This window comes from Neomonachus schauinslandi, chromosome 5, assembly GCF_002201575.2.
Source record: "Neomonachus schauinslandi chromosome 5, ASM220157v2, whole genome shotgun sequence".
Lineage (NCBI taxonomy): Eukaryota > Metazoa > Chordata > Mammalia > Carnivora > Phocidae > Neomonachus > Neomonachus schauinslandi.
Genome location: NC_058407.1, coordinates 21,266,641 through 21,338,729, shown reverse-complemented (window position 1 = coordinate 21,338,729; position 72,089 = coordinate 21,266,641). Strand labels below are relative to the sequence as shown.

General features: G+C 36.1%; 2 protein-coding genes across 3 annotated transcripts in view; one reads left to right on the top strand and one right to left on the bottom strand.

Annotated features, from left to right (window-relative positions):
* DEPDC4 (DEP domain containing 4) overlaps positions 1 to 7,485 on the bottom strand; it is a 31,263-nt gene extending 23,778 nt beyond the window's left edge. Inside the window, 3 exon segments of the mRNA XM_044914742.1 lie at positions 1,454 to 1,504; positions 1,507 to 1,675; positions 7,456 to 7,485. Coding sequence (XP_044770677.1) covers positions 1,454 to 1,504; positions 1,507 to 1,675; positions 7,456 to 7,485 — 250 coding nt within the window.
* Positions 7,486 to 15,267: 7,782 nt separating this feature from the next.
* SCYL2 (SCY1 like pseudokinase 2) lies at positions 15,268 to 57,235 on the top strand. Of its 2 annotated transcripts, XM_044914727.1 has the most exons (18): positions 15,268 to 15,449; positions 23,174 to 23,331; positions 27,404 to 27,548; positions 31,589 to 31,738; positions 33,286 to 33,507; positions 33,954 to 34,070; positions 34,658 to 34,783; positions 35,722 to 35,898; positions 37,762 to 37,773; positions 37,887 to 38,009; positions 41,483 to 41,596; positions 44,670 to 44,802; positions 46,593 to 46,711; positions 50,562 to 50,662; positions 52,503 to 52,569; positions 53,353 to 53,448; positions 54,442 to 54,561; positions 55,583 to 57,235. In XM_044914727.1, exons 1-18 carry the CDS (start codon positions 15,273 to 15,275, stop codon positions 56,225 to 56,227), a joined length of 2,802 nt encoding a protein of 933 aa, XP_044770662.1. In that variant the 5' UTR covers positions 15,268 to 15,272; the 3' UTR covers positions 56,228 to 57,235. The 2 variants fall into 2 exon arrangements, with proteins under 2 accessions (XP_044770662.1, XP_021543223.1); XM_021687548.1 differs by lacking the exon at positions 37,762 to 37,773.
* Positions 57,236 to 72,089: the final 14,854 nt, after the last annotated feature.

The window sequence follows — 72,089 nt, the reverse complement described above, 5'->3', positions numbered from 1 at the left end:
AAGGCTAACTTTCAAACAATTAACCTTTGTGTTCACTTTTTATTATATATATTTGTGAACTTTTTAATATACATATATACATTTTTTCAATTAATTGGAGACAGTAAAATTTTTTCATTGATATATATATAATTCACATACCACAAATTCACCTTTATTTTTTAAATTTATTTTTAAATTATTTTTTTAAAGATTTTTAAAATTTATTTGAGAGAGAGAGAGAGAGGGAGTGTGAGAAAGAGCATGAGCAATGGGGAGAGGGAGAAGCAGGCTTCCCAATGAGCAGGGAGCCCAAGGTGAGACTGGATCCCAGGACCCTGGGATCATCACCTGAGCCGAAGGCAGCCGCTTAACCAACTGAGGTACTCAGGGGTCCCTATTTTTAAATTATTATTATTTTTTTAGTAGGCTCTATGCCCAAGGTGGGGCATGTGAATTCATGACCCCATGATCAAGAGTCACCTGTTCTAACAACCAGGCACCCCAGAATTCACCCTTTTCTAATGTAGAATTCAATAGTTTTTTTTTAGTACACTCACAAAGTTGTGCAACCATCACTATTATTTAATTTCAGATCATTTCATCATTTCAAAAAGAAACCCATACATTAGCAGCCACTCCTCATTCTTCTCTACCCCAGTGAATTTTTAATTAAACAATTTTAAGAATAAGGGAATCAGTTGAAACATCTAGACTGTTGTTTCTAGGTCTTTTGTTATTAGAATCCAAGAATTTAAGCTCTCTCCTCCTTTGACTGGAAAGGGGATGCCCAATTTTACATAATGTTCTGATGTTATGACAAAATGACAGAAATAAAAGCCCCATCACCTTCAAATGTCTTTCGTAACAGAAACTGTCCATCTGTTTATCCTTGAAATATTAGCCGAAGACCCTGTGAATCGTGCGGAGACAGGAGTAAGGGGTAGAGGGTGAGGAGTGAAAAGGGAGGAATTAGAGGAGGAGGCGAGGGAGTGATGGGCGAGTGGGTAAGAGGGTAGGATGGAGTGGGGTGGAAAAGGCTGAGTCTATGATCGGTGCAGACAAGGGTATGACCATCTGTGTCTCTAACCTTCACTGAACAAGTAGGCTGGGTTAAGGATATGATTCTCATGCTTGCCACCTCGTCCTTTAACCCTTTGTTGTTCTAAGCGTAGCCTGCCGACCAGCAGCATTGGCATCATCTGGGCACTTATTAGAAAGGCAGAGTATCAGACCCTATTCCTGAATCCAAAGTGCATTTTAACAAAGTCCTCAGATGATTCGTGTGCATATCAATGTTTGTGAAGCACTGCCTTCCTGAACAGCCCAGAGAGAGTAGCTCGGGAAAAAGCGGAGTACGATTCTTCACCCAGGACAAGGAGGGCAGGTAGGCTGGGAAAGGGCCAAGCCCAAACCACCCGCTTCTGAGGGCTGCCCTTCCCTTCAGGACACATTTGGTTAGGATCTATAGGGCTCTCTGTCCTCTTTTTCCGGCAGAAGGCACTGTTACGGCTCACAAAACTCTGCCAGCTCGGTCGGGCCCGGGAAGCCGGCTCTGGCGGCCAAGGATACCGAACCGCGGGGTCGAAAAAACCGCCACCAACTCGCGCTCCGGCCCCTCCCCTGACTCGTAACCCCGCCCCCGAGTACCAGGTTGGGGCGGGGCCCAGGGCGCATAGGCCCGCCCCTTCCGAACCTGCCGGAAGTGACGTCATGCCCAGACCGGCCGGTCTTTAGGTCTTTTCCCCCCTCCCGTACTCTTCTTCCCCAGTCCCTCCCCTCCCCTCTCCCTTCCCTCCTCCGCCTCCTGCCTTTGAGGCCGCTCGGATGCAGGAGGCTATGGAGTAAGCCGGCGGCAGCGGCCAGGCTCTGAGGCTGAGCAGGTGCAGCTAGGAAGTGTTTGGGGGGGGGGGGCGGGGGAAACAAGCCCCAGCACCGCCCCTCCCGGGAAAGAGGGGAAGAGGTGAGTGACCGCCCACGGGCACCGGGCGATCTCCTTCACCTGCTACACTCCCTCCTGGGCTCTTAAGGCTAGCGAGGAGGGAATGGGGAAGGACCCGCACCCGAGGTAGGCCTTCCCAAGGCCCTTAGAGCTGGTGACTGTTGCCTGGTGACGGGCCTGCCGGCTGCGGGCCGGGACGGTGGGCGCCCGCGCGAAGCCGGGCTGGGGGAGCGGCGAGCTCCGGGGAGCAGATCCGAGAGGCCCGAGTCCCCCAAAGAGGCCTTGAGGCGACGGGAGACCAGGGCCGGAGTCATCTGCGGGAGGGAGAGCCCTTCTCTCAGGCCCTGGAGCTCGGGTTTCCGCGGTGGAGATCTCGGTTCCCTTTTGGGAAATTGGACACTACTCCGCGACTGGGTGAGACAGCTCGTCAGTTCTGAGGTCTGCACCTGATTACCTGGGTTACCGAACAGCGCTCTGCCGCCAGGCGTCCTTTTCAGACAGTAGCTATAGTTCCGGAACGGAAGGTTATTGTGTGTGAGGTGGGTGGGGCAGGTGTTTTGTGAAGACTAACACCTCCCTCGGTGGCTCCTGCACTCTTGTTTTTCTAAGCGGGAGAGAAAGGGTGGAGGAAGGTTTAGAGCGATAAAGCTTGCGAAACTTCTTGGGATCCGACTAAATACGTACCTCTGATCACTGATTAAGGAGACCAATACTGTCAGGTCAACCCCTTATAACAGTCTTCAATGAGACTGGACTCGAGTGACTTAAAAGTGCCATGTCAGTAGTGACTTAAAATTGTAAGTGCAAACTAGTTTTTTGTAGATCAAATTCAGGGATTATTTGTATGATGACTTTTTTTTTTTTTTTGGATTCTGTGAATAATAAGTTTTATCCATTCTGGAAATTTAACATAGTTTAACGAGAACGCTCCAAACCTGTCTGTCACTTTAAAACCCGATCATTTTCTGGTAATGGCTTGAAAGTCAGGTACTTGAAGCTTCCTTCTAGACTTTGCAGGCTTTTTTTGTTTGGCTTCCTGTCTTATTCTTTAATATAAATATTAATGTTAAAGCTTAAAAATGGTTTATCAGCTGAGTATATAAGTAGAATTCTTGAGACCGTATTAGTCATAAAAGACACTTGGAGGATTTTGTAAAGGGAAGGAACCTAGTGGAAGGTAAAAGGTAAGGACCTTCATTCTGTTCAGATCCATTTTACACACATGCCAAAACCTACCTATTCTTTTGTCTCTGAGATCCATAAACACTCAATAAAAACAGACACATTGTACTTCTATACAATAGAATACCTCTGAACAATACCTACTCTTTGAAATTCATTATTTACCCCCCCCAGGTCCTTTTACTGTGCTTAATTCAAGTGACTAGCTTCATCATCCCTTTGTATAGAAGTGTGACATCTTCCTGTCTTGCATGACTCATATTCATCTTTCTTGAAGTCTATTTGCCTCTTGAAAGTGTCCACTCTTCCTTTTCACTACTAGTACTCTAGTTCCAGCCATCATCATCTCTCATCTGAAGTATAACCAGCTTCCTAATTATGGCTTATTTGCATTTACTGCGGCTGGATCTGTAGTTTTCCACACCAGATTGAGTGACTTTTTCAGAAATGCAGAGCTAATCACATTGTCTTCATGTGTAAAGCCCTTCAGTGACTTTCATTGTTTTTAAGAGAAACTAACATCCTTAACCTGTTTGGGTCCCTGGTTACCTTTCCAACCTCATCTCCACAGTGTGTTCTGGCATTCCTTTCTCCCCTAATTACTCTGTTCTTTCTGTTCTGCTTCAAGTACGTGGCTTTTGGTTATGATACTTTCTCTGCTTGGAAATGCACTTCTTTTCCTTTTCATCCAGTTACTACTGCCTGTTCAGTTCAGGGAAGACTTTCCTGGTTAGGAGAGATTCATATAATTATGTTCACATGACACCATTACAGACTTGCCATATTTATTAATAGTTAATAAATTAATGAGATGTTTCTCATGTGATACTGTGTAAGTGCTAAATAAATGTTTGTTAAAGGAATTCGTTCAGTGCTTACTAAATGTCCTAGAAATTATATTAAGCATTTTATGTGTCATCATCCTTAATCCAACAGCCACTTGATATATTTGGGTGGCATGTCCCCCTTCTTATGGATTAGAAATAGTGTTAGGGAGATAGTTGGTGGTCCCAGTGCTAGTACATATTAGAACAGGCATTTGAAATGAGGTTTCCTTGCCACTGAAGATTGTGTACTTAATCACATAACATTTAATTCTCACACTGTGAATCAGAACACCTGGGAAGCTGCTCAAAATACAAATGCCCTGACTGCACTTTATAGATTCTGATTCCAAAGGTCTGAAATAGTAGGTAGGCATCTATGTGATTATCAAGTTGGCCAGTCATTTGGATGTTACTAGATGTATTTAGATGTTCATCAGTGTTTGAAAACCATTGCCTTAGACAACAGTTCAGTGCTTTTTGAGTTTCAGTTTTCACACATTCACTGTATTTCAGATTTTGTATGTTCTTAACGCAAGGAAGAACTGTAGACCTAAGGAAGTGAGCTTAGTGGTCATTCTAATTTCCTACCCAGTTATTCCTTCTCCCCCTTCTCCAGCTGAAGGGGCTGAATAGTGAGATGCTGCCCCAATGCTACTTTTTTTGAAATTATGGTAATTTTAAGAATCTGAGTGAGTTGCTGTAGTAAAAACTACGCTAAGTACGTGGGCATCAAGTGCCAGAAGAGTTGGATGTGATTTCTCCTCAGATCTTATTGTTCAGATTACTAGTTTGATATTTGAGCATATGTTGCCTTATAATTTCTCATGTTACTTTTTTAAGTCTTATGGTACAATGGTCTTAAGTTTGTAAATAGTGATGGAATGTTTTACTTCTTGTTTCTCCTACTGCACCTAGTATGGTGCTTTACATGTAGTAGGTAACCAGTAATTTGTTGAACACATGTGTGCATCACTGTTCATTCCTAAGGCTCTTTAGTGTTTGTGTTTTTCTTAAATAGGTTTGTCTCCTGTAAGTAACCTGTTCTAGCTCAACTGATAATTACTAGATACTTTTTGTAGTTGTAAAGAGAATGGTTGTACTCGGCTGGTGTAATCTGAATAAGATAAAACATGATGGAAACCCAATGTTAACCGTTTTTTTGAAAACTGTATCTTTTTAAAGCTTATAGTATTCTCTGAGTGCTCTCACAAGAAACAAAAATGTATTTCAAGAATATATCTCAGAATCATCTTACTTTAGACGTAAATAGATAAGCACTGCATATGGGAATGTAAGGTACGACATTTTCCCCAAATTTTATGAATCACTTTGCCAAAAGTATTTGTGCCATGTTAATGTAATTCTTATTTTGAATCACAAAATTTCATTTTATGAATACTTAGCTATATAAATCACTGTAAGGTGGTATTCTTTTATTTTCAGGCATTTACATAGAAAGAAATCTCAGACACTTGTGCCTCTTTAAGGAATAAAACAAACTATTTTGAATTCATTGGTATTTATTTGTATTGTTCATTAGTGGTCGGTGTGTATTATTTTGTGCTTATTGAAAGTCTAGTTTCTGCTAGGTGCCATGAGACTAATAAGTACTAAACATAATTTCATTATCAGATGTAATTACAGTAACTGTTTTATTTGCATTACAGTATTTCCATAATACATAAATATATAAATGCAAACTAATTCTACTTTTTAATATTTTATTCTTGGGGAATTAAGGGACTCTTTGCAGTTGTGTTACTTACAAATGCAGGAATTTTTTTAGCATAAATCTGATTTTACTCACTATATTCCTGCTATGTCTAGAGTTTATGAGTAGGCAGAACTGAAGGAATTGCCAATTCCTTTCAGCTACCTGCCATTAGGTGCTGTAACAGTCAACCCACCTTCTGGCAGGTGCATGTAAAATTAAGTTTGCATCAGATTTATCTTCTGGTTCTACCAAAAACCAAGTGATGGCTGAGCCAGATGGTAGAGAGATATAGTCTTGGAATCATAATTAAGTTGTCCCAAATCTTACTTTGACTGAGATTTAGGAGGGAAAGATGATTGACTTTCAAGTAAATTCTGCTAAATGGTGTACAAGGGCAAATGGCTTATATGAATGGACATTTCTGTCATTTATAGCTTTGTCTTTGGAAAAGATGGGCTTTTTTCTTCAACAATCAAGTGAGAATTTGAAAACCTATCATTTTAAGAAAAGATATTTGGACTCACATAAGGTTTCTTTTATGTTGCTAATAATTCAAAATCTCATTTAAGTTCAGGTCTTCTTTTAAAAGTTCTTCCAGTTCATCTGTCTTTAGCCTTCTGTTACTCTCATGATATTCTTGGGTCTCCTTGGCTAATCTTTTTCAAGGTCACAGCCTTAACTGCTGTACTGCTTATAAGCTCATGGTACCCAAAGTTTTGTCTTCAATCAAGACTTCTTTTCTAAGTTTTTGGCCTGTATATCTAAAAACCTACTAGATGTATCTCCATGTGAATGTCATTCAGGAAACTCAACTTCAACATGTCCAAAACTGAATTCTTCCTCTCACAAAACCAAGAGTTATCTCCTCTAAGTCCTGCCTGGATAGATGGCTTCACCCTCCACCTAGACTCTGAAATGGGAGACCTGATTGGGATTCCTAGTTGTGTTCCTTTCCTTTATCTAATTGGTCACTAAGTTCTCTTAGTTCTAATTCGTACTTGTTTCTTACTTTTTCCTTTCTTTTCCTTCCTTACTATTACCTTACTTGAGCAACCTCTCCCTCTGTTAAAATTTAATATGTAATTATAAAATAAATAAATATCCACATAACATCTTTGAAACACCCCCTCTTCCCACCATCTCTTCCCTGTCTTCTCTGTCATTCTAAATTCTAAATTTTCTATATCTATATCTATATCATCTATATCTATATCTATATCTATATCTATATCTATATCTATCTCATCCCTGAACTACGTATTGATGTTCTCTTCAGTCTTGTCATATTCCCTGCTTCCACTCCTAGTATATTTTCATTCTGCTTGATAGAGTGATTGATCTTACTCATGCTTGAAACCCTTCTGTGGCTTATGGCTTGATTGCTTACTACTAATTGCTCTTGGTGATCTGGCTTTTCTGTTTCTTTTGCCATATTTCCCTGTTTCCTCCAGCTTTTATCGGAATTGCTTTGTTTTTACTTTGTCTTTACTTCTATACTTCTCCCATTCTCTGTCTACTTCATTCCTGTTCACCTTTAGAGACATCTGTAGCATTACTGTTTTGCTAAAACCTTCTTCTCTCTGTTCCTGGTTTTTTGTTTGTTTGTTTTGTTGTTGTTGTTGTTCCTGTAAGACTTTATATATATATTTTGTAGATTTTATCACTGTGGGCTAATGCTATGGTTGGTTTACTTCTCTGTCTCTTGCCCCTTTGATGGTAAGATCTCATGGCTTATTTTTCCTTCTTTCTCCCACATTTCTTACATAGTATCAGGTACACAGTGGGTTCTCAATAAATATTAAATAATTTACCAGGTGAATTTCCATGTCTATTCCTACCATGTGTACGCTTTACTGTTGGCTCTGTTTGGATGACAGATGAGCTTCTCAAATTTGAATATTACCTCTGAAAGTATCCTTTGTTTTCATACTGAGCTATTTGTAGTTCTCAAATCACATCATGGTCTTTCTCCCCTACTGTAGCATGGTATGTACCTCTCTGTTAATTGCTGTAAATCTTTGCAGATCTGAGTCCATTGGCTACAGATTAAGTCCCTAAAGAGCAGAAATGTTTCCGTTTACATCTGTATTCCCAGTGTGTATAACTAGTGCATGGCATATAATATGTAGCTACTCAGGCAGAATTAGAGGAATGGATATGTAGGTTTTAAATAGGGTTTTTATGTCCCTTCAGCTCCCCCATCAAAATCAGCAGCAGATGTTCATAGAGAACAACTTGGCATAGCAATAAATATTTTCATAATGCCAATAGCAACATTTTCTAACTGCTCACAGAAATGCAGCATTAAATTAAAAAGGGAGAGTCTCTATTTCTGTTTACAGACAGTTCAAATCTTTCATAGAAGTAGGTCATATTTAAATAAATATAATTTAATTAACAGAGAAAACTGGATACAAACTAGTGCTACCTTAGTCCAGTGACCTTCCAAATAGTTTTGCTTGTGTGTTCTCTAAATAATTTTGAAAAACAGTGTACTCCTTTGCATGTTTTTAAGTTGATGGTATCTAAAAATTTTTTGTCAAGGGTTTAAAAAGGATCTAATTTCTAGGTTGTTGTATATTGTGATTATGTTTTACTTTTATCAAAACCTTGGAGTTTTTGCTTATTAATTGAAATAAACTTGTTCTGGGCGCCTGGGTGGCTCAGTTGGTTAAGTGACTGCCTTCGGCTCAGGTCATGATCCCAGGGTCCTGGGATCGAGTCCCACATCGGGCTCCCCGCTCAGCGGGGAGCCTGCTTCTCTCTCTGACCCTCTCCTCTCTCATGCTGTTTCTCTCTGGCTCGCTCTCCAATAAATAAATAAATAAAAACTTTAAAAAAAAACAAAAACAAAACTTGTTCTTATACATCCATATGACAGCCATCTTATTTCTTAATTGTAATTGTGTGATAGATAAGGCATGGGGTCTCGCTGTCAATATCTGGAAGAAATAAAGCACAGCTTCTTTCAGTAATTTTTTCCAAATTTCTTTTTGCTTTATTTTACTTTTTTTAAAGGTTTTACTTACTTACTTGACAGAGAAAGAGTGTGCGTGAGTGTGAAAGAACAAGCAGGGGGAGGGGTAAAGGCAGAGGGAGAAGCAGGCTCCCCGCTGAGCAAGGAGCATGATATGGAACTCCATCCCAGGACCCTGGCATCATGACCTGAGCCGAAGTCAGATGCTTAACCAACTGAGCCACCCAGGCACCCCCCTTTTTTGCTTTATTCTTAAGAGACTTTCAGTTAATGCATTCTTGAATTACGTTTGCCCCATTCAAAGTTTTTTATAGCCAGGGAAATGGCGTGTAATAAGATTGTGATGGCTGAGAAAAATACTTTTCTTTGGTCAAGTGGGAAAAAATTATGAGGAAAGAGTTGGTTAAGGAAGATTTGTAGGACACAGACTTTGTCAGACAAATCAGTTTTGGGAAGGAGTAAACATGAAAGTGGAAGATTTGAAGAGTGAGAGGGTTTTAAGACCTCTTTTTGTGCCATGGACCCTTCACAGTGTAGTGAAGCCTGTGGACCCCTTCTCACAGAGTAATATTTTAGGATCAGCTTGTCAGTTTCTACAAAAGCCTCTGGGATTCTGATTGGATTGTATTGAGTCCATAGATTTGTGGGGAAATTGGTATCTTAACAATATTGAGTCTTTCAATTCATGAACACAGTCTTTCCTTTTAAGTCTTTGTCAGTTATTCTCATCAATTTTTTGTTGTTTTCATTGTGGAAGTCTTGTATATCTTGTTAAATTTATCCATGGGTATTTCATGTCCTTGAAATGGTATTTTGAAATTTCAGTGTTTGTTTCTAGTATATCAAAATAGTCTTTTTAAAAATGTTCCGTTCTTGTATTCTATAATGCTAAACTCATATTAGTTCTAGTTTTTTTGTAGATTCCTTCTGCCTTTCTGTGTACAAGATGTGAATACTTTTTATTTTGTTTTTCTTAATTGCTTTGGCTAGGACCTCCATTAGAATATTGAATTAAGGTGGTAAAAGTAGATATTTTTACTTTGTACCCAAACATAGGGACAAAGCATTCAATTTTTTTATTTTTAAATATAATATTAGCTGTAGGTATTCAAAGATTCCATTTATCAGGTTGAGGAAGCCCTGCCCTGCCCTTCCCTTCCCTCCCTCTTTCTTCCTCCCTCCCTCTTTCTTCTCTCTCTTTTCCTTCCTTCCTTCCTTCCTTCCTTCCTTTTAGGCATCATGTCCAATGTGGGGCTTGAACTCACAGACTCAGATTAAGAGTCACATGCTCAATCTACTGAGCTAGCCAGGAGCCCTGAGGAAGTTTCTTTCTGTTCTTAGTTTGCTGAGAGTTTTTATTGTGGATGGGTGTTGAATTTTGTCAAAATTTTTTTCTGCTTTTATTGAGATGATTGTATGTCCCTCCTCCATTATTCAGTTAGTAAGGCGAATTACATGAATTTGTTTTTGAGTGTTAAATCAGCTTTGCATTCCTGAGATAAATCTCTCTTGGTCATCGAGTTGGATTTATTGGACTTGATGTACTAGTATTTTGTTAAGTATTTTTACATGTCGATGAAGGATATTGGTATGCAGTTTTCTTTTGTGTCATTTGTTGGTGTCAGGGCAATACTGACTATATAACATGACATGGAAGGTGTTCTCTTCTGTGTTCTGGAAAAGCTTGTACAGACCTGGTTATTATTTCTTCCTTAAATGTTTGATAGAATTCAGCAGTGAAGCCATTTGAACCTGGAGTTTATTTTATGGTAAAGGTTGTAGTTATGAATTGGATTTCTTTTTTATAGGACTATTCTGGTTTTCTGTTCCTTCTTGAGTCAATTTTGGTAGTTTTGGCTTTCAAAGATTTTTTCCATTTCATTCAAGTTGTTGAATTAATTGGCATGAGATCATTTATAGTATACCTTATTGTTTAAAATCTATGGGATTTAAATAGGATTAAAATCTGTAGGATTTCCTCTATTTCTGATATTGACCATTTGTGTCTTTGAAATTTTTTCTTAATGTAGCTAGAGACTTATCTTTTTAAAACACTGGCTTCATTGATTTTTCTTTTTTCATTTCTCTACTAAATAGAGTATTACATTAAATTCAGTCTGTTTCATTGATTTCTACTCTTTATTTCCTTTTTTTCTACTTATTTTGCATTTAGTTTTTTTTTTTTTTTCCTAGCTTCCTAAGATGGAAGGTGAGACCACTGATTTTGGCATTTCCCCCCCCCCACCATATAAACATTTAAAGCTGTACTTTATCCACTAATCACTGCTTTACCTACATCCCATAGATATTTCATTTTCAGTCACCTCAAAGTATTTAAAATTTTTCTGTGATTTATTTATTTTATCCATTGGGTTATTGAGAAGTGTTTAATTTCCAAATATTTGCATTTTTTTCCTAGATATTTCTCTGTTACTGATTTCTAGTTTAATTTCATTGTGGTCAAAGAACATGTTTTATATTTCAGTAGTTTTAAATATGTTGAGATTTGTTTTATGGTCTGGAAGAATATAGTTTGTCTTACTGAGTGTTCCATGTACACGTGAAAACAAAATGCATTGTGCTGTTGTCAAGGGGGGTGTTTTGGGTCATGTTGTTTGATAGTGTCATTTAGGTCTTCTATATCCATACTGATTTTTTGTCTACTCAGTCTAGTCCATCTGTTACTGAGAGAGGATCCTTGAAGTCTCCAATTATAATTCTAGATTTGTCTGTTTCTTTCAGTCATTTTTTGCTGTATTTATTTTAAAGCTCTTATTCAGTATGTACACATTTAGGATTTTATGTTTTCTTGATGAATTGACATCTTTGTTATTATGAAATGTTGCCTATTCTGTTTGTTATTAATATGGCCATTCTAGCTTGGTATATTTTCACATTCTTTTAGTTTTAAGTCATCTTGTAAAGTGGGTTTAAAGTGGATTTCTTTAAAGCAGCATATAATTGGATCTTGCTTTTTAATCTAGTTTGACAATCTCTGCCTTTTAATTTGAATTTTAAATCATTTGCACTTAATGTAATCATTTATAGGGTTGGATTTAAGTCTACTATCTTGCTATTTTCTACTTGTCACAATTATTCTTTGTTCCTTTCTTCCTCTTTTCCTACTTTTTGTATTCATTTTACTTTTAGGATTCCATTTTATTTCCATTATTGACCTTTTAGTTGTATCTCTCTTATTTTACTTATTAGTCTAGGACTTATTATATGTCTTTAATTTGCTATAATCTATTTTCAAGTGATATTATGCTACCTAACATATAAGAATCTTTCAAAAATATACTTCCATTTCCCCTCTCCTGTCCTTGTTTGTCATATTTTTTACTTCTTCATAAGTCAATATGTTTTTGTTTTTGTTTTAGATGGTCAGTTATCTTCTAAAGACAACATGAGAAGTTTTTTTAAATATACCTGCATAATTTTTATTTCTAGTGTCCTACATTCTTTTTGTGGATTCACATTTCCATCTGGTATTTTTGTCCTTCTGTTTGTAGGACTTCTTTTAATATCTCTTGTAGTGAATACCTGCTGGCAGCAAATTCTCTTAGATTTTGTTTTCCTGAAAAAATACTTCACATTTATTTAATTTTAATTTTATTTTATTATTTTTAAAGATTTTATTTATTTTTTTGACAGAGAGAGAGAGTGAGAGAGCACAAGCAGGGGGAGCAGCAGGAGAGGGAGAAGTAGGCTCCCTCCCCGCTGAGAAGGGAGCCTGATGTGGGGCTCCATCCCAGGACTCTGGGATCATGTGAAGTGAATGAAAGCAGCTGCTTAAGCTTAACTGACTGAGCCACCAGGCGCCGCTCACATTTATTTTTGAAAGTTTTTTTCCCATGGCTTATAGAATTCTAGGTTGATAGGTTTTGATTGTTTTTTGTTTTGTTTTTGTTTTAGCACTTTAGAGACCTCCATTCCTTTGCCTGACTTGTATAGTTTCTGATGAGAAGTCTGGGGAAAATTCTTATCTTTTTTCCCCCTCTATATGTAATTTTCCTGTTTTCTCTGGCTGCTTTTAAGACTTTTCTCTTAATCACTTACTTTCAGCTACTTGATATGACATGTCTAAGCATGGTTTTCTTTGTGTTTATCCTGCTTGTAGTTTATCAAATTTCTTGACACCTTGTATAGTTTTCATCAAATTCAGGAACATTTGGCCATTATTTTTTCAAATATTATTTCTCCTTTTTCCTTCTCGTTTTTGGGATTCATTTATATATGTTATATAGATATTATCCCACAGGTCACAGAGACTTTGCTCATTTTTTTTCCCTAGCCTTTTACTCTATCTTCAGGTTTTACTAATTTTTTTTTTTAAGTAGGCTCCACACCCAGCATGGAGCTCAACATGTGGCTTGAACTCATGACCTGAGATAAGACCTGAGCTGAGTTGGACTCTCAACCAGCTGATCCACCCAGGTGCCCCATGGTTTTTCTAATTTAATTTCCTACTTTGTCAAATTTGTTAATCATACCCTCTGAATTTTTTATTTGAGATATTTTATTTTTCATCTCTAGAATTTTTATTAGGATTTTTAGAAAAAGTATTCCATTTTCTTTCATGTTCATGCTTTCCTTGAAGTACTTAGATATACGATAGCTTTCTAATGTCTTTAATGTCTATAATCTCTCATTTTGGAGTCTTTATTGATTGATTTTGGTCTTGATTATGAGCACATATTCTTGTTTCTTGGCATGTCTAATAATGGCATGCTGAACATTGTGAATGTTACATTGCTAGATATCTGAAATTTTTTTGTCTTTCATGAGTATTGGGTTTCATTCGGGTAGGCAGTTAAGTAATTTATGATTAGTTTGATCATGTGAGCTTGCTTTTAGTTCGTTAGGGTAGCTTTAGAGTACATTTTAGTCTAAGAACAGTTTATCCTACTACTATGGCATGGTCCTTGTGGGGTTTCTGCTGAATGCCTTTAGTGATCAATGAGGACTCTCCAGTCTAGCTTGTGAGATATTAAGTGATTTGCAGCCCAGTGTGAACTTGAACTATTCGGCTTATAGCTTTCTGGTTGGTCCTTGACTGACCTGGTTGAGTTTCACACCATGTATGGGCATCTTAGTGTTCAACAAAGCATCGAATTTCTGGCTCTTTTTCAGCATAGTTCTCTCTCTCTCTCTCTCCCTGATTTTCCCTCTTCTCCTTGGAATTCTATCCCAGAACTCCTAGCCACCTCTGCATCCTTGAATTCCAGTTTGTCTCCTCAGCTCTTCTAACTCAGGTAGACTACTGCTTGGCATTCTGCTCTCTACTCCCGTTTGCAGTGTACCTCTAGGCAGAAAGGTGGGGCAATCCTAGGGTTCACCTTGTTAGTTTGGTTTCTCACTGGGATTATATGCCTGTGCTGCCTGTTCAGTATCTGAAAACATTTGTTTCATATATTTGTCCAGCTTCTAGTTGCTCAAGGTGAGAAGATAAATTTCAGTCTTTGTTTCTGCATCATGACTAGAAGTGTGTAAAATTTTAAAAATATTTTATTACCTGTTGTTTGTGCATGGTTTACTGTTCTTTTGCCACCAATGCTTTTCTTTTAGAAGATATTCTCAAGTGATTTCATAGTTCAACAGTAATTATTTTATTTACTTATTTGTTGTTATTTTATTTTTTTAAAGTTTATTCATTTTTTAAGTTAATCTCTGTATGCAGCATGGGGCTCGAACTCAAGACCCCAAGATCAAGAGTCACATGCTCTTCTGACAAAGCCAGCCAGGTGCCCCCAATCAATTCACTATTCGTTATTTTAGTGGTGAATAAAACTTCTATAAAATACAAACTTTTTTTTTTTTTAGATTTTTTTTAATTTTTTTATTTGACAGAGAGAGAGACAGGGAGAGAGGGATCACAAGCATGGGGAGTGGGAGAGGGAGAAGCAGGCTTGCAGCTGAGCAGGGAGCCTGATGCGGGGCTCTATCCCAGGACCCTGGGATCATGACCTGAGCTGAAGGCAGACGCTTAACGACTGAGCCACCCAGGCGCCCTTATAAAATACAAATTTATTGTTGAGTATAGCATTAGCTCTTTTCACGTTTTTTTTTTTTAATAAAATTTTTTTTTTTTTTGAGAGAGAGAGAGAGAGTGTGCATGCCCAAGCAGGGGGAGGGTTAGGCAGAGGGAGAAGCAGGCTCCCCTCTGAGCAAGTAGCCCGATGCAGGACTCGATCCCAGGACCCTGGGATCATGATCTGAGCCAAAGGCAGAGGCTTAACCTACTGAGCCACCCAGGCATACCGCTCCTTTCAGCTTTTATATGGTGGTTTTTAGTGTGAGGAAAGATTTAGACCCTCTACACCACTAAAGTCTTGAGGGTCCATGTTATATATAGTTGAACAACATTCATGTCACTGTCAAGTGTGAATATGTTTTTTCCTGTTCTGTAATAATTGAGGTTGAAAAGAACAATTTGGTTCCTAGATTTAAATTTATATTCAAGTGTGTTGGGTTCTTTGAAGACAAAACCAACATGTAGCTTTTGTCTCTGTAGGATTGTTTTGTTCACTGTTTGGGGTATATTAATGAATGTTAAGTGCTTAAACAAGTAAAAACAAATGATCAGTGCTTCCCTGTCCCCCTGTGTCCCCCTGTGTTTCTAGGTAACTATAACTACTCAATATTGCAGCCATGGAGTCCATGCTTAATAAGTTAAAGAGTACTGTTACAAAAGTAACAGCTGATGTCACTAGTGCTGTAATGGGAAATCCTGTCACTAGAGAATTTGATGTTGGTCGACACATTGCCAGTGGTGGCAATGGGCTAGCTTGGAAGATTTTCAATGGCACAAAAAAATCAACAAAACAGGTAAGTTTCAATTCAGAGTCCATTTGGCAAAAACACACATGCTAATTAAGTACCATAATGTGCATATGCATTTTTATGTTAAGAAATGTCAAAAGTAATGGGTTCTTTACTTCTCATTTCTATCTAATGAAGTCATACAAAAATAAATGCTTTTAAACATGCCCTGAATCTCCTGGTTACAAATATATTGTTTGATATATCATCCCATCTTGTAATTTAATTTTGCTTACTTAATAAAAATTAATGTATCTGTTGAGCAAAGAAGCATATTAGATTTTTAATTTTTAAATTTAATTTTTTAAAAAATTTTTAAAGATTTTTATTTATTTGTCAGAGAGAGTGAGAGGGAGAGAGCACAAGCAAGGGGAGGGGCAGGCAGAGGGAGAAGCAGGCTCCCCGCTGAGCAAGGAGCCCAGTGTGGGACTCAATCCCAGGACCCTGGGATCATGACCTGAGCCGAAGACAGATGCTTAACCGACTGAGCCACCCACGCATCCTGCATATTAGAATTTTAGTGTTTCTTTTAGAATAGAAATTGTGTTCCTTTTCAAATTTGTCAATATGCTATTGGCAAAATACTCCATTAAATTTTTCCAGCATTAAATGCATTCTTATTTAGTACATTCTTATTGCCCTTTTATTTTATAGTCTTCTGGAAAATAGACTTCTGTAACATTCTTTTGTGTTTAACTTGATAGTTTTTATTATCAGAAGGGAGTAAATTTGTGGAATAGTAATGTGTTTTACAATATATTGATTTCAAAGTTATTTTAAAACTGTTCTTTCAGTAGAGTCATTTGAATGAGTTGTATTTTTATTTTTATTTTTTTAATTTGACCTAAGAGACCAACAGATGGTTCTTAGAAATGTGGAGGATTGTTAGTGTTAAATTTTACTAACAGTTTTCTGTTGGAATTGTTAAAGAATTGAAAAACCTCCAGGTTTAAAACCTCTGTAGAAATAGGTTCTTTAAAAAGAAAATCACTGTTTCCAAAGGTACTTTTATTTCTCTACAAGTGAAACATACGGATTATAAGACGTTTGGGATTAATTACACATATTTTCCAGTGACTCTGTCCCAGTCATACAGTTGTGGATATGCATTATTTTTGACTTTTCCAAAGTCAGCTTATTTCCCAAACAGCAAGTGTATTAAAGACTGAATCGGCTTTGGTTATCCTTTTATGAAGTAGGAATCTTGGTCTTGTGATAGATTGCTGGTGTGTAGTTTATATCTGACCTGTAAATCTTGTTTTTATTGCCATTTGGTTGAAAGTCTTTAAGTTCAGAGCTGATCTGTATTTTAAATGCTGATTGATTTGTCATTTTTGAACATTGTTTTCTCTCTCAACTCATCAAGAGCTCAAAAAAAAGGTGGTTTCTTGAGTATTGAATGCTTAAAAAGCTATTAATGAGGCCATGAAGTTATGTAAATGACCAACCTCTAACACTAGCTTTTATAATCAGTTATATAAGGGGAAAATGAAAGAACACCAAATGTAATAAATATTGCATTATTTATTAAGGATGTAACATAATAGTGTCTTTGCGCTTAGCCAAAAGAGTTCTAGTTGTGTTTGTATCAGAAGTCCATATGTGGAAATTCTCTGATAATGTTGAAGCTTCTGTTACTGTTCATAGAACATGAAAACCAGGCATAAAAAATAGGTAATTGATTAGATATTGCACAGTAATACACCAGTTCTCAACTGCTGAGTGCCAGAATTGGGTTCTCTTAGGAGACTAGTATATTTTTCCCCCCGAATTTATTGCTTTGCGGAAAAAGATAGTTTTGGAATATATCTGTGCTCTCTCTGGATACAGTTTTGAATCTTCTTTCTTTACTTCTTTCAGACCTAAGGTGTCTGACCTGAGTATCTGGACTACTGGCTAATTCCTTAAGGAACAGCTAAGTCTTTAACCACCTTGACATTGAAGCCTCATTTTAATTTCTCCCTTAATTGTAGTTTTAATTCTTTTTCAGTGATCTCATTTTTTAATAAAAGGGAATTATAGAAGATAGATAATCTAGAGCTGTGCTATCCACTATGGTAACCACAGGCTACATATGCCTATTTCAATTAGTAAAAATTAAATTCAGTTCCTTAGGTGTACTAGTCACATATTCAAGGTTCCTTAGCTCTGTGGGACTAGTATTACCGTACTGGACAATGCACATATAGAACTTTTGATCATTACCGAAAGTTCTGTATGACAACACTGATCTTAGAGAAACCAGGAGAAAAATAATGGAAAAGGATATTCTTCTTGGTCCTTTTTTCCCCCCTCGCATGAAGGGACACTGAGAGCATTTTTCTTAACCCTCTCAGCCTTTCTTGGTCTAGTATACAGTGTACTTGATTGCATTTGTGTTTTATAGCAGATTATATGATCTTAAATTTGACTTTGAGGTAACATCAGGTTAGGGATTTAGGGGCAGGAGGTTCTGTGTACTTTTCTGTTAGGGTTATTTCAAGTTCACAGTAGTACATGATGAATTATAATTTTCAGATCATGTACAACTTTTGCCTTTTTAATGTAAATGTTTGAAAGCCTCTGAAAGGAGTGGAGTAGTAATAAAAGCACCTACAGAACAGATGAAAAAAGTACATATTTATGAAACTTGGAATATAGCAAGATAAAAAGAATTGGTAAATAAAAATTTACTTGTGTGCCTGGTAACATCATTGTACCTGATTGGACATCTATATTATTATTATTCTGGGTTTATGATTCCAAAAACCAATATCTGTTGTTTTTGTTTTTGTTCTTGAAAGGTATTCTTTGAAGAAACATCTCCTAATAAGTAATTTATGAAAGTTCAATTAAGGGACGCCTGGGTGGCTCAGTCGGTTAAGCGTCTGCCTTAGGCTCAGGTCATGATCCCGGAGTCCCAGGATCGAGTCCCGTGTCGGGCTCCCTGCTCAGTGGGGAGTCTGCCTCTCCCTCTCCATCTGCCTCTCTCCCTACTCATGCTCTCTCTTGATCTCTCTCTCTCAAATAAATAAATAAAATCTTAAAAAAAACCACAACGAAAGTGCAATTAAGAATTCCAAGAGTTTTCAAGAAAAGTTTAGAGTTGATTTTTTACAGTTAAATAAGGTGTTTAGAGCAGTTTTGTATATAAAATTAAGATTTTTAAAAGTTATTATTTGGGTAAACTTTAACACAACATGTAAATGTGTTGAAATGGATAGATCATTAATTATAGCCTATGAGCATTTGAAGCTACTATGTAGGTTTATGTATTATTTAGTTTCCTTTTTGAGTGTTCATCTAGAAGCAACTCTTGGTTCCTAACCCTTACTCTTTTTAGAATTTTAGTAGAGATGTTATAAGACATTTCAGGATGACATTTAGGGACTAAAAATTGTGTCTATTTAGTTTTTTAAATATAAGCATATTTTTAAATTATGTGGAATAGTGCACAAATCATGAGTGTACAACTTGATGAATGTTCAGTGTGAGCACACCAGTAACCAACATCCAGATCAAGGAAACATTGCTAATCTTCATCATGCCTTTTCTTAGTCATTACCTCTCTTCATTCTTCTCTCCAGTGGTAACTGCTATCCCGTCCTTTGACTCTTGAGAGTAATTTTTCCTGTTTTTGAACTTTAATTTTTTTTGTGTGTGTGTGTTTGTATTGCTTGTTTGTTTTTGCACTTTATTTAAATGGAATCATGGTAGGTGCTCCTGTGTTTGGTTCCTTTTCCTTAAATGTATGTTCATGGGTTACATCTAGGTTGTTGAACATAGCAGTTTTTCTTTTCATTAAAACACAGGGTACTGCTATGAACATTTGCTGGCCTGTTTCTTTTGCCCTGACTACTGCATAAGCTTTAAAACCAGTTAAATGACTGTTCCTATGAGGATAATGAAGATAGATAGATTTTTTAAAATTATGTAATGAATATTTAACTGATACTCATTATTATAGCCACTCTACCAGATGTAGTCTTGGACATGTCCCTTCCTTACTGCAAAATCTACATTATATTATCCAAATGCCAGTATTTAGGTGAGGCTTGCTGGTATTGTGTAGGCAAAGGCATAATTAAATTATTATGAAAAGCTAAAGTATAATAAATTAGAAGTTTTAAATAAAAGAAACCAAAAAAAAAAAAAAGGAAAAAAGAAACCATTGTGCAAAGCTAAATGTGTTAGTCAAGTAGCTTAGGTCAATAATGATCATAGACTATCTTTAATAATTTTAAGGGGTATATCTTGTTACTCCTCAGTTTTCTCAAATTTCAAGTTGTTTTAACTTAATCTAAATAAAAATTTAAATTTTGTTTTATTGTTTTAAAAAAGGAACTTTGCCCTGAAATCACATGAAAAATGAAGAAGAGTATGATGTTTGCCAGTCATCACTGATCAGTCATGAAAGGTCTATAAAATAGAGTTCACAGGGATTATCCGTGTCTCAGAAACCATCCCTGATGGCTTTGAGGGATAGGTTAGTGGAGGTCATGATTACTACTAGGGAATCCTAGACACATTGGTATATATCTACTTAGATTTTATTACTTAGACTGTCTTGTTTTCAGCAAGAGTTCAACTTTGTAGTAAGCTAAGTAGCTTTAAAAAGTTATAAATTAGACTTGTATCAAAAGGTAGTCTCCATCTTGACAAGTATTAGTTTTTAGAATAATTTATTTTATAGCCATTTTTATTTAAAGATAGGCGATTGAGAAAAAACACTTTTTAGTAGGTAACTTCCTTTGCCAATGTGTTTTCAAGACTATGAAGTGAATAAAAGAACAAAAGAGTGCCAAATACTCTTACATTTTGTTTTAGTAATTTTTGTATAAAAAAAGAGACTCCAAATTTAATTAGAATTAACAGTTGACTCTTAAGTGGAAGATATTTCGGGTAATTGCACTACCTCATCTTTTCTGTATATTTGAAAATTTTCATAATAAAGAGTCAAAAAAGGTTTTAATTCGGGATGATAATGGAAAGCTTCCAGTAACTGCTTGTTTTTATTGACCGCTAGGCAATAAACATCTGAATGTCTAGGTGTAGATCCTGTAGTGGATACAGAGACACTTAGGTCATGGTTTCTTTGTTCTTGGGAGGGGGCATGGTTTCTTTTTTTAAGAAGCTTGTAATATGCGTAAGGTAACAGGACTTTTACACAAGTGATATGTGTTAACAGGGTGGGTAGTGAAGTAGTAGAAGGAAAACATAAAAGACGATAGTCTGTTCTGACGAAAAGTTTTGAGGTGCAGGCTAAGAGTTTTTAGGAAGTCAGTATGAGGTCTGAGGGTTAGTTAGTCACAACTTTATTGAAATTGGTTTATTTTATTTATTTATTTTTTTAAAGATTTTATTTATTTGACACAGACACAGCGAGAGGGGGAACACGAGCAGGGGGAGTGGGAGAGGGAGAAGCAGGCTTCCTGCGGAGCAGGGAGCCCGATGCGGGGCTTGATCCCGGGATCATAACATGAGCTGAAGGCAGATGCTTAATGACTGAGCCACCCAGGCGCCCCGAAATTGGTTAATTTTAATTAAACCAATTGGAACAGGGGCGCCTGGGTGGCTCAGTTGGTTAAGCAACTGCCTTTGGCTCAGGTCATGATCCTGGAGTCCCTGGATCGAGTCCCGCATCGGGCTCCCTGCTCGGCAGGGAGTCTGCTTCTCCCTCTGACCCTCCTCCCTCTCATGCTCTCTGTCTCTCATTCTCTCTCTCTCAAATAAATAAATAAAATCTTTAAAAAAATAAAAAATAAAAAATAAAAAAAAATAAACCAATTGGAACAAAGAGAAAATCTTTTTAAGATGGTTGATAATCTTTTCTGATCTATGTAAGAATCTTTTATCTGTGACTTAAAATAATAAATGAATATCTGAGAGAATTTTGTGTTGTTTCTTTTTCTTTATGAACTATGGTGTTTTTCCTTAAGAGTGGTGAAATTGCAAGAGCTCAAGAGCCATTTCTTATGATCTTTTTTGTAAGGACTTAAAACATCTTGAAAAAATAAACACATTTAAATTAGATGCATTTATAAAATGTGTTGTAGCAGAACACTTACTAAAATAAGATTGTGTGCACGAATAGTGAGATAGGAACTTGAACTTCTAGGTCATTTGTTTTTAGTTCAAATTAATATTACATAACACTCTTAGCTCTTGATAGTCCTTTGTCTCATAATGATCAAAAGAGCTAAGATTATGGAAAAAAAAGAGCTAAGATTATATATTTATACATGGGTGCTATTTAAATATCTCAAATGATTGTTTTCCTGAAGACATATGTTGTGTTTTCCTGGGGTGCTCTGTATTTATTGTCCCTGTATTATTTCTGGGGAGACAGAATGGTGTATTGGCTAAGCATGTGGTCCTCAGAGTTAAAATGACTGGATTTGAATGTTGATCTTACCAATTGTGAGATTTTAAATAATACATATACCTTCTCCACAGTGTCTTCATCTCTGAAATGAGGATAATAGCTTGTCTTGTAGGACTGCTGTGAGAAATGAAATCACAAATGCTTTGGGAATGGGATGTTCAAGTTGAGTTACTAAATAATCCCTTTGTTATCACTTTTCAGAGACTGAATCCTCTAAAATCCCTAACTTACTTATATACATTTAAGGAGCCTCCAACTTAAAACAAGTTGTGTTTGAGAAATTTATTGGTTTGGGATTCTGCAGTGAATCTCTGTTAGGTAATTAAGTTGCCAGGCTAACTTGTAAAAAACAATAATTCCAATGTAGCAGAAATAATAAGAGAACAATAAAATGGAAAAATATTGTCTTGGATATTGATAGTTGAGTAGTAGTAGGTTTGAATTAGAGACTTTTGAAAGATACTTGTATAAAAATTCTGGAAGTCATTCAAAATCTTTCAAGGAATTTTGGTAGGCCAGCATTGATTCTTTGCTAATTTTGCTTCCAGCTTTATCATTTTTCTTTCCATTTATGATGGAGATCTAGCATCACTGACATGTTACACAGTGGTAATATATCAGTTGTCAATACAGCTATTTTTTTATTGATTTGTTAAGCTTGGGTAACTGGACAGGAACTATTTTTCCTTGGGTAACAGAGAAAATGAAAGGAAGAAGATGGTTAAGGAGGATGTGTGCTTTTAGTAGTATAAATAAGCTGTGAATGATCTAAAAGAGAGACAGTGGGAGAGCAGCTTCCAGTACTGGTACCATTCATTCCCAGTTAACTGCCCAAAATAAGACAGGGGTAGGCTGGAAGGAAAGAGTGAGTATAGGTTATTCATATGTAAAAGTTGCTTACAAAATTGGTTTTTGTATAAACAAGCACTTCTTGACATACACAACTTTTCTTCCAAAAAAATGATTCAAGATTTTATAGGGTTATCAGGTTATCCAGGGTTATCATTATGAGTAACATTTTGAATTTTTAAACATTTTAACTTTTATGTGAATTCTGGTTAAATAAGAGATAACTACATAGGGTTTGGCACATTACATACGCCTTGTGTGTATCAGGGTTCAAACATGGAGATTTTCCTATGTTCTCCTTAGATAGGGTTCTAGGTCTCATACTTTTCAAAATATTTAGATTTGCTAATAATGAAGGAAACAACTTTTGATATCAGAAAAGTATTACAATGGTGCTATAATTTCCATGACATTAGATTTTAGTTATTTCTATTTGTAGACTGTTGTGACACTTGAATAAAATCTTATTACTTTTGTATATTCTTGATTAAAATTAGATGCACAATTCTTTCATTAGGAAGTGGCTGTTTTTGTCTTTGATAAAAAGCTGATTGACAAATATCAAAAATTTGAAAAGGATCAAATCATTGATTCTCTAAAACGAGGAGTCCAACAGTTAACTCGACTACGGCACCCTCGACTTCTTACTGTCCAGCATCCTTTAGAAGAATCCAGGTAAATTTTTATAAAAACTTACATAAATGACTTGTTGAACAAATAGTTAATACTTGTATGTTTAAATTCTGTCTGTGGAGCATGCTGTCAGTGAAAAATTCTTAGAAACTGAGTGTTGAGTTAAGGATTTATTATTTCTGTAAAATTTATTTGCATATGCTATGTATTTGCCTCTTTTTGAAATATTAATAAAAGTTTTCTTCACAGTTGCCATCAGTCTGTGCCATCAGTCTCTATGCTCAGCACTACAGTGGTCAAAGTGGAAGATACAGAAGTATAGCATACAGTCCACGTCTGAAAGTAGTTCTCCTTGTTTATTTTATAGAATATTTTGTACCCTTTGCATTGATTACATATTTGTGGGCTCTTTTTATGTGTGTTTCAGGTACTCTTCTAAACATGTAACCTTCTGATATGCTGAGCATATCATATGTGTAACCTGCAGTTACTTTACCATTTATTTTTCTCAAGGATGAGCTTGGGAACTGTTGCTGAGAATGACAAGAATTTGAAATTTATGTTGTGTAATCTTAACTGGATCCTCAAGCCTGTGGTGCTTTTACTAGTACATTAGATACCCTAGCTATATAAACTTTTCTCACATTACTCATAACCCCTAATTTCCTTCTTTCTTCCTTCCTACCTAGCAGACTGTATTCGTCTCTCTTAATTCAGAAGATCTTAACGAAGTGGTTTGTCATTTGTGTTCTATGGACCCTAGAATTTTAAGGATAGGGGAAGAACAGATAGGTGAACAAACAGAGCTGGCAGAGTTCTAGGTTTCCAGTCTCCCTTCAGCTAGGACACTTTTACTTTTATCTTTTTATGTATTGGATTTCTGTGTAATTCTTACTTTGGAATCTTCAGTAACCCCCTGTCACTTATCCCTCTCCGCCAAGAGCACGAGTTACTTTCTTTCAACCTAAAAGAAAAAAACTAATATTTACCATGAAAACTGTATTAAATGCTTTACATTTGTTTAACTGATTCAGTTCTCAGAGTTACATGGGAGAAATGAGGATCAGAGACATTACTTAAGCCACATAGTTATGACACCTTGATTCCTCAGCCCATGTTTTTTTTATTCTACTATATCATGGTGTGCCTACCCAGAAATATGCCCATATATCTCTTATGATGATAATATTTTTATAGCTCTCCTTTTCATGAATAAACCCAAAAGAAGAGTATAGTTGTTGACTCTTACGTAACATTCACTATTGTGAACTCTTTATCCTGAAGTGGGTAAGTTTTGTTTGCCACACTTGTCCTGAGCATTCCGACCGATGCTGTTTTCTCTGGAGTGTTTTCTATCAGCGTCTACCATGTCACCTATCAGAATGCCCACCCATCTTTGTTATTTTAACTGGTATCAATGTATCTTACATTTCCTCATTACATTCTAAGACTCGTGAGGGGAGAAGCTGTCCCTGCAGCTTCTTTTATAGTGATATAAATATTATAGAACTAGGGATTTATTGGTGATCATTAAGAGAGAAAATTAAGATTACTTTAAGGCATCTTCACTGTTAAGTTGTAAAACTGTAAAATTGATAGGAATAGGACAACTTTAGGGAAGGAAAAAATGACTTCCAGTTTTTTATGAGTTAATAATGTAGAAATAACACTGGAATTATCCAAAAGAAATGTGCTATAGTAAAGTCATCCAGGTGAAAGCTCGGAGTTGGTGATATGTTTTGAGGGTAACATGTAGGCAGTAATTAAAACCATGAAAAAAAGAATTTTTCAAGAGCATGAGTCGAAAGAGCAGAGTACTGAGGACAGAACTTGAAATGTAGAGGGAAAAGAAGAGCCAGGAAAAGAAAGGAGCGATCATTGTTACATGGCAGGAGAAAAACAGGCAGCTGAAGGTCATGGAAGCTAAAGGAGGGGAGAAGGGACCCACTAACACTGAGCACCACTGAGGAAAAAGAAAATAAGGACTGAGGGGCGCCTGGGTGGCTCAGTTGGTTAAGCAACTGCCTTCGGCTCAGGTCATGATCCTGGAGTCCTGGGATCGAGTCCCGCATCGGGCTCCCTGCTCAGCGAGGAGCCTGCTTCTCCCTCTGACCCTCCCCCCTCTCATGTATTCTCTCTCATTCTGGCTCTCTCAAATAAATAAATAAATCTTTAAAAAGAAAATAAGGACTGAGAAGAGTTTGTTACGTTTGACTAGTGAGAGGTTGTTACTGATCTTTAATAATATCAGTAGTAGGATGGTGGTTTGGAAGCTAGAAAATAGATAACTGAGGAGCCCAGCAGAGAAGACTTCATTATGTGAATAAAGTCCCAGAGGAGGAACTGAAAGGAAATATTGGGATGATAGTTTAATCACTAATATGGTGAAGTTTAGGGAAATGAGGTCATTCATGTTAGATGAACTTTATGCTTTTTTAAAGTAGAAAGTGGATAATAGATGAGTAGTGGGTAAAGGGGGCCATGGAATGAGGAACTAGGAAGAGGACAATAAAGGAATGTTCTTGCATGTTGAAAAAGCAAGGTTAAAGTATACTATGTGACTTAACACTTAAAAAGACTTGGGCTTTCTATTCTTTGCTGGTGCTTATGACATAAGCAACAGAGTAAAAGAAACTTGTAGTGGTTATTACAGGGTTAGTAGGGGTTTGCTCAATAAAGGGTAATTTGGGTGATAGTTTATTGTGATAGTTGGGAGAAAGAAAGGAATCAAATATGTATGGTCAAGACTGAATACTTTGAATTTGGTTAATAAAGGTGTTGGGGAGCTAGATTTGGTGGAGGTAGTAAAGGGGTAGGAGATAATGGCTAGTAAATAGCTGTGGTTGGGAAAGTGGTTCTTGAGAAGAGGATATAGCCCTTCTGGTATGTGACTGTAATGTTGATGGAAGTGAATATTCATGAAAGATAAGAGGGCTTCCAGCTTGAGGAATAATCATATAGTTGTTGATGTGGCCAAGGATGATGTTGGGGTCAAGACAGAGAGGAAACAAATAGGAGTAGCTCAAATGCGTGAGTCATGGGAATTATAGAAAACTGGAGAAAAGACTTGAGAGTATTTGATCAATTTTCCTCCAGTACAGTTCAGCAAATGGAAATCTGGTGTCCACTGTGTTTATGAGCTTGGTGAGAGAGTAAAGAACAAGGTAGCATCTTTTTTGATGACTGAGCAGGCGTAATAATTCTCTCCCTCAGCCTAAGCAGCTCTGTGTTAATCTTTCATGTATATTAAGCTTCTGCATATGCTTTCATTTGAAAAATGGGTTCAAGGTGAAAGAAAAGTTACACAGGTATAGTGGACAGATGAAACAGCAAAAGGTGTACTTGCCATTAAACAGTTACAGTCCGGGTACGTTTGGTCTAGCTTTGTTACACAATACCTTGTATGTAGTTCTTCATTGCCAGAGCCTAAATAAGCCCAAGGCATAAAATGTTAGGACTTGAGTCTCAAACACTTGGTAATTACAATAGCAGTAGTAAAGATTTATTAAGTTTACATGCTAGTGACTCTGCTATGTACTTTACATTCATTATCTCCTTTGATCTTCACAGTAACCCTTCAAGGCTGTTTTTTATCACCATTTTACAAATGGGCAAAGTGAGGCTCAGAGCCGAGGTGTCCAGGTCACCTAGTCAGGGAATAGGGATCCTGGGACTTGAAGTTGGGTATTTGTCTTCAAAGCCTGAGCTCTTTGTGATTACTCCATGAGGCCTACTGAATGTTAATATCTAACATTTTATAAATTTCTGAATATTCTTACACATCAAAGAGCAATAACTTAAAAATTTAAAAATTGTGGCGCCTTTTAAAATTATATATAAAATAGGTAAAATCGGAGCTGCTCTGATTGAAGTAGTTACAGGGGACCTGGAGCTGTGCTCTTTGCCTCTTTCTGACTCCTCTTGCTCCAGAGGGTCTGGGAAATCTGCAGGTTCCTTTGAGCGTATTCTGAAAATGGTGGTTTAATTGTTTCATTAATGCTGAAAGCAAATCTAAGTCTATCTTCTTGTTGACTACTAATATTTTATGTATATTTGACTTTGATAATGTGGGAAAAAAATGATGGTAAATAACTCTTTTTCTTTTTTAAAACAGGGATTGCTTGGCATTTTGTACAGAACCAGTTTTTGCCAGTTTAGCCAATGTTTTAGGTAACTGGGAAAATCTACCTTCCCCTGTATCTCCAGACATTAAGGATTATAACCTTTATGATGTGGAAACTAAATATGGTTTGCTTCAGGTATGTATTTTTATTCATCATGTGAAAAGAGTTTTATCCTTCAAAATTGCTTTTGACTATTTAAAACTTCTTAGCAATATCAACTGCTTTATGTAAACCTTTGGATCCTCTCAGTAATTTAAAAATTATTTCTATGTTCTGCAGTTTTTCTACAGTTTATTGTTAGGTTTAAATTATATTTTAAATTTATGAAACATAACATCAACCAGTCAATAAGTACCCTTCTACAAAGGTTACCAATGTTATGTTTCATAACAGAACTCTTTTCACCTTGCAAAACTGAAGCTGTATCCGCTAAACAATAATTCTCCATACCCATCCCTACCACTCGCCAGCCCCTGGCAACCATTCTACTTTTATTCTCTATGATTTGACTACTTTAGGTGCCTCATGTAAGTGGAATCATATATGATTTTTCCTTTTGTGCTTTATTGCACTTAGTATGATGTTCTTGAGGTTTATCCATGTTGTAGCATGTGTCAGAATTTCCTTTCTTTTTAGAGCTGAAAAATCCATTGTATGTATTTGCCACATTATGTTTATTCATTTGTCTATGGACACTGGGGTTGCTTCCACATCTTGGCTGTTGTGAGTAATACTGCTCTGAACATGGGTGTAGAAGTTTCTCTTCAAGATTCTGCCTTTAGTTATTTTGGGGATGTACCCAGAAGTGGAATTTCTAGATCATATAGTAATTCTATTTTTTTATTTTTTGAGGAACTAGCGTACTTTTTTCCATATTGGCTATCCCATTTTATATTTCTACCAGTAATGCAGCGCAGAGTTCTAATTTCTTCATGTCCTCACCAACGTTTATTATTTTCTAGTTTTTGATAGTGGCCATCCTAATCGGAGTGATGTGGTAGACCATTATGGTTTTGATTTGCATTTTTTTAGGAGTTAGTGAATTTAAGCATCTTTTCATGTATTTATTATCCATTTGTATATCTTCTTTGGAGAAATATCTATGCAAGTCCTTTGCCCATTTTTTAATCAGGTTGTTTTGTTGTTGTTGAATTGTAGGTGTTCATTATATATTCCAGATATTAATCTCAGTATATAATCAGATATATGATTGGCAAATATTTTTTCCTATTCTGTGGGTTGCCTTTTCACTCTGTTGATTTTGTCTTTTGATGCATAGAAGTTTTTATTTCGATATATCCAATTTATTTTTTCTTTTGTTGCCTGTGCATTTGGTGTCATATCTAAAAAGACTTTGCCAAATCCAGTGTCATGAAGATTTCCTCTATGTTTTCTTCTAAGAGTTATATAGTTTTAGTCTTATGTTTAGGCCTTTGATTTGAGTTGATTTTTACATATGGTTTAAGATAAGGGTCTAACCTCATTGTTTTGCCTATGGATATCCAATTTTTTCAGTACCCTTTGTTGAAACTTCTATCCTTTCCCCATTGAATGGTCTTGGTACCTTTGTCAAAAATCATTTGACTTTTCTAGACTTGAAAAACTTTGTATATTTTATGAATTGTATTTGAGGAATAAGCATTTTTTAAAATGCAAATCTTACATGAATTTCATAGGTTCCAATGTGTTAGAACTGGAGAACGTTCATTTGAGAAATATTAAGCCCCTAAATGCTTATTATACTAGTCGCTGAGGATAAATATTCAGGCAGTTAGAAGTAGCAGATTGCATCTCAAGGAGTGGTGAAAAATGAAACTGGAAAGATAGAGAAAGAACACTGGAGGATTTTTTAAGTAGAGTAAATGACCTGGTCTGATGTGCATTTTAGAAGTGTCATTCTAGAAGAGTGGAACTTGGGCATAGGGAAAATGTATGAGAAATAATTACTACTATGTAGGGTTATTTTCAATGTGTAAATTTTAAGTACTTAGCATAGTGCCTGCATGTAAAAAATAGTTAATGATATTTAAAAAGTCTTGCTCAAAAATCACAGGAAGTACTAGAGGGATGAATGAAGTTATGTGGTTAGAATAGGGCCTTTTGACTGACTATGGGGATGGGATTGGGAGTGGTGTGGAATCTAATATGATTTCCCACATTTATTAAGAGGTTAATATACCATCGTTTGAAGTAATTTACCAGCTGGGACCTAGATAGGTTCAGTGACTTGCTCAAAGTTGCGAGGCTAGTAATTAGTGAAGTTGGGACAGGAATCCAGATATTTTCTAAAATAGTACTCTTTACATTCTTTACTGTTGAGTTAACTTGATGTTGAAACTGTAAGGGATTTTTTTTTTTAAGAGAATTCATTCTCATATCCATTCATTAAGTGTGTATTTATTGGATAGCTATATTTCTGGCACAGTTCTGGGTGCTGAAGATATGCCAGGGAAAAAACGGACACAAATTCCTGCCTTTTAGAATTTATATTCTCATGGGGGAAGAAGGACAATAAAATAAGTAAATATATAGTGCATTAGATTATGATAAATGCATGTGGAGAAAATAAGGGAAGGGGGAAGAGAGAATAGTTTGGATGGGGAGGAAAAGGTTGCACTTTTGAATGGGGGTAGTCAGGAAATCTGTAACTGAAAATTGGACATTTGAGTAAATATCTGAAAAAAAGCAAAGAAGCGAACCATATGATACCTAGGGAAAGAATGGCCTAGGCAGAAAGAACAGAAGGTTCAAAGTCCCTGAAACAGAATCATGCATGACTTGTTCAAGGAATAGTGAAATACCTGGAGTGGTGGAAAGAGTTAATAAGATGAGCAGTAGGAGACAAGGTCAGGGAGTTAACGGTGGCTAAGTCCTCTTATTCCCTAAAAGCCAGAAAAATACTTTGAAGTTTACTCTGAGAGGAAGGAAGGGCCTTTGGAAGGCTTTGAGCAGGAAAGTGACATGATCTGGTAGCTGCTTATTGAGAATTAAATTATGTAGAAGGGTGTGAGCAGAAACGAGATGAAGTAGGTGGCTGCTCTAGTAGTATAGGCCAGAGATGATGATGGTCTAGGGTAGGGAAGGTGGTAAGACAGGATCAAAATATATTTTGATGGTGAAGGTATTGGAATTTGTAGATGGTTTGTTATATAGGAAAAATAGAGTAGTGCAGGATAACTCAAAGGTTTTTGAAAAATGGAAAAGTGAAGTGGCCGTTAATGGATATGGGGAAAAGACCATAGGAGGAGAGAACTGAATTGTAGGGGAAGCTCAGTTTTTGATTCTTCTAAGAATGAGATGCTTATAAAACATTCAAGGGGAGAGAAGTCAAGAAGGCAGTTGGATAATCAAGTCTGGACTTTAGAATAGAAGCCCAGCTTGGAGATAATTTGGGAGCAGTCAACCTCTGGATGATATTGAAAGTTGTGAGAACACTGAGAAAGAGTAGATGGAAACTTCAGCTGTCCAAACACTGAGGTTGGGGTACTGAGGAGGAACCAGCAGAATAAATAGACTGAAAAGCAATGACCAGTGGAGTTGGGGGAAAGCCTGGGAGAGTGGTGTCCTGGAAGTCAGGGAGTGTTAGTTTGCCAAAATCGACTCCTGGAAACAGAAATCAGTCTTCGTTTTTGGTTAACAAATTCCATGGTAGTCTCAGGTACACATGTCAAAATTACCAAATACTAATCCAATTTGAGAATGAGTGAACATCAATTAATATATGAAAACTGAGCCAAATACGATTCAGAAAAACTGAATTTCAATATGAAGTGTAAATATATTAAAATATTAAGAATTAGAATCAAATTGACAAGGAGACCCTTGATATTTACTATCTGTAACTCCTTCACATTTCAAACACAGAAACAATAAATTTGGATGGAAAAGTGGTTTTAAATTATCTTTGACTTTGCTTATATGCATGTGGAAAGGACATTTAATAAAGAGTTGTATTCTGGTTTTATAACTGGATTTTTCCCACTAATGCTTAGATCATTGTGGCAACTGAGAATATCTACTCTTTTGCATTTATGATGAAATTTAATTATTCCCTGACATGTAAAAAAATCTTTTATTGGGAGAAGCAGCAATTACGATTTTCAAGAGACATTTTATTATAATTGAAAGGAGTTTTATTTAATGTAAAAGTGTCTCCCCCCTCCCCCCATTTACAGGTTTCTGAAGGATTGTCATTTTTGCATAGCAGTGTGAAAATGGTCCATGGAAATATTACACCTGAAAATATAATTTTGAATAAAAGTGGAGCCTGGAAAATAATGGGCTTTGATTTTTGTGTATCATCAACCAATCCTTCTGAACAAGAGGTAATGAAGGTTTTAGGTCTTGTATTTTTTTTAAGATTTTAAGTAATCTCTACAGCCAACGTGGGGCTTGAACTCACAACCCTGAGATCAAGAGTTGTGTGCTCTATTGACTGAGCCAGCCAGGTGTCCCAGTCTTCTAATATTTTTAAAGCTGTGGAAATTTGTGATGCATCTGGAATGGACTAGAGAATCTGCAAGTCTGATAAATGTGTAGAAATAGGTTATGTGGTACAATGTATGTTTAAATGTACAGCTTTATAGAAAATTTTTAATGTTCATTTTACCTGAGAGTATTCTTCAGCTTGTTAATTCCACAGTAGTGTTACTTGAGTAAAGGATGCTAGAGTTAAACAAATTTAAGAACTATTGGGTTAAGTAGGCTTTTTTCCTCAGGCTATCAAATACACTACAAACATTGTGAATCTCTAGCAGTGTTTTCCCAACATCGGACCACAGAATCTTCTTTAGGGAGCATGATAACAACAGTAGCAGTGATAATAAGAGCTAACATTTATTGAAGTACTTTTCTAACAAAGCACTTTGTAATGTATTTACTTATTTAATCCTCACCACAATCTGTGAGATATGGGAATAATACAGATGGGTAAGTTAGGCTCATAGAATAAAATAATGTACCTAAGTTTAGGCAGGTGGTTAAGTGGTAGAGGTAGGATTTGAACCTGTTCTCTTTGGTTCCAAAGTACCTGTTACATAGTGATTATGATATCTGCCTATTTATACTTAGGAAAATACTGCAATATTTCAAGTTTTTAATATACATATATGTATATATATATATGTAGCTGTTAAAGGCACCATGATTGGACCTAAGATATATTTGTAATTTAAGTAAATACATTTAAGGGAAGCAGAAAGAATTAGTATTGGTTGAGTATATACTATGGGTCAGACACTGTGTTAGGTCCATTTTTTCCCATACATTTGTTTAATCTTACAACAGCCTTTTGAGCTTATTAACTAAATCACACGGCTAGTTAGTGAAAGAACAAGGTTTCAAATAATCTGAGTCCATACAATTTGAAACCTATGTATCATAGAACATAGGCTATACCTTTTCATATTCATACTGCATCTTACAGTGATAATTTGTCTTCTGGGAGAAAGCTTTGATAATCTGAAGGTTGCAAGGATTCTTTTTTTTTTTAATATTTTATTTATTTATTTTGAGAGAGAGTGAGTGAGCAGGGGGCCAAGGGCAGAGGCAGAGGGAGAGAATCACGGAGCCCGTCGTGGGGCTTGCTCTCAGGACGCTGAGATCACGACCTGAGCCGAAATCAGGAGTCAGGCGCTCAACTGACTGAGCCACCCAGGCACCCAGTTTGCAGGAGTTCTTATTCATATCTCTCAGTTTGTTTAGTGCCCTTTCCAGATTTGAGAATTTGGGAATTTCAGGATTGAAGGTGGTAGTGATATTTTTACTTGCATGACTGAGTATGATTTAAAACTAGGTTGCTACTGCTTGGTAGTGTTTTTTGCTTTAATTTGAAATATTTAATCTATATAATCTCTTTTCTGTCTTCTTATAGCCTAAGTTTCCTTGTAAAGAATGGGACCCAAATTTACCATCATTGTGTCTTCCTAATCCTGAATATTTGGCTCCTGAATACATACTTTCTGTGAGCTGTGAAACAGCCAGTGATATGTACTCACTAGGAACTGTCATGTATGCTGTATTTAATAAAGGGAAACCCGTATTTGAAGTTAACAAGCAAGATATTTATAAGAGTTTTAGTAGGCAGTTGGATCAGGTAATTTGCCTTATATATAAATAATTGCTTACATTAAAAGTATTAAATGTTTCTTTGGTTTAAAAAATGTGTTCAGAAAATTCTCTAAAATAAGATGATGTCTCATATTTTAAGTTTGCATAAAATCAACTGAACAAAAGTAATTCTGTAAATAATGAGGATTAAAGTTTGTTACCACAGCTTTAATCGTGGCATTTATTTACTAGAGTGAATACTGAAATCTGATCTAAAATGCTGGGCATTTGTTTCAGTAATAGAAATAATTTCAGGTATTGAAGATAAGTGTTTTAATTATCTTGCCACAGTAGAATTAGCAGTTTGTTCACTCTAACATATATTTTTGAGTAAATTTCAAAAAGGTTTTTTAAATAGACTATTGACTACAAATGCATTGTCTTTTTGAATATTTTATATTTATATTTAATATTATCACTTTTTTTAAATAGTTGAGTCGTTTAGGATCTAGTTCACTTTCAAATATACCTGAGGAAGTCCGTGAACATGTAAAACTATTGTTAAATGTCACTCCAACCGTAAGACCAGATGCAGATCAAATGACAAAGGTGAGTACACATGAATTCCTGTCTTAGGTGGAGGGACAATGAGTTAAAGTAGGTTAAGTGCTTCTAAAGCAAGATTTAGTCAGATAGAGTCCCCAAATAGCATCTCTATCCTTGAATGTGTTAAATATTCAACTTCTTTTAATCTTAAACAGTTAAATAATTTATGTATATAATTGCTCTGATATAAAATTAAGATTTCAAATAATCAGAGTCTTAACAGTCATGTAGGTATAGAAATTCTGGACACAAGAATTCATGGCCCTCTAATTTACTCGTGTAAGTTTGGATTTTAATAGATAAATGGTACTTATTATGCCTTCAAGATATTTTACTTAATTTTTCAATATTTACTAGTTAGATTAAGAAAATGTTACTGCCCAGCCAACTTACAGGTAGTCACTGAAAATTTGAACTTGCAAAGAAATTTGGTTAATACTTCCTTACTCTGATTTTTCTGATTAGAATTATTAAGTGATCTTTAGCATTTTGCTAAATGTTTCTGAATATTTTTTCACTGTATTATGGCAGTTTCAGGTATGAGAAGTATTTTAATATCTATCAAAATAATTTTATTTTCCTGTTTTTAGATTCCCTTCTTTGATGATGTTGGTGCAGTAACGCTGCAGTATTTTGATACCTTATTCCAAAGAGATAATCTTCAGAAATCACAATTTTTCAAAGGACTACCAAAAGTTCTTCCAAAACTGCCCAAGGTTTGTTGTTGATCAGTTTTTTGTTATAGTCAGGATATTTATTTACTATAATAACTCTTCCAGAGAAATAAATGTAACTTTTGTCTTAGGTGCATAAATGACTATAGAAGGCTGCATACCGAAGCTAAAAGTTTAGTGAACCTTTTTTGCAGGGTCCAAAAATAATTTAATAAATTAGATAGGTAAGAAAATTAGAAGAATATTACCTATGCAAAGGTAGCACCGGGACATTAAATGTCAGAAGAGAAGTCCATAAGCTGTCATTGTGGAGATCATTGCCTCACCAGCAGTTAAAGGGGTACATCTATATTGATACTAGCCTCTCCAATTCCTTTAACTCCCCTCTCTGGCTTATTAAATCATGAGTGTAATATAGTCTAAAAAATGTTGGTGAATGCCTTGGAAGTCAGTGGTTGAAAACTGGTGATTCTTGGTTACAAAAATATCTCCAGTGTTTAATCTGTCAGATACTCATTGATTATGCACTCTTTGTCTAGCCCTTTACTTGGATGCTGTGGAGATAAAAAAGGAAACAAAATACTGTTCTTGCTCTCAAGACTCTTAGAGTATGTGTAGATAGAGTTAACATGCATGAAATATTTAACAATTTACAATACAGAACAGTGTTTAAGTTGTGTGGTATGACTCATAAGTAATGAAGAAGAGAAACATATTAATGAAGACTAATGAGGCAATGTTTCCTAAAGGTATGGTAACCATATGTCCCCCTTTATCTCTAATATTCCCAAGTTATTTCTTTTGTCCTGACATAGTTAGCAGGAGCACCTCATTTTACTCTCAACAATGTCCCAGTTTCAACCATAAATTATATGGTCATCTTCCCCAAAGAAAATTGGAGATTTAAGACTGTAACTTCAATATTAATACTAAAGATCTGAAATTAAATTTAGTTTTATGAAAACATTTTTGCCTTTCAGCGTGTCATTGTGCAGAGAATTTTGCCTTGTTTGACTTCAGAATTTGTAAACCCTGATATGGTACCTTTTGTTTTGCCCAATGTTCTACTGATTGCCGAAGAATGCACCAAAGAAGAATATGTCAAATTAGTTCTACCTGAACTTGGCCCTGTCTTTAAACAGCAGGAGCCAATCCAGGTATGTGTATAGATACTTTTTCCTATTTATCTGCTGTTATTTAATGATGTTAGTCAATGATGACTATCATTGAAAACGAAAGGAATGGATATGCGACTTTTTAAAAATTGAGGTAAGTTTAAGATAATTTTTTTTCTGTTAGAAGCTATTTTGCATATGTTTGAAGTGAACCATTCCTAAAATTATAATTAAGCTTTGCAAGTAAATGTCTGTAGCTCTCCATAACTTACCATCTCAGAAAATAAATTGTAATGAGATTTGGCATGTGTTATACTGTGTATTCTTATTGGCCTTATTAAAAGTTATAGGTTTGGGAAAAGTATTTCTTTTTCTCCTGCACCTTTAAGCATTTGCTTTTTGTTTGTTTTGTTATTTAGGGTCTTTAATTTGTAGAAAGTTTATGCCGGTTGTTTCTCTTTATTTTACTGGTAATAAATAGTTTCAACAGAAGAGGGGAAATGGTTACAGCATCACAGAAGTAATATATGTGTGTATTGTAATTGAAAATGTAATTAGTTTCTGATGTAGACTCTATTATAATATTTACTTGTCAGATTCTAGGTAGTCTTGGATTTAAGAGCAGTAGGGTTACACACCTGGGTTTGAATCTGATCTTCATCTTTACTAGAAGTATGACTTGGACAAGTCTTCACTGTCTTAAAGCCTCTGTTTGCTCATTTCTAAAACAAAAAGGGTAGTTGAGATTAAATGAAATTTCTAGGCACAGTAAATATTATTACATGTTTCTGCCACTATATGGCAGTAGCTTATTAGTAAACCGTCAACTACTTAACTTAATGGTTTTATGACAGGCTATTTGTGGTCCTTTCTTTGAAAGGAGGGGAACAAAAGGAAGACTGTGGTGATAAGGCAAGAGTTCCTATGGCTAAGAAAGGGTAGGTGAGAAAACTATAGGCTTTGAAACAGGGTTTCCTAAACATTTTCAAGATGTTAGGAGGCAAAATGGTGGAGCCACATGTTCACTAAGTATTCTGCATAAATAGAAGGGACAGTTTGTTCCTTATAATGTAGGTATGTGTGGCAGCTAGGTGAGAAAACAAATGATCTGGGACAATTGAAAATGTTTCTTTCTAAGGGGAACCCTCGTATACTGTTGGTGGGAATGCAAGCTGGTGCAGCCACTCTGGAAAACAGTATGGAGGTCCCTCAAAAACTTGAAAATAGAACTACCCTACGACCCAGCAATTGCACTACTGGGTATTTACCCCAAAGATATAAATGTAGTAATCCGAAGGGGTACCTTACCCCAGTGTTTATAGCAGCAATGTCCACAATAGCCAAACTATGGAAAGAGCCCAGATGTCCATTGACAGATGAATGGATTACGATGTGGTGTGTGTGTATATATATACACACACACACATATACACACAGTGGAATACTATTCAGCCATCAAAAAGATGAAATCTTACCATTTGCAATGACGTGGATGGAACTGGAGGGTATAATGCTAAGTGAAATAAGTAATTCAGAGAAAGACAGTTATCATATGGTTTCACTCATATGTGGAATTTAAGAAACATAACAAAGGATCATAGGGGAACGGAGTCCCTTTCATTTCTGTACATTTTCTTCTAAAACTTAGAAGCCAAGTGAATTCACTGCTTTGGAATATCTGACTTTGTTTTTTTCGGGTTTTTTTTTTTTTTTTTTTTTCTTTCTCTCCAATTCAGTCGATTCCAGATAGTGGTAGTTATGGGTGAGTGATGCATTACTGAAGATGTGTGAGAGTTAGGAAATTAGTCTTCATTTAAATATTTAAACTGAGAACAGATATTAAATATTGTGCTTCTGGAAATGTAAGAAACTTGATTTGTATGTTTTTGTCTTCCATGCCTTCAGGCTAGCAACATGGTGAGTGTCAAAATATAGAACTTACTCTTATGAAGATACTTTAAATTTTGTCATATGTGAAATCTTACAAAGATTCTAGACTTTAATGCATTGTTCCCCCCTTTCTTACACAGATTTTGTTAATTTTCTTGCAAAAAATGGATTTGCTACTAACCAAAACTCCTCCTGATGAGATAAAGAACAGTGTCCTACCAATGGTTTACAGAGCGCTAGAGGCTCCTTCCATTCAGATCCAGGTATAATATTTGATTTATTTTTCTTTAATAATGTCTTTGATTTATTTTTATTTTTAAAGCAAAAGAAGTACATTTTGGGTTTGAGTTATAAAATCTTTTCTATAAAAACTCAATAGTGATATATATTAATCCATTGAATTGGTTTGTATACTATTACTAAAATGTATCTAATCCCAACTAACTTAAAGAATCAATTGACAAATACCTGTATTAATGAAGTAAAATTACTCATTACTTTTATTTATGAAAAATGTTCTATCCTGGAAGATTTGATTTATGGTATGGTAGTTAGGATCAGTATATCTTCTTCCTGAATGAGTAACTAACATAGGAATGAAAATGTCAAAGATACATGTGCCTTTTTCTTATGAAAACATTAAGTAGGTACTCCCATACTTGTAATTTTCTTTCATGCTTGATAACTCAATCTTCTAAGTGTTCCTTCTATACTGAAGTTAATTTTTATAGCAAATAGATAGAAAGCCAGACAGTAATTTAGTGTGACCATTCCTAATGCATTTATAGTCATGCTTGTGTGTCACGAAGGTGATGTTAAAACATCGTGTATTTTGCCAAACTTTCAGTTCTTTAGTTTTGCTATTAAAAGTTTGGTTCTATAGGGTTGTCTGTCTAGAAAAAAATTTTGGATCACTGTTAAAAGTGAAATTTATTTTTTTGATTTTTTACTTTGGAAAATAAGTACTTATGTTAAGATCATCTCACTGCTTAATGGTTTTATATTTAAAGTTTCTTTGCCAGTATAGAAATTCTAGTAAAGAAAAACAGAATTTTAATTTTTTAAAAAGATTTTATTTATTTATTTGGCAGAGAGAGAGAGCACAAGCAGGGGGAGTGGCAGGCAGAGGGAAAAGGAGGCTGGCTCCCCACTGAACAAGGAGCCCGGTGCGGAACTCAATCCCAGGACCCTGGGATCATGACCTGAGCCGAAGGCAGAACGCTTAACCGACTGAGCCACCCAGGCATCCCTAGAATTTTAACTTTAAAAGTTATTGACCAAAACCTTCTTTTTCCTAATGTGAACCTAATATTGGGGGCGCCTGGCTGGCTCAGTCAGTAGAGCATGTGACTCTTGATCGCAGGGTTGTGAGTCTGAGCCCCACGTTGGGTGTAGAGATTAGTTAAAAATAAGTGATGTGAACCTAATACCACATATATAAGCTCACTTTTTTGGCTCATTTTAGTCTTTTTCCTAAGGGGGTTCATTTAGCTAATAAGTATCAGCCAATAAGTATTTATTGAAATAGTTAATATTTAATCCAGATTGACCTGTGCAACTTTGCTGAATTTTACAAACCAACATTTCTTGTATCATTCAATATAAGTCTTTAGTCACCAGTCCAATTAATTAGTATCAGCATTGCTTGGTAGAGTCTGATAAAGTTAAAAGACTATCTAAGCTTTGGGAGAGTACTAGAACAAGAGCAAGAAACAAAAATCTTTTCATGTTTCATGCAAGTAGAAGGCTGGAAGGTAACTTCTGAAATTCATTTTGGAGTGGTATTTTTCAAGTGAAGTTTGATTAGAAATATTTAAGAGGCTAAAGAGTTTAGAAGAATACTTGGAAAAGTAGATCGTTTATTAAAGTTAGGAAGCTTAGAGGCATGAATAGAAATATGTTTGTGAACCAATTTAAAAAATTTTTACCTTTAAAATTAAACATAGAAGCTATGTTTATTCTCCCATCTCCATGACCAGTTATAAAGTATAAACTAAGAGGTAGAAGTTCCTGAGAATGAGCTAATAACAAGTTTGTTTCAGTGTCCTGTTCTTATGTTCTTAATTGTATTTCCTCTTCGGGAAAGAGCTCTTCATCCCCTCCTTTAGCTATATGATTTAGACATAATTTAACCTACTCTGTAACCTGCTGCTAGGTTATACAGCACAATGCATGTACATGCTCACTCTCTTGAATTAAATGCTGACCTTCCTATGGAGGCACCCTCTGGTAACAGGAGCAGTGTCTCACGAACTGCTCACCCTTGCCTCTTCTCTCCCATCTGTGGAAAATGGCCCCTTGAATGTAGCGTGTACTTCTTATCCTCGAGTTATGTCACCCAGTTATTTGTTATAGTTCTGAGTGGAAATAAACATATAATTCATATCTGCCTTTTGGAAATCTGGGAATAAAGCAAATAAAATAGGTGGCCATTATTTTGATAACAGATTCTTAGTGGTTAATTCATTTCTATCTGCTAACTACAAATTAATGTCTTTAAGTATACCAAATATTGTTTAACTCTTTCCCTGGTATATATTTATGCCTCCATTTTCTTCAATAATCCCTTCTATGCTTTGCTACAAGGATCATTCTGCCCTTACAAGGTATCTGAGATATATGTTCTTCAGCTAGTTAGTTCTCAAGCCATTTCTTGTTCTTTTCCTTAACTCATTTAGGTCCCTTTTCCTTAGTCATCTCCCCTTTTCCTCTTTTAGCCTCATTCAGAGTCCCAGTTACAGTCATTTACATTATGGCCAGCATTAGTTGTGTTTTAAACAGTGTTTTAAATAACTTTTTCCTGTTTCTTTCTTTCTTTCTTTTTTTTTTTAAGATTATTTATTTATTTATTTGAGAGAGACACAGCGAGAGAGGGAACACAAGCAGGGGGAGTGGAAGAGGGAGAAGCAGGCCTCCCGCCGAGCAGGGAGCCCAATGTGGGGCTCGATCCCAGGACACTGGGACCATGACCTGAGCCGAAGGCAGACGCTTAACGACTGAGCCACCCAGGCGCCCCTCTTTTTCCTGTTTCTATGAGTTATACTTGCTTAAGTTTCAGAATTTGGAAGTACTTAAAAATATAAAGAAAATTAAAATCCTTTCTCAGAGATGCCCAGAATTAACATTTCCAGATCTATCCTTATGTCTTTTTCCCTAAGCCTATAGACAGACACATGTACCTACATATTTTAAAAATTGGGATTATGTAATAGTGTCTTACTGCATTTTCTCCCCGGTATTATTAAACAATCTTTTAAAATATATTAAGGAAAATGTTTGTATTATATTCTGTCATAAGGATATATGTAACAGCTAAGAAATCCCTTATTTAAGACGAGTAGTTTTATGTCACTTTGTACTTGATTTTCCCTCATTGTTAAAGATAGCAAAACTTAGGTGTTCCCATTCTTAAATAATAATGATGAATTGTATTGTCAGGGAAAGAAATTAGGTATGAGACCAAGGAATGTTGTTTCCATATGCTAGGTTATATGACCTTGCATGATTTTGAGGAAGGTCTTTTGGGTCTGTTTCCTCATGTGTAAAATTGAAAACTAGTGATAAGTATTCTTCTTTCAAATAGTTGTTGAAATGAGCAAATGATACAACGTACATAAAAGTTTATTTCAAGCTGTGTGACAAATTAGCCATGCAAATGCAAAATGTTTTTTAATATGTGGGAGAAAAGGTGAAGAGAATCTTTCCCTAAGATTGAATCAGTGTATTTTCTTAATAGGAACTCTGTTTAAACATCATTCCAACCTTTGCAAATCTTATAGACTACCCATCCATGAAAAATGCTTTGATACCAAGAATTAAAAATGCATGTCTACAAACGTCTTCCCTTGCTGTAAGTAATTGCATATTAATTTTTGCTTTTCTTTAACTTCTCATTGTTTTAAATTATTTCCTTATTGTTAACCCTTTTATAGTTTGTTCATATATTTCATCTTGGCTATAGGTAACCTGTGTATAGTGCTATAAAAGTGATCAATAGCTGTAGTTTTCCCTGATACATACTTTTGCAGTATTACTTACTCCCATCCCCTAACTTTGAGTGCTTCAATAGAAAATTGGGAGTAATTTTTCTTAATACTTTCCTGCTTCAATTCACAATTTATTTTGTTGTAGTTTTAAAATTATCATGAGAGTTTAACTTGGTGTATAAGCCTAAAAACTTTTTGAACAGCTTCCTTTTATAAACTGCCTTTACTATTAGTCATCTATATTTTTGTATCTACCACTTACTTGCCTACTTTCAAAAAAAAATAAGGGTACAGTAAAATAATACATTAATAAGAACACAAGTGAGGGGAAATAGTTGTACTCAAAAATCTAGGCCAAAGGCAGCTGATTCCTTTGAATACAGAATTTTAACACTTACAGTTGGTAGTCAAGGAACTAGAAAATAGCAGTAAATATCAGTTCTCATTATCTCATATTGGGAGAAATATATATTCCCAACCTTTTCTCCAACAGTAGATCATAAGAATTTATTCCACAGATAATTCTTTATAGAAGTGACATCGAATAATCTCTTCAAACAGCAGCTTTAGAAAAGAGGAAAAAATGTCCTTCATTCATCTGATCAGTTCTTTATATTGATGTTTGATAATGGTCATGTTATTAAGTTTGCATTTTGTAAATATAGTTCTTTGGAGAACTCTTCCATCTTTATTAGGTGAAATGTAAACTTAAATAAATATAAGCATTTGTAGCTTAAGCTTTTGCTTAAGGGAAAAGCAATTTAAATGACATGATTTTACCTTATAGCGATCCAATCCATTTTAGTTCATGGTTTTTTTTTTTTTTTTTTTTTTGGTATAAAGGCTCTGAGATGGAAAACAACACCAAAATAGGAAAAAATATCATTGTTTACCAAAATGAACAAGTATGAAATGAAGTCAAGAAACCCGAGTTCGTATTCTGACTCTACTACTAACTGTCCTGTGCCATTGGGCAAGTTAATGTACCCCTCAGAGTCTTTGCATAAATATTAAAAAGATTTGAAATCCAGTTCTTTTCTTTGAAATTTTCTAAATTTTATGATTGAATTTTCAAAATAGATGGTAGTATACAGCTAAAAATTTCATTTTCAGAATGCCCTTTAACAATCTGCAGGCGCCTGGCTGGCTTGGTCATAGAACATGTGACTCTTGATCTTGGAGTTGTAAGTTCAAGCCCCACTTTGGGTGTAGAGATTACTTAAAGTAAAATAAAAAATAAAATCTTCAGAAAAAAAGAAAATAAAAATCATATAAGCCACACTCTATTTATGGCAGCATAGATTTATTTTAGCATACATTTTGTCAAAGTACATGTTCTAGTTCAGTTCTAAGTATTTATGCAGAGTGAGGTGGGAAGCACTGATACTTAAATGATGTGTATTAATGCCTGGAGATGTTTATATCTCTTTTTAAGATGCCAACTGAGCCATTAAAGACATGATTACAAAGAGTTATAATGAATGTGTTTAGAACAGTAATTCTGGAATGGATTTGCATTTTATATACCACGTACGGTGTTCCCATCTTCAGAGGGGCAAATGTGAATTCTGAATTGCATTCATAGACATGGACCTCTAAGGTTAAAAAATTCTAACTGGGAAATTAGTGAAACATGAGTTGTGAGTTAGAATTGTATTTTAATACTGTTTCCTGAAAATAAAGAAAAATAAATTCTACATAGAGGTAGGTAAAATGCTCCAAGAGTTCTATTTCTTCATGACTTACATGACTAGTATTTTATATTAAAAATAAAAAAATTAAACTAATATTTCTAGCATCTCTTGACACACATACACACACTTATAAAAAATGTAGCAATTCCTTTTATAGCACTGATTCTAAGAGCAAATTAATTAGATATCTTTATGAATTTGTAATATCCCTTATGTTTGAATTTCAGAAAACAATTATACCTTATTTTTCAGAGAATTTTTTCCATCTTTCTTGTAGAAATATGATGCTTTTTTTAACCAACTAAATTATTTCTGCTTTGCTTAGTTTTTGTTTTTTTTTTTTTTTTTGGAAACTGCAGTTCTATTGATAGGATCCTAACTCAAAGTATTCTTTCTTAAAAAATTGAAATATAATTAATGTACGGTGTTATATTAGTTTCAGATGTATAATATAATAATTGAACAATTCTATACCTTCCTCAGTGCTCATCACGATAAGTATACTCTTAATCCCCTTTATTTCACCCAGCCCCCTACCCACCTCCCCTTTGGCAACCACCGGTTTTTTTGTATTTAACAGTGTGCTGTATTTTTTTGCTTTGCCTTTTTTCTGAATGTATGCTATCTTAACATATTCAAGCTAAAAAAAAATAGGGTGTGAAATATTTATCAAAATTGTCAAGCGAATATAGATAAAATTTTGATAAAAGCACTCCTAAGTATCAGGTTTTAGTATCTGTGTTAAAGATATGTTTAGAAATAGGAAACTTTTTGTAGGGTAAAATATAGATAGTTTTTACATGTTGTTGAAATATTTAATTTAAGAATGAATTAAGCCTGGGTAAGAGAAAAGTATTGGAAGCCTAGTAAAATCCTCTCACTTGATAGGAGAATGTAGTCCCTTTTATAATTCAGATGTCCCCAAAGAAATATTGTTAGTAAACATATATAGAAAAGCTTCTCAAATCTTAATCACTTCATTTAGAAGGATACAAAATTGAAGTCATTCCTTACCTTTAGCTAACTAGTGTCCTGTAAAGCAATCATGAATTCTTTCTGAAAGAAGTCCAGGGGAATTAGTAAATACGTGGATTTCCTATATTATTAAGGGATGAGAGCTTTTAAACCTACTTTTATTCTTGAGATTTTAACATATCTATATGAAGATTAAATTTGTAGTTAAACATTTTGTTCTAGATTGCAAAAACTTTAAATGACTAATGCAATTTACCTCTTTTAATAGGTTCGTGTAAATTCATTAGTGTGCTTAGGAAAGATTTTGGAATACTTGGATAAGTGGTTTGTACTTGATGATATCCTGCCCTTCTTGCAACAGATTCCATCCAAGGAACCTGCAGTCCTCATGGGAATTTTAGGTAGCTGAACACTTAATGTCATTTGATGCAGCTTTATTATTTTATAGTCATGCAAATGAATCTTCCAAATTATAAAACCTTTGTATCCTTTTTTCAAGTATATAGCACTCAGTAATTGAGGAATGGTGGGATAAATACCACGATAAAACTTTTCTTTGTGTTAATTTTAGCAAAAACTGTAGAGTCTTCCTTGACATTTACAAAAGAATTAGACATTTGGGAATCCTAGCTTCACAAATATCATGATCACATGTAGTTTTCTCTGTAAAATGATACCAAATAAGAGAGGCAAACAAACCTACTTGAAATGCTGATACCAGTCGTAATAGTAATACTTGATGGTTATGTGGTACCCAGTTTGTAAAAGGGGCTATGCTGAGTATTTTTTCTGCATTATCTCATTTTGTCCTCTCCAAATTCCAATGACATAGGTACTGTTATTTCTGTTTTACAGTAAGGAAATTGAGGCCCAGAATTTAAGTAAGTTATCCAAGATAACACAACTGATAAGTGGTAGAGCTGGTTTTTAATTTATATATGTCCAAATCTTAACAAGTATGTTTCACTATTAAGTGATGTGCTTATAAAGCATATTAGCCTTACAGCACATTCTATTCTATCAGCATAATTATAAATTACTCTGTCAAGAAACTCTGAAATTGTTTATTATTAGTTAAAGCTTTGACAGTCCAGTCTGGAAATTCTGAGGTTCTGCTATACTCATGGAAACAGACATAATTGTAGAATCACAACATTAACAAGTTTACTTTTTACTAATTTTAAAGTCTGTTAATTTTGAAGAAAAAGCTCTCAGTAAATATTTGTGAGAATGGTCAGCAAATAATTTACTGTGGACCTCTGTAGGCATGGGATGTGGTATGAAACTTTTGGGCTCAACAAAATTAGTCTTCTTGAGAAGGAGTTTGACATAGTGGAAAGAACCCTAGCTCCAATCCTGGCTGTGTCAGTTCTTGGACTGACTTTGAAAAGTTGCTTCATCTAACAAATGAGGATGAAAATGCATCATTATGGGAGTCTTATGAGAATTCAATGAGAAAATGGGAAGGGAAAAGTAATGAGCATAGCAATTAAGTGCCTAGCGAATAAACATTTAGTAGGTGTTCAATAAAGTTACTCTTTGAGTATGTAAGTGAAGTGTACATTAACAGCAAAATGATGGAATATGGTGTGTTCTAAGGCTATGGATTATATACAAAACACAACAAAAGCATTCAGAGAATGAGAAACAAATGTGCTCAGTTTACCAAATGAAGGCTTTGTGGAATAGGTGTAATGAGCAGGGTCTTGAAGTTTGAGTAAATAGGTGAGACTTTAGGGAAGGATTGTGTGGAGTTGAATTAAATTATTAAAGTTTCAAACATGTTAAGTCTGATTAAAGAAGTGAATAAAGGTGTAAGACCTATACTCACACACTTGTGAAATAGATGTCTCAAATTTGAGAAGTCTGAACTATATATTCAGATGTTTTCAGGATAGAGTGTCATTCTGTAACCTTGCTGCTGCATTGTGGTAAGGCTTTTAATGTTATGCTAACAGTAAATGTGCTCTTAAGCCAAAAGAATTTAGGATAAATATGTCATGGTATTTAAATCTAAACTGGTGATAAAACTGAAATCATTCTGATCCATATGTAGGAACATCCTCATTCTAGGCGCTGACAAGGAAAAATTTGTAATTATATTAATTATCAAGAGATTTCACGTAGATATAGTAACGTCTATTTATTTGTGGCATTGAACTATACAATTTGTCTCATTCTTTTCTATCAGGTATTTACAAATGTACTTTTACACATAAGAAGTTGGGAATCACCAAAGAGCAGTTGGCTGGAAAAGTATTGCCTCATCTGATTCCCCTGAGTATTGAAAATAATCTTAATCTCAATCAGGTAGGAACAGTTTTGTGTTTTATTCAGTTTATTCAGCTTACTGTCTTCTTGGCACTAAATATATAAATATATTACATTTAAGTGTTGCTAAAACAAGGAAAAATAGCGAAAGAGTTCAAAAAAGAAAGTTTGTGGATTCAAAGTAAGGAGTCTGTGAGTTGGAAGGATTATTGAAGGCCTCATTGGGAGATAGTAAATGACTAGAACATAGAAAGATATGTAGGATTTTGGGCTACTTCAAATTTGGGGCTGGGAAGTTGACATGAACAAAGAAAAAAATCAATGTAATGTGTCTGGGGTGTATATCTGTTATTTATTGCTACATAACAAATTACCATAAACTAGATGGTTATTTCATTGTTTCTGTGGATCAGCCAAGCCAGGGCATGGATTATCTGTTCAGAGTTTTCACAATGTTACAGTCAAAGGCTGGTGTCTCATCTGAAGTCTCAATTGGGGGAAAGAAGGATCTGCTTCTAAGCTACTTACATGGTTGTTGGCAGGATTCAGTTCCTTTTAGGTTGTTGGACTGAGGGCCTCAGTTCCTAGCTCTCTGTTAGCTGGATAACTGTCAGTTGTTTGCTTCATGGGCCTTCCAACATGGCAACTTGTTTCATCAAAGTGGGAAAGAGAATCTGCTAGACAGATGGAAGTTACAGCATCCTGTAGTGTAATCAAGGAAATGACATCCATTACCTTTGCTGAATTCTGTTGGTTACCAGCAAGTCACAGCTCCTGCCCACTCTCAAAGATAGGGAGTTACACAAAGGCCTGAGTAGCAGAATGAGGAGATAATTGGGAACCAATTTAGAGTCTATCTGCCATAGGAAATGAATAATCCAGTTTGACTGAGAGATACCTATAAATACAGTAGGGGAGTAATGGGAGAGAGGTAAACTGAGACTAGTATAAGTAGACTTTAAATTGCTCTCTGATTTAGGTATTTGCTTTTTTTGTTGTTGTGTTTTTTTATTTTAATTCCAGTATAGTTAACATACAGTGTTATATTAGTTTCAGGTGTACTGGTTTAGGTATTTGAAATTTCAAGATGTGGTAAACATTTGATGAAAGAGGTAATGTATTCAAAGATTATTATATAATTATCTCTCTGCATAGCCCTTTCACTGTAGTTATCACAGGTGTCATGTGTCTGCCTTTCCCAGAAGGCTGGTTATTATATCTTATTCTTTATTATATCCACAGCACTTAGTGCAGTGCTAAAACCAAAAATATTTATTGAACTGAGAGAAAATTTGAGTTAGAGTAATGACAAGTCATTTTATTCCCTTTAGAACTGGTGTTTAATGGAGTAAAATGGAAAAAAGACTGGGATTGGTTGGCTACTGTTTACCAGGGAGTGTCAGAAATGGATAGGCAGGCAAGATTGGGAATTAAGTACTGAAAGTGAATTAGAGCAATTAAGGAAGCAGAAAGCTGGGAGTTAAGCAGGAAAGCTTTTGGCCTTAGAGGAGAGTGCTGAGTGAATAGAGTTTTGGAGTTAGAGAGATTTATAAAATTAATCAGACCCAAATTTCATTTGAAGTGGTAGGGTAAGCCTCTGAAAGTTTGTGTCCCTAAATTTCAGTTTTTGGTTGATAGTTTTTTCATATCTTGGGAGGCAGGGTTGAAGTTACAATTGGAAAAAAGGGAAACAGTGAATATTGGGGAAAAATAGATGATGATATAGCTAAGTCCAACTTTTGGTCGTTTCTGTTCTTAGTTCTCAAATTTATGATTTAGGATGTTTTTAAATATTCCCAAATGCTTATAAATATATAATTTCATTTGAAATGTGATGTTAGTTTTCTTCAGCTTTGTGGTTTGATTTTTTAGGGGCCTATTTTCATCAATAGAAATACTTGGATTCATATTTTCTGGTATTTTACAATAGTTAACATGGGTGTGGTCTTCTTTCCTATTCACTTCATGGAGAGGGTTCCTAATTTAATATTCTGATTTAAAATAATCTAAGTATATTTTGCATTACGGAAAACGATAACTTGATTTAAGAAAGTACATTTTTTATTTTGCATTTGATTATAAAACAGGAAATACTAAGTAGCAATCAAAACATATCACAACTTGTGTTGGGTGAGGGTTCCAAAGACCACCTCCAGATTCAGTGATTCACTGAAGGAGTCACAGGCCTCAGCATATAGTTGTATTCATGGCTATGATTTTTTATGGCGAAAGGATATAAAGCAAAATCAGCAAAGGGAGAAGGCTTATAGGGCAAAGTCTGGAGGAAACCAGAGTCAGCTTTCCAGAGTCATCTCCTCAGTATACTCACTCTCCCTGGTAATGAGTTGTGACAGTATATGTGAAGTATTGTAGCTCCTTCTGCCTGTCATGTACTCAAATTCCAGACTTCCAGAAGGAAAGCAGATGTTAGCATAAAACAGTCTTTGTACAGTTTAGTGAGCCACTATCATCAGTTAATGATGGGAACTCTCCTAAAATCTGAGTTCCTGGACACCAGCCAAGGGCCAACCTTGCAAGCAGCCCTTTTCAAAGATAGCAGTCTAGGCCCACTGTGTTAATTCTTCTGAACCACTACATGCAACAGTATGGATGAATCTCACAAACATAATGTTGAGCAAGTGAAACCAGACACACAAGATCTGCCGAATGATTCCATTTATATAAAGTACAAAAACAGTCAAAACTATACTACCAGAAGTCAGACTAGTTTTTACTCATAGGATAAGGGGGTGGGAAGTAGCTAGAAGGGGGGCACAAGGAAGCTTTTGGGGTGCTGCCAGTGTTCTTTTTCTACATCTGACTACAGGTTAAATTCAATTTGAAATTTTTGGTATGTGTGCTTATATATGTATACTTTTCTGTTAGTATGTTATACTTCATTACAAAGTTAAAAAAACTAATCAAAAAAAAAAAAAAACTAATCAGAGTGTCCATCCAGGTAAACTGCTAAGGAGATAATGCCTTTTGTTACTCTCATGGTAAGACAACAGATGATTGAGCATGGTGAGAAGCAGTGTCAAGTAGAAATGAGCGCAGGCTCTGAAGACAGACTTAATGAATTCTCATGCTGCCATATGTTATTTAGTATCTCTTACCAAGTTGCTTTCTCTCTCCCTGAGCCATAGTTTCCTCATTTATGGAATAGAAATATTAATAAACCAACTATGAAGAGTTGTATAAGCACTCAGTACAAAAAGATAGAAGATTTGGGAGGGAAAGAAAGCAGTAATATATAATATTTAACAATATATGATATTGTTAAATAAATTGTTCACGATGATCTGAGATACCCTAAGAACCATCATTTAACCAAAGCTTAAACTACATTATGACATAGTATTAGATATACTTTAGGAACTATAATTATTTGGAAGTTAAACTATGTACATTTAATATTCCTACTAACTTTAAAAAAGATTTATTTTAGCCAAACATGTCATTTTTATAACAATCTGAATAAACTGATTTTGTTATGCATTATTAAATGGGTTGTTTCCAGATGTGTACAAATTCAGATGGTCAGTTTTGGACTATTCTAGGAAAATCAACATGTAATAACCGCTGGGGGTAAATTTATAAGACTCCTGAATAATAGCTGTTAGAGAACTCAGGCTATAAAACTAATTGAGACATATTTTCTGGAACTTAAAATCCTCATCAACTTTATCACCGTCATACAGAAATACTGTAAAAGCTTGCTCTGATATGCTGAGTTTAAATATACTATTCTTGTGGCATCACTACTATGAGTGGGTCATATTCCGGTAAAAATAGAGAATATTATGATTAACTTGTTGAATTATTTTATTAGATTGCATTTGCTGCTAACCTGAAACATTATAACTGTATCAATTTCTTGTTGTACCAGTTCAATTCTTTCATTTCCGTCATAAAAGAAATGCTTAACAGATTGGAGTCTGAACATAAGACTAAATTGGAGCAACTTCATATAATGCAAGAACAGCAGAAGTAAGTAGGTTGCATATGAATTGTACATGGCCCTGGAGTGAGATTAAAGTTACTTCATGATTGCTTTTCTGGAATAAGTACTAGAAAAATTGATGGATTTCTGTTTTTTTTTAAGTTTATTATTTTAATTTCAGTATAGTTAACGTGTAGTGTTTTATTGATTTCAGGTGTATAATATAGTGATTCAACAATTCTGTACATCATTGCTCAGTGTTCATCATTAATCCCCTTCACCTATTTTTACCTGTCCCTCCACCCACCTCCCCTCTGGTGACCGTCAGTTTGTTCAGCATAGTGAAAAATTGATAGATTTCAATTTGATCACATGTAAAACATTTAAAAATTTTCCAACATGTTAACTTGAACTGAATGAAAATAGAATGTTGTAGAAAATCTAATGTCATTTCTGAGTACAAAAGTGTAGTATGATATAATCTAAGCATTTTTTATATATAAGGAAAATTCTATTTCTGAGACAGTCTCTTGTTAGCATTAGCTACTAGAGGTGTAAGTTCAGGGTGATTGCTAAGAGCACCACTTAAAAATATTTTTCAAATCTATGAAACCCTGGTGTTTTGATTTCTCCCTTTTTCTTTTCCCTGATTCCAGAAATGTTTATAGAGCATTCATTTCATATTTAATACCACAAATCCACTTTTTTTTTTTTTTAGGGAGGATTTTCTAAGTTAATTGCAAAATACTAGTATTCAAAGGAAGAAGGGAAAAGTGAAAATTACTGGAGTTTATTAAACTCCAGTTTACTAAAATAAAATCTCCACTATATTTGTTTCCAAGAGAAAAACACATGATTTTAGGATGCCCATTAAATCCTGAGCCAAAAGACATCAGTAAAAAGAGAAATTAGGGGCGCCTGGGTGGCTCAGTCGGTTAAGCATCTGACTCTTGATTTTGGCTCAGGTCATGGTTGTGAGATCGGGCCCCACATCAGGCTCTGGGCTGGGTATGGAGCCTACCAAATACTCTCCCTTTCCCTCTACCTCTCCTCTCTCTCACAGTCTTTGTACAGAGAGTACAAAGACTCTCTCTCACTCCCTCTTCCCCTCTCCCTCACTCCCTGTTCCCCTCTCCCTCTCTCTCTAAAAAAAAAAAAAAAAACATCAAAAATCAGTAAAATTGATACCAATTATGAACTAGGTTCCCAGATAGAAATTTTTTAGCTTCTGCCCCAGTGTAAGATGAAGGCTAATGGAAATAAATATACCAGGTGTAGAAAGACATGAAATAGCCCTTTGTATGCTGTAAATATTCTGTGATGTATATATTTATGTTTGATGGATTGACTATTAACATAAGAACACTGAAAAATAATTTTTAAAAATTTATAAGAGAAAATTTTAATATCTAGTATTTTATACTTCAGGTGTAAATGAACCTTTTTTCTTTTTCCTGTCTAAATCTTACCTATTTTTCAAGGCGTAGATCTGGCTCATCATAGTGATTATAGCATTTATTGTGAAAATCAGATTCTGAATTTAATCACATCAAGTTCCTCATATCATACCTTGTCTCTCAGTGAGCTATAAGCTCTCTGATAGTAAGAATCATGCTTGCCTGGTTTTATGACACACTGAGTAAATTCTCCAGTAAATCTCAAATACTGAATTAAAAAAAAATGACTTGTATATGCAGTGTTACTTTTCTGGGGCAAGCAGACATTAATTATAGTAAATAATAAAAAAGATTATGACTGTCCTTAAAGAATAAAGTTGCAGTTTGTTTAGATTCTAATAAACCCCATGGGGATGAACTATTTTTGTATGAGTATTTCAAAAATAAGCATTTCTTTCTATTGTTTTGTCATAATTCAACTCTCCTCCAGATCTTTGGATATAGGAAATCAAATGAATGCTTCTGAGGAGACAAAAGTTACAAACGTTGGGTCTCAGGTAAGATATTTAGATTATTTATTTATTTATTTATTTATTTATTTATTTATTTATTTATTTTCTTCCAAAATTTTCTTTAAATTCTGCATATAGTGTAGCATTGGTTTCCAGAGTAAAATTCAGTGATTCATCAGTTGCATATTAATACCTAGTGCTTATTACATCAAATGCCTTCCTTAATGACCATCACCCATTTAACCCCACCCCCACCCCCTGCAGCAACCCTCAGTTTGTTCTCTATAGTTAAGAGTCTCTTATGGTTTGTCTCCCTCTGTTTTTACTTATTTTATTTTTTCCTTCCCTTCCCCTATATTCATCTGTTTTGTTTCTTAAATTCCACATATGAGTGAAAGCATATGGTATTTGTCTTTCTCTGACTTATTTCACTTAGCATAATGCACTCTAGTTCCATCCACATCATCACAAATGGCAAGATTTCATATTTTTTGATGGCTGAGCAATATTCCATTGTATAAATACACTACCTCTTTTTTATCCATTCATCACTTGATGGACATTTGGGCTCTTTCCATAATTTGGCTATTGTTGATAGTGCTGCTATAAACATTGGGGTGCAGGTACCCCTTTGAATCAGTATTTTTCCATTCTTTGGATAAATACCTAGTAGTGCAATTGCTGGGTCACAGGGTAGTTTATTTAGATCATTTTAATTTTTGTAAATAAAGATTGACAGTGTGCTTCATTTGAGGGGCTTTTGCTCTTTAAGCAGTAAAATCACAATTTTTTGATGTCATTCAAGTGGTTGACATTTTTCTTTTTTAGCAAATTGACAAAGTCTTTAACAACATTGGAGCAGACTTTCTGACTGGCAGTGAATCAGAAAATAAAGAGGATGGGTTACAGAATAAGCATAAAAGAGTAAGTTTCTTTACTTGTTCTTACAGTGCACTGATTTATATTATAGGACTTCCTGTAAACTACAGATTTTAGTTGGGAAATACTGCTGTTTAGCATCTTAACAAGAAGCATGCTTTAATAATCTTTATGAAGTTTAAAAATTATCATGGGAACATGACCTGACTCACATTGAGAATAAATAGGCTTGAGAATTTTAATTTCCTTTATTACTCAGCCTCCCACGTGGTAACATTTCTAGATTCCTGCCTTCTTTGTCCTTTTTGCTGCACTTTGTCAGTCACACCTCTTGATAAATTCCAATGTGGCTCTTCTCTGCTTCTGATTTTGAATGATAAATTATAAAGTGATACTTTTCAGTTGGAGTATTGGTTAGTATTCAATATAATAAGTATGTCAAATTTGAATTTCTGCTGAGGGCAATTTTTCTTCTGTTCATTTGACAAATACTGGTACCTGTATGTGCAAAGCCAGGAGCTACTGGGCGTTGGGTTTACAAAATTGTAAGAACATACTGTGAGCTTATAGTTTAGCAAGGTTGATAAAAGAAAAAGGTAATTGTCAAATTTGATTCAGACATTAGCAGTGAAAGAAGCTGTTTACGTTTTCCTTAGCTTTTTGTTGAGTATGAACATGAAGTATTTTTGGAGTGAGATAGATTAGAGTTGAACAAAAGTCTCCCAATTTTATAAAGTGAAATCACCAAATCATATTCCCCTTGCCTGGAAAAAGGTCCATCTGATGAATGGTTTTAAAACAGTAACTTTCTATGCTGGAAGTATTTTAGCAGAGATTTTGTGAGTTTCTACCTAAAGTTAAATCTTACCATAATTCCAAATATAATTTACTTGTGGCAGTCACCAATACAGGAGTAGTTTGCAAACTACTTGGTGTTGTCAAACATACCAAGACATACTTTACAAAAAAAGACATCTTCTGTTTTACAAGTGGAATTATGAAGTTGCCAGTTGATGTTTTGTTTTGTTTTGTTTTGAGGCATCACTTACACTTGAAGAAAAACAAAAATTAGCAAAAGAACAGGAGCAGGCACAGAAGTTGAAAAGCCAGCAGCCTCTTAAACCCCAAGTACACACACCTGTTGCTCCAGTCAAACAGGTCAGAATTCATTTCTTTTGCATAATTTCAAGCATACTTACTTTCAGGTTATACTTTTGTATAATTTCAAGCATACTGTACCGAAGAAGTAAGTATATAATTTATTCTGCCTACTAGTGTCTATATAAAAATAATGCAGTTTCTAAGAAGTATGGGCAGAAAGGATTTTCCAACAACTCCTCAATAGCCTGCCTAATGTATAGTGTTTTATGATAATGATTGTAACCAATAAAGAGAAAGTTATATGAATAGGAGGGTTTCTTAAAAAATACTAGGTTTAATGGTACTAAGTAACTCTGTCTACCTTGAAATGATCAGGAATATTATGTTTATGCATTTATGTATTTTTGAGCAAAAAGTAATTTTTAATTTTTGACTTTTCAGTTATAGTCAGGTCTGTAACTTGATTTAGGAATACTTAACTATATGTCCTGACCAATATTTATTTCCTGTTATGTCAGGCACTGTTCTAAGTTCCTGCTTGTAGAGAGTTTACACTCTTACTGGCTGCAGAAATAACTTTATCTTAAAAGCTTTCTTTAAATTATTTTTTGTTATCTCCTAATCACTAAAATTCTTCTTCCGAGAAAAATCTTTGTGGGCCAAGAGGCAAAATAAAAAATATTTTGTAGGTACTTATATAAGAACAGAGAAAACAAATTTCCACAAAATTGTGATACAATTCAAAATATAAAAGTAATAGAATATCCTTTTTGCAATATAGATCTACCAATGAGAAGAGCACATTTCTATTTTGGGGAGCATTTTATTTAATTGGAATTCAAATTTAGTGTTCCCTGTCATCAAATTGATTGCAGGTTGGTTTCATGTTCAGTGTTCATGTTCAATTCAATGTTCATCTGTAAAAACCATATAAAAATATGTGGCTGGCTGGATTTGGCCTGTGGGCTGTGGTTTGCTAACTTGGTAAAGACTGTTGAGCTTAATTTTAACTTGTCATTTACTGACTTTAATTAATTTAGAAATCTTGGAGATAAAGTAATTCCCTCATATTTTTCAGACTAAGGACTTGACAGACACATTGATGGATAACATGTCATCTTTGACCAGCCTATCTGTTAGTACCCCTAAAATTTCTGCTTCAAGTACCTTCACTTCTGTTCCTTCCATGGGCCTTGGCATGATGTTTTCTACACCAATTGATAATACCAAAAGAAATTTGACCAACGGCTTAAATGCTAACATGGGCTTTCAGACTTCAGGATTCAACATGCCGGTTAATACAAACCAGAACTTATTTGGTAGTCCAAGCACACCTGGAGTGACCAAGATGACACTGGGAACACCTTCCACTTTGCCAAACTTCAGTGCTGTGAGTGTTCCTCCTGCTGGTGCAAAGCCAACTCAACAAAGACCCACAGATATGTCTGCTCTTAATAATCTCTTTGGCCCTCAGAAACCCCAAGTTAGCATGAACCAGTTGTCACAACAGAAACCAAATCAGTGGCTTAATCAATTTGTACCTCCGCAAGGGTCTCCAGGTATGGGCAGTTCAGTTATGGGAACACAGATGAACATGATAGGACAATCTGCCTTTGGTATGCAGGCTAATCCTTTCTTTAACCCACAGAACTTTGCACAGCCATCAACTACTATGACCAATAGCAGTTCAGCTAGCAATGATTTAAAAGATCTTTTTGGGTGAGGTGTCTTGCTCTATTTTTGAAGAAATACTTCAATTTTAATCATGGGTTTGCTGATTTACATCTTTATATAGTTGGCTTGGAGGAACTACTTCTATGGGGAAGTGACAGAAAACACCTTGTTTCCATGCCAGCATAGTAGTTGTATGGACTCCTAACAGCTGAGTTTTTAAAAGCATTGAGGATTTTTTTCCTCTTACCACCTCCTCTTCAGGTTTTTAAAGACCCAACCCTTACCAATCTCAAAGAGAAAAAGACACCTGAGTATCTTGAATAGCAGAATTTTTTAATCAAATGTTTATTTTAGCTTGTAAATCTTGGTTTATTTAAAAAATTGAGTTGCTGGTTAATGCAAGTTTCATATGTTAAAATGAATATGAACATGGTACACAGTCTGCCTTCACAAGTCATTAGTCTTCATTTTAATGTGTGAAAAATCTTGATGCTCTGTTGATTTGTTTGCATTTAGTATGACTGAGTGAGATAATGATAAACTTAACGAAAAGGATCAGGTCACTTGCTTTTTCCAATCTTATTTACTTCTCAGATGAACTAATGTTCAATACAAAAGACTGAGGAAATACTGCAAAATTTTACTTAACGTTGATTTCATTGGTTCGAACTAAAGGCATTATTAACCATCTTAAATGCAAACTAATCATTGTAAATTATATTTTAGCATGGTCTGCCTCAAATAGTAATGTATTTTTCTGCATTTACTTCGATATATTTAGAATCACTTTCTTTCCTACTGTATCACAGACAGAAGAATATGTACTGATTTGTATAGATATTTGACAAAGCCCTCTGACATGATTTCTCTGATTCTTGCCTTCATATTTCATTTTGAATTCAAACTTCTGAGGTTGCAGCATATATGAATTGCATTTTCAAAAGGATATTTGTAAGAAACTATATTTAATGAGTAAACTTTTGAGATTTCTGCTGTATTGTTTCAAATGTAATAAACTTTACTTCTCTAAAAATGAGCAGTTGTATCTTCTCGCTACCAACAGATTAATTTTCAGCTTATCATGGTAAAGTTGGACCTCATCAATTATTGCAACTAAAGTTTAATTGTTTTCTAGAAATTTTAGGAACTTCTTGTTTGAACGTTTTTATGTCCACAATTAGCCATTTTTAGGAAAGAAAGACAAAATTCTTCTAACAGGAAACATGCTTTATTTTTTAAAGCCTTTCTCTGATACTTTTCTTTGATGTGCTGATTGTTCAACCACAGAGCCTTACGCTGTAAATGTCATTTGTATTTTGTTTAAATTATATTTCACCATTATGTGATAACTTAAAAATGATCTTTCAGAGAACTATATATGCATTATAGTTGCTGCCCTAGAGTTTGTGGTTTTTAAGTCTCTGAAACCAGCAATCATTTAAAATAAATCATATGAAGTTTAGTTGTGTCATTGATATACACACACACACACACACACATACACACACACTAAAAATATACATGGAATATACATTACTTGATTATAAAATGTAATTTGGTGATAGTATTGCTGGCATTATTCAGTAAGGGGGTACTTTAAAAAATAAAAGGTCAGCTTTGTATCTGGTTTCTGTATGAGCTGTATTTTGTTATTATATGGTTTTAGAAAAAAGATTCATAGGAATGTTGAAGAAATTTATCCAAGAAATGAAAGGCCCTAGGAAGATCAAATGTTTCTGTCAAATACATTCACATCATGACCAGATTATCTGTCTTGTTTGTAACACAATACTAATTTTCTCTTGAGAAAAGTTCACATATGGAGTAAATGCCTAATGTTGAAGAATTTCCTTAGTAATAATTTAGTAGTCACTGTTTATGAGGAATTTGCTTTTTATTTTGTAAAATAACTTGATGTCAGTGTTGAGCTCCTAATTAGAAGGAAAGCTGAATATAACAACATATAATTTGAACTTCTAAATATAAAGATAGATTATTTGAAAAAATATTTAATTCTTAGATAATTTTCACATCTTGAAATTTGCTAATTCATTCAGGTAATGGTGCTACATTTTTAGAAATTTTTTCCTACACTTTTTCTGTTTTCTTGAAGATGTTTTATCTAAATCATTTCCATCAATTGAACTGTTACCATTGCCTGTTGAAAAATTACATCTGAGGGGTGCCTGGCTGACTCAGTCAGTAGAGCATGCAACTCTTGATCTCAGGGTTGTGAGTTCAAGCCCCACATTGGGCATACAGCTTACTTAAAAAAAAAAAGAAAAGAAAAAGGAAGAAAGAAGGAAAGAAAAAGAAAGAAAAGAAAGAAGGAAATTACATCTAAAAGAAATATAGTGCCATTTTTAGGCTTGTATTTCTATGTGAACAAAATTTTCAAAATATCGACATCACTTTAAAATTATTTCAGATATTGACAGCATTTATTAAGCCCTTGTGCTTAGAGTAGAAAGTTGGTGGGTTTAATAAGTACCTGTAGACAAAAATGACAAGAAAGATTCCCTTTATTTGAGTTGGTTCCTTATTCTCCTAATGCTAAAATGTGTGAGAAGATGTATAAAAGGAGATGGAAATGGACTGTGTACTTGACTGGTTTTTGTTTGTTTTTGTTTTTATTTTGGAGTGCTTATAATTCTTCTTTTCACCTGAACAAGTTGAGGAAGTGTAGGTTTTTGTTATTTTTTTGACCTGTAAAATACCTGACATGGTTGCTTTTACAAGATTAAAAGAAAAGGTATATGTGAAAATACCTGATAGCAGCACAGAGTATGCACCAAATAAATTTTAGCTTTGATAAAAATCTCCATATTAAGTTGTGATTTTATGCTTTGTGATTTACTGGTCTTGAAATAATTTTTGAGCAAAATGAATCTGTAAGAATTTAAACTATATAGGATTTTTTTTTTTTTAAAGATTTTATTTATTTGACACAGAGAGAGATAGCGAGAGCAGGAACACAAGCAGGGGGGTGGGAGAGGGAGAAGCAGGCTTCCTGCCAAGCAGGGAGCCCGATGTGGGACTCGATCCCAGGACCCTGGGATCATGACCTGAGCCGAAGGCAGACGCTTAACAACTGAGCCACCCAGGCGCCCACTATATAGGATTTTAAGAGATCATTTACGTTGGTGGCTTTCAAACTGTAATTGTGACACTTAGTAAGTAATATATCTTCCACTGCAAACCAGTATGTAAAATATATACCTGAAACAAAAATTTCAGAAAATGTCTTTAATACATGTGGTATATTCTAATTTTTTAAAAATTCTATCCTGTTCATTACACACACACACACACACACACATCTTTACAATCTCCAAAAGAATTTCATGATGTAGTTTGAATAAAACTGGAATAATTCAGCCCATTTTCTAAGCAGATGTAGAAATAGAAGACCAGATACTTACATGGCCTCACCCAAGGAGGTCAGAGCCAGGAATAGAAGCTAGATTTTTTTTTTTTTTTTCCTAATCTCCAATCTGATACTCCCTACCATGTTGCATGTTTTATATCGCTTATTATATGAACTCTTCTGGAGTTGTTGAGACTATTCTATGTAGCAAGTATGTGTTCAGTACTCATTTGATAGCAGAAGTATATTTATGTTGGAAAAAATTAGCATTGAAGAAGGAGAGGGAGATGACAAAACAAATGTTTGTGGTCAGAATCAGCCTCTCTGCTTCTCTGAATTGTGGGGGAGGAGGGTTGGGGGAGCCGGGTTAGCAGTGCTTGCAGTACCCAGACATGTAGCAGAATTAAAGTACGTAACCTTGAGGAGGAGGGGGTGCAGTGGGAAAAACCATTTCGCCAAAATGGAGCTTGTTGGTTATTAGAAACTTTTTCTGTCCAAAGCAGCCAAGTTTCTCCAGCCACTCACCTGCGGTGCAAGCCACATATATAATTTAAAATTTTGTCGTAACCTCATTAAAAAGCAAAAATAGGTGAAGTTAGTTGTGATAATATATTTTAACTGAATAGAGCCAAAGTATTTCAACAAAGAATTGATATAAAATTTAATGAGATATTTTACGTTTTGTTTGGTAACCTAGTCTTTGAGCTGCAGTGTATGTTTTACACTGAGCACATCTCAATTCAGGCTAGTTACATTTCAGGGACTCAGTAGCCACGTGTTGCTAGTAACAACTGTATCACATTGTGTAGGTGTATACAGAGGCTAAGTAGCCCTAAGAGTGAACCATGGCAGTTACCAACTTAACTTTCTCCCAGCTCCAAACCCATCCTTTTCTGCCCTGCTTTGTGATGCTGCAGCTGGACCCTATGAACTTGTCTCTTTCGACAGCTTGGCAGAATGTTAGGCTTCATTGATAGAGGGCCCTGAAAGTGACACTGCAAAGGAAGAGCTGCAAGAAGACACTTCACTTCTGGGTCCCGGTTCTCCGTTTTAATTCACCGTAGGAGCTCAGCAGCCCCAGCAGGAGAGTTCCAGCCGCGTGCCGGTGAGGCTCTCCCAACCTTACTCCCCCTTTGGAGCAGCTCCCGTGGGCTGCTTCCGTGACAGCTCAGCCATTCCCTCAGGCAGCTAACTGTCTTTAGTTCCTTAATTTTTTTCACTTTCTCCCAGCCTCGAGGTAGCTGCTTTTTTTCTGCAACTGCTCCTTCTGTACTCAAAGGTTAAAGTCCTCTTTTATCCCTTTAATTAGTTAACCACCTTCTACTGGGTAACAATTATTTTATTTAAGTTTCCCCATTCAGATACCTGTGGGTTCTCTCCTGACCACCCTTACTGGTAGACTCCTGAATCTACTATGTCATTTTATTTTAAATTTTAAAATATTATTAATTTTTTTATTGAACTATAAAGTTGACACAATGTTACATTAGTTTCAGGTGTACACCTTAATGATTTGACAACTCTGTTATTACTAAGCCATTTAAAAATGGGGCCATAGGATATACATTTATGCTGCTAGCAAAAGTGATAATGGGGTTGATTATATATACCTAGCCTATATGAAAACTTTCCTTCCTAAAAGTTCTTTTGAAATGTGCTCATAGTGGAAATATGGTTTAGCTACTTTAATTATTCCTTTTTGATGCAGTTCCAATTTTTATCTTTTTCCTTCTACTTTTTTTGTGTTCCTTTGTTGGTGGCCTAGGTTGCTTGGAAAGTCACCTTTAAATGAGTCAGTGAGACTGAGACTTTAATGTCTAGAGTTTGAAGGTAGGAATCAACATTCATACAGGTCTCTTCTAAGTCTCTGTCCTTAAGCTTGCCAGTTTTTCTAAATGCAATGATCAAATGAAAGTCTGATATGGGGCATTTTCAGGGGACACTAGAAGCATAAGAGTGCATAGGACTGGAGCCAGAAAAAGTTGGGGTTTTTTGAGTATGCTTTTAAAAAATTTCAAGCTAAAACGATAGCATTCATGCTATATGGAGGTGGCATGATTTATACCATTTGTTCGTGTGTTGAAACAGATCCAAACTCGTTTTTAAGAAAATCTTGTCTCTAGCAGTAGGTACTCTTTTTTTTTTTAATTTTTATTTTATTATGTTAATCACCATACATCATTAGTTTTTGCTGTAGTGTTCCATGATTCATTGTTTGCGTATAACACGCAGTGCTCCATGCAATACATGCCCTCTTTAATACCCATCACCAGGCTAACCCATCCCCCCACCCCCCCTCCCCTCTAGAACCCTCAGTTTGTTTCTCAGAGTCCATAGTCTCTCATGGTTCGTAACAGTAGGTACCCTTAAGATAACTTTTGTGAAGAGGGGGCAAGGCCTCTCCCTGAAGCAATATCCTCATTAGGCTGCTCCACTTTCAGAAGGGATGTCCTCTCTCTCCCAGCACCAGTGATTATGCACGTGCCCTTAATCAGCAATAATACCTGCGCCCCAGGTACTTGTCAGAGAACAACCTTTAACTAACTCTATTGCCCAATGTTCAGAATCTCATTTTTGAGAAATGTATGGAAGAGGCCAAAAAATTGAGCAATCAGTCCATTTCTCTAGAAATTGTGAATGAAATTAAGCCCTCTCTGGAGACCTTTGTGTCTGGGGCACCTTTGGCTACACATCCAGCTCCTTTACCACACTTAGCTTTGGACTGTATTGTGAAACTTAAATTCATGCCAGGGATGACAATGGTTCACTCTTAAGATACAATAGCTTCTTTGAGGACCCATAGGAGAAATTTCAGGTTTCAGTTCAGGAGTAAATGTGCTTCTAAGTAACTGGTTTGCCCTTATCTTTAAAAGAATGTCTCTGAATAATGTAACAAATCACATATTAACAGCTGGGAAGTTAAGCCAAATTTGCAGTCTACTTGTAGCAAATGTATAGTATGTTAATAGTATGCACTGTTTAGTGTTTACCTTCTGGTTTTGATTTTTTAAATCCCTCTTTCTCCTTTGTTCTGATTTCCTTTTTTTTTCCTTTGCAGTTTTATAACATTTCTTTAGAAATTCTCATTTTGGAATAAATGTATAAATAAATATATGGAATGAATGAGTTTAAGTCTTGTCTTTTTCACTAGCTGACCACACTAAGTTTTCCCAGCCATAAAACGAGGATCATGCTTTACGGGCTTATTAGGACTAAATGAAATTAAAGTGCGTGAAGTACCTGGCAAGGCTCCAGGCACATAGTAGGTGTTCAATAGATATCCTCATCTTCCTAATGATGGACATAGGCCTCTAAAATAATATCTGTTTGAATGAAGAACAGGTACCTCACCTAGCATGGTTTGAATGCATTCTTCAAAAAAGAAGTCAAAAATAGGTTATAGGTTTGGCAAAGTGAGATTTTTGGGACACAAATAGTAATGAGATATAGGCCTTGCCCTCAAGGAATTTGCACTGTAGTTATAAAGATAGCTGAGTAAGCAGACAATCACAGGACAGTAACGTGACAGATCTACATAGGAGACAAGCCCAACCTAGACTTAGGAGTGTGGAAGTCTTCCTCAAGAGATGGGACACGAGGTCAGCCTTGCATGCTGCCTTTTTTTTTTTTTTCCCAACATGCTTACAGTGAGTTGTTTATGCTGTCCTTTTAAAATTGTTTTTGAGGCTATGAAATGATTACTTTAGGGATCACGTTTTTCCAAATTAAGCTGTATACACTGTGGAGGGGAATAGGGAGCAGGTTTTTTGGAATTTGAAGATTACATGCAAATGCTTGAATTAAGGCAAGTCTGGTTAAATGACTTTGATTACCAGGAAAAGTGGAATTAACATTGGCTGCTTAAAACCGTCCATATTAGATGAACCCAGGGATGACAAGGCAAGGAGCAAGTGAGCTATATAATGTCCTTTTTTAGCTAATTTATGTTTCATTCATTTCAGAAATTTAAGAATTTGCATTTATGGGTACAATAAAGGTATACCAAATAGGTAAGTAAACCTATTCCTTTAAAACAGTGGCTGGTTTCCAAGGAAAAAAAAAGTCTGGCATAAATGTATTTAGTCTATAAACTACCAGAAGATGTCACTGTCTCCCAATTAATGGTCTACTCCATTGGCACTTTTGCAGGTATGTTTGTTTGAACACCAGCAGTCTGTGATAGATTGATTAGAGTATTTGGCTTCTAGTATTGAATTTATGAGGATAGCACCTCACAAGAAATACGCGTCCAAGGTGTAAAGGTTTGTTTAATCTTGATTCTTTATGCCCTAAATATGAAGCCTGTTAGCTGCTCCATATATTGAAATTATGTGGACACTCTGGGTTCCATCTGAACTTAAAGTGAAGGTGGTGAAAAATTCTTCAAAATATCCTCTCTGATCTTGATTTCTGCTCACATTTTCAGGTTGCCTTATTATGATGCAACTGCATTTGCTAATTTATCAGATTTTCTAGGATATTTTGGCCTTGGACACAACCTAAGCTATTGAATCTTATTTTCAAGTCACCATTCATTGTGTGTGTGTAAAGCAGAGCTGGAAAGTGTTTCCATGGATGAAATGAACCAGTATTTCCCCAATTACTTACAAATAGGGATATCAGACTGAGTCTGAACCATTATATACTCAAGAGTGTCCAACAATAACACATGTTAAATAAGTTCTCTCGTCTATAATATTTATAGCCAGAAAACAGACTTGAGAGTTGATAATTATGTGTCTTGTGCTGGGGGCTGCGGGGGAATGGGATTCTCTAAGATGAAATGATAAGTAATTTGTTAAAGGCATCCAGTGACAGCCAGCAGATGAATATATGGGTATGATTTCTAGTGCAATTCTACCCAGTACCTCAAAAGAACTAAGTACATTATTGGTCTTCTCCATGCTTTTGGCTCCCACAGTAGATGAATATATGGGTATGATTTCTAGTGCAATTCTTCCCGGTACCTCAAAAGAACTAAGTATGTTATTGGTCTTCTCCATGCTGTTGGCTTCAACAGTAAAGTGGGCTGGTCTGCCCAACCTGATCCTCTAGGTAGTTATAAGGATCAAAGAAGCAGTTAAGAATGAAGTTAGAAGTGCTTCATAAATACAAGGAATGCGTGTCATGAATAAATTCTTCTATGAAAAATGTGAAACACTTAGAAATTATTCCATGCTGTGTGGACATCCTGCCTTTCTATATTTTGATTATTTGACTGTCTTTTAAATTTTCATTAATTGGGAAAAAAAGATTAATGACACCTAATATCTAGGCAGTTACAGTGATGAACCAAAAATAGAATTGGATATATTTCCAAGGTGTCCATATATGCAACCTTATGTTTGCAAAGTATATGGAGATGTATTTTATTTAATAATGGTGTAAAATTATATTCCTATGATTTAGGACATAGATTTGATTGAATTCTAGTACCCAACTCACAGTGAGCTGAAATATAATGGGACCAACAATGCTTTATTGATGGACCTGAATCAGCAGGGCATAATGAACATTTGTAATCAGATAGGTTTAAATCCTGGCCCTACCACAAACTGTAACTTTGAACAAATTACTGAGTTTCAGCCTCAGTTTCCTGATTTGTAGAATGGAGATAATATCCGGTCATTCTACTTTGTGTATATACTTTATCATTCTACTTTGTGAGAATAAAATGCTATCAAGAAACTCAAGTCAGAAAGACAGATAAGGAAGCAATTACTATAGAATGGGCTAAAGGTTCCCATTAACCTTAGAAAGGATATCTTATCACACTTGGGTGAAAAGTGGCACTCTCAACCCAGGGGCTAGTATGTCAGTGTTTTATGTCAGTTTCTCTTGATTTTACTACTGGTTGGCCCTACTTTTTGGTGGAACTTTTTAGTGAAAGCCAACAATTTAGGGTGTAATTTTAAAAATCAGCACCCAACTTTATTTATTTCTAAAATTTCCACAGTAGCTGCACAAGCTTACCTATAGTTAGGTGCTTAATGATGTTTTATTTATTTATTTATTTATTTATTTATTTATTTATTATTAATTAATTAGCTTTTTTTAAAAAAAGATTTTATTTGAGAAAAAGAGAGCATGCGCGAGAGAGCACCAGCAGGCGGTGGGCAGAGGAAGAGGGAGAAGCAGGCTCCCTGCTGAGCAGAGAGCCCAGTGTGGGCTCAATCCCAGGACCCCAGGATCATGACCTGAGCACTTAACTGACTGAGCCACCCAGGCGCCCCTTTAATTTTTTATTTACATTCAATTCAATACATAGTGTATTATTGGTTTCAGAGGTAGAATTTATTTTTTAGAGAGCTCAAGATGGGGGAGGGGCGGAGGGAGAGGGAGAGAGAGAATCCTAAGCAGGCTCCATGCTCAACGCAGAGCCTGACTTGGGGCTTGCTCTCAAGACCCTCAGACAGTGACCTGAGCAGAAATCAAGAGTCAGATGCTTAGTGGACTGAGCCACCCAGGCGCCCCTCAATGATGTTTTTGAAGGTACAAAGATTTTGAGCACACCTTTCCTGAGTTATGTTAAAGGCAGTCTTCAGTGCCCACAGTAGGATTATAGGATCACAGTGTGCTGTGTACTGTGGTATTATAAACTCAGGAAATGGGTGTAAGGACCTACCCCCAGATCTCCACATTCTACTAGTCAGGTTGCCTTGGGCAGAATTGAGTCTTGATATCCATACGTGTTCCACAGGGTTGTTGTGAGAATCAAATGAGATACTTTAAATTGCTTTGTATACAACCTTGATTATTAATAAAAGAATGAATGTTAAATATGGAAGTGTGATGAAAAAAATCGTTTTATATACATTCTGATTAGTACTGATAGTTATCAACAATATAATTTTAAATTGTAAAAGGTTGAGGGAAGTCCTGGAAAAAATAGAAATTTTTATGCTGGTCTCAGTATGTAATGGAGGATGGGTAGGAGGAGTGTGGAGCTGGGGTGGAGAAAGTGATTGGCTGGACAAGGTGACATAGAATTCAGGAGAGAAGGGACCTCAAAATGATGTTTTCTTCATTACCTTTGTTTCCTTATAAAGTTTCTTATCCGAAAGGGTGAGTAACTTTTGGTCATAAGCTTAAGCCTGGTTAAAATTCTCCACCTAACACTTTGATTGGATTTGGTGGAATTAAGTTCTTGAATTATTATCTTCAGGTTGTTTGGGATTTGTTTGCTTACCTGCCCTCTCCCCGCACTCCCATCCCAGGTGGATTGGAATGTCGGCCCACAACCAGCCCAAGAGCTCTACCCCTTTCACTGTTGGGGACTAGAAATCCTACCTGTCATTAAACTGGACAGTCAGGCTTGCCGGTATGGTGTAGGTAAAGGCAGTCTTGGCATTATAGGATTTGAGTTTTAATTCACTGCAATGGTCAAAATTCTTTATCTGTGAGGAGCAGAAGCTGTCTTTAACTAGAGTAGGCTACAAAGGGTCAATTTGTTATAAGGGTGTGGGTATTTCATGAAACCCAAGGGCAGAAGGACAGCTGGGTCTAGAGAGAGAGAATGAGAGAGCACATGAGAGGGGGGAGGGTCAGAGGGAGAAGCAGACCCCCCGCTGAGCAAGGAGCCCGATATGGGACTCGATCCCAGGACTCCAGGATCATGACCTGAGCCGAAGGCAGTCGCTTAACCAACTGAGCCACCCAGGCGCCCCACCCTGGTAGTTTCATTCTGTTTCATTCCTCTCTTTGCCAGAGCAGTGTTCTCTGCATCTCCAGTCCATAGGTGAATGTAGCCACTTCACAGTTACAGCCCTGGGGTTCTGCACAATTAACTAGCAGTCTTTCAATTCCAAAGTTAAATTACCAGGAGAATCTGACCTCTGACTGCCTCAGCTTGGTGCAGGGGCCCAGCCCTGATCCATCCAGCAGTGGTCAGGGGAGCTGGGAAACATGATAGTGTATACAAAGGCCTATCACCATAAAAGGCTTGGAAGTTCCCTGAGAATGAGGAATTGCTGTGATCTGGACAAATATTTCTAAAGAGGTCTTAGTCTAAGGTCTTCCCTTAGACTCTAAGGGAAGAGTCTTTTTTGGTACAGGATGCCAGGAAGTCATCTAATACATGTCGATGGCTAGAATCTTTTCTAATAAACATTCGGTCTGGGCGCCTGGGTGGCTCAGTTGGTTAAGCGACTGCCTTCGGCTCAGGTCATGATCCTGGAGTCCCGGGATCGAGTACCGCATCAGGCTCCCTGCTCGGCAGGGAGCCTGCTTCTCCCTCTGACCCTCCCCCCTCTCATGTGCTCTCTCATTCTCTCTCTCAAAAAAATAAATAAAATCTTTAAAAATAAAAAAAAAAAACATTCGGTCTACCTATCCCAAAACAAGCCAAAACTTTCGTTTCATGGCCCTCAGGGGGTTCTGTTCTACACATCATTTCCTGTGTCTTTACACTATTCGATATTTTGAGATGGGGATCCAGTGTTTAACAGCTGAATTATATAAAGCTCACGATCATCACTCTGGCTCTGTTTTCTACCACATGGCACACTCACCCAACTCTGCAGGTAGGCAAGTTTCCCTCAGATGCCACGCTTTCTCATGTAAGTCTTTGCTCCCACATTTTTTCTCTCGTTTGCCTCACTCTCTCATCCCTGAAAAGTAACACTACCACCCCCTCATCTAGGAAGCCCTGTCCCGCTCCCCATCAGCAAGCCGAGGGCGGTGTCCTTGCCTGCGATCCCCTAACTCCATACGTGGCGCTCACTACGCAGGACGGACTCATTTTCTGGTTGGTTTGTTTCTTCAAGAGGCATTTCACATTTCAGCCTTTCACAGTGCCTCAAAAGGGCCTGCCACATCGTAGGCCTTCAAGAAAAAAAAGTGAATAAAATGAGCCTCAATTCTTTAAAGTCTGGTTTTGTATTTTCTTGCTTCTATTGTCCACGGTTCTAGTGTGGAAGCTAAAATACAGGTTCTGATGCCAGACTTTCTGGGTTCATCTCCCATCTCTGTTTAGTTTCTTAGTTGTGTACACTTGAGCAAGTCTACCTCACCTCTCTGTGCCTCCATTTCCTCATCTGTAGATGGCATAATAATGAATGGTACCTATCTCAGAGGGTCGTTGCGGGGGTTCCATGAGTTGAGTGCTTAAAGTCTGACACAGAGAAACTACTCCACAAAGGTTAGTTATTACCATTATCAACCATCTAAATCACCACCAAGAAACTTCTGTAGACTTAAGTGTGTTTCATGAGCAACATGAAAGCCAACTCTTTAGGAATGGTTAGTGTTTTCAGCCACCATTGACCCTTCAGAAAGAGGTTCTCGTGGTCTCTGTCTAGTACTGCTTCCATTGTGTGCTCTAAGAGATAAGCAACCTAAGAGTATCTAGGGACTGAGATGTGGGTTAGAAGTTCTACCAGTGGATGCTTTCTGCAGCGAGAGAGTGTGCTTATCATATTGTGATTGGATTTGCTTTTTTAAAAAAATTTTTTTAAAGATTTTATTTATTTGATAGAACGAGACACAGCCAGAGAGGAAACACAAGCAGGGGGAGTGGGAGAGGGAGAAGCAGGCTTCCTGCAGAGCAGGGAGCCCAATGCGGGGCTTGATCCCAGGACCCTGGGATCATGACCTGAGCCGAAGGCAGACGCTTAACCGACTGAGCCTCCCAGGTCCCCTGGATTTGCTTTTGATGAATGAGTGAGCTTTTTTGGAAACAGGTAAAGACTTGGTGGAGTGATCGGATGTGTGATGTCCTGGGGTCTTAGCATTCTCAGCCTTGAGGGTTTGTGGGTGGCAAGTTTGGTGGCCAGAAACTATCCTTTTAAGAGCACACAGCTGACAGGAATTTTTGCAGAAACTGACAGGCTGCTTCTAAAATTTATATGGAAATGTAAAAGACTTAGAATAGCCAAAACATTTTTTGTTTTTTAAAGAACAGGGGCTTTCATTTCCCAATTTCAAAACTTATTATTAAGCTATAGTTAGGGCATTGTGATACTAATATAAGGACGGACATGAAGATCAATAGAAAGAATCGACAGTCCAGAAATAGATCTTCATGTTCAACTGATTTTTTGACAAAGGTGCCAAGGCAATTAACCCAGGATAGCCTTTCTAACAAATGGTGCTGGGACAACTGGATATCCACATGGAAAATGATGAATTTAGATGCTTACCTCACACCATATATAAAAATGAGCTCAGAATGATCATGGACTTAAATGTAAGAGCTGAAATAAAACCTGTAGAGGAAAAAATAGGAGAAAAATCTTTAAGACTTCAGGTTAGTCAAAGATTACTTAGATATATAAACAAAAGCACAGTCTATAAAAGAAAAAACTGAAATCGGACCTCATCCACAGTAAACATTTTTTGTACTTCAAAATACAGCATGAAGAAAATGGAAAGACAAATGCAGACCAAGAAAAGATATTTGCAGAACACAATCAGAAAAAAGGATCGAAAACATATATGCTTCAGTAATAAGACAAAAATCTCATTTAAAAAATGGTTAAAATACTTGAATAGAAATTTCACCAAAAAAGACATAAAAATGGCTAATAAGCACATGGAAAGGTGGTCAGTGTCATTAGTCATCAGGGTAATGCAAATTAAAACCACAATGAGATACCATTTCATACCCACTAGAATGGTTATACTAAAATAGATAGCAAGCCAGACACAGGAGAGTATGTATTGTAAGATTCCATTTATATGAAGTGTCCAGAAAAGACAAATCTATAGAGACAGAAAGTAGATTAATGGTTGCCTGGGACTGGGAGTGGGGATGGGAGATGGGGATTAACAGTGAATAAAAGGGATCTTTTGGGGGTGATGGATCCATTCTATCTGCTTTGTGCTTTAGCATAAGCACATAATAACCACCATTATTGCACAATTTGGTAAATTTACTGAAAATCATTGTCCACTTGAAATGGATGAACTATACAATATACAAAATATCCCTCAGTAAAGTCAGAGGAAGCAAAGCGGAGGATGTGATGGGGAGGAAAGAGAGAGAGAGACACAAAGGAGACAGGTGAGAACAGCTGTAGCCAGGCTGTTTGGATCTGACATCTGGCAAGTCTAACCTCTTTGCCTCAGTTTCCTGTTAGTGAAATTAGGAAAAATGAGTTACTAATCACAAAGCAGTGTTGGGAGGATTGTGATAATACATGAAGCGTGCTTAACAGCATTTGGGCCATAGAGCTCGATAAAATATTAGCCATAACAATAATAGTTATTATTGGTAGTAGTGTTTAATCTACCAAGGATCCGGCTCTGATTTAGATAACTTAATTCAAATCTTGAAGAAGGATCGGACTGCAGCTTGCAGATGGCAGTGACCAGTCCTGTGGATGTGACTTTTGGGGAATCTGAGAGCCCACAGCACAGGACTTGTCAGGTGTGTGCAGGCTGGGAGATTGGAGCACTGGAGCCTTGCAGATGAAAGCTGTTTCTTCATGGCAGTGTCGTTTACAGAGGTGTCACCTGCTGCCCATAAATGTGGGAGCAACATGTGCTATTTTAACCCCAGTCCAACTACCCTTTAGGTTATACCCCACTATGTGCCAGGTCCTACCGGGGTAGAGGCCAGGTGATTTGGAGGCGTGGAGGAGGGACACCTTGTCGCTGAGGGTTACTAGAGGAAGAGATGTCTTGATGAGACTTAAGAATCCCCTGACACTTCCCAGATGAAGGGTGTGGAGTGTTACCTGGGCAGAGGGTACGGCTTGAGCAAACCCTGGAGGCTATATGGGGCTCGATGAATTCGGTGAAGGGCTGATAGGAAGAGCAGAGTGACAAGAAACAAGGCTGGGGTCCCATGGAGGGCCTTGTGAGCCACGATAAATAATAAAGAACTTGGATTTCTCCTGCGGACAGTGAGGACCCATGAAGAGGTCTAAGCACGTACCAGGACCGGCTCAGATGCCTTCAGTTAGGCGGTCCCAATGGCACCTCCACACCTCACCTTGAGAGATCCTGCTCTGTTGATGGGGAGCAAACGAATGCCTTCCTAGATATTTGCAGTCAGCCTCCTGGAGGGCAAGTGTTCCTCCAAGGACCACATCCACACTAGTGTCTGGCTGAGAAACTGTTTCATGGCTCCCACGAGGGGCATATGAGGTATAATGGGGTGGCTGAGAGCCCGTCTGTAAGGCTAGACCTCAGAGAAGCAGAGGACTTATGAATGCTTCATTCACTTCACCCTGAGTATCTGCTCTGGCTGACAGCCCATTAATAAGCCCCAGCGGCTGAGGGGCAGGCTGAGGGGCAGGTATTGTGTTGGTTACTATAGCATCACCTTGGAAAGGCTCACTCAGTGAGAGCCACGGGCTGGGCTGAGCGAGGCAGGAGAGGGATGTGGTCAGAAGAAGCAGGAGGGGCTGGAGAGAGGCTGCAGATGCTGTTGCTGGTCTCAGGACACCTCGTGGGCTGGAGCCCACTTCAGCTTCTCCAGCTGCAGCCCCGGGGCGGGGGGGAGCAAGGCTGCGTTCCGCCTGAGAGTGGCTGCCTGAGACAGTGCCACAGGCTGCTGCTGAGCTCTAGCTTTCAAGGGACTGCACTCCCAGCCAGACAC

Coding starts and splice junctions, on each gene's coding strand:
- SCYL2 (XM_044914727.1), top strand. CDS start 15,273: ATGGAGTCCATGCTTAATAAGTTAAAGAGTACTGTTACAAAAGTAACA. Junction 15,450..23,173: donor CAAAAAAATCAACAAAACAG/GTAAGTTTCAAT, acceptor TTCTTTCATTAG/GAAGTGGCTGTTTTTGTCTT. Junction 52,570..53,352: donor TTACAAACGTTGGGTCTCAG/GTAAGATATTTA, acceptor TTTCTTTTTTAG/CAAATTGACAAAGTCTTTAA.